General features: G+C 37.5%; 4 protein-coding genes, 1 long non-coding RNA gene and 1 pseudogene across 7 annotated transcripts; 5 read left to right on the forward strand and 1 right to left on the reverse strand.

Annotated features, from left to right (window-relative positions):
* Positions 1–4936: 4936 nt before the first annotated feature.
* On the reverse strand, positions 4937–28611 carry LOC104588270 (uncharacterized; annotated as a pseudogene).
* Positions 11070–12873, forward strand: LOC104588269 (cytochrome b561 and DOMON domain-containing protein At5g47530-like). The gene is made up of 2 exons (XM_088892191.1): positions 11070–11213; positions 11640–12873. The coding sequence occupies exons 1-2, from the start codon at positions 11126–11128 to the stop codon at positions 12770–12772; spliced, it is 1221 nt and encodes a 406-aa protein (XP_088748317.1). The 5' UTR covers positions 11070–11125; the 3' UTR covers positions 12773–12873.
* Positions 21226–27055, forward strand: LOC148790248 (uncharacterized). The gene is made up of 4 exons (XR_016078818.1): positions 21226–23080; positions 24676–24859; positions 24965–25050; positions 25153–27055. It is a non-coding gene; the product is annotated as an uncharacterized LOC148790248 (long non-coding RNA).
* Positions 28612–34644: 6033 nt separating the features above from the next.
* LOC104588271 (70 kDa peptidyl-prolyl isomerase-like) lies at positions 34645–38561 on the forward strand. Of its 2 annotated transcripts, XM_088891137.1 has the most exons (12): positions 34645–34872; positions 34983–35069; positions 35286–35546; positions 35863–35940; positions 36083–36163; positions 36766–36957; positions 37098–37181; positions 37270–37433; positions 37537–37657; positions 37783–37931; positions 38013–38140; positions 38275–38561. In XM_088891137.1, the coding sequence occupies exons 1-12, from the start codon at positions 34728–34730 to the stop codon at positions 38384–38386; spliced, it is 1602 nt and encodes a 533-aa protein (XP_088747263.1). In that variant the 5' UTR covers positions 34645–34727; the 3' UTR covers positions 38387–38561. The 2 variants fall into 2 exon arrangements, 1 of the variants encoding a protein (XP_088747263.1); XR_016078396.1 differs by lacking the exon at positions 38275–38561 and having other exon boundaries at positions 37537–37673; positions 37785–37931.
* Positions 38562–49197: 10636 nt separating this feature from the next.
* CYP98A3 (cytochrome P450, family 98, subfamily A, polypeptide 3) lies at positions 49198–52665 on the forward strand. The gene is made up of 3 exons (XM_010246129.3): positions 49198–50064; positions 51369–51766; positions 51888–52665. Exons 1-3 carry the CDS (start codon positions 49581–49583, stop codon positions 52530–52532), a joined length of 1527 nt encoding a protein of 508 aa, XP_010244431.1. The 5' UTR covers positions 49198–49580; the 3' UTR covers positions 52533–52665.
* A 9889-nt stretch (positions 52666–62554) lies between these two features.
* LOC104588273 (uncharacterized) lies at positions 62555–68717 on the forward strand. Of its 2 annotated transcripts, none has more exons than XM_010246131.3 (7): positions 62555–62694; positions 62839–62979; positions 66622–66694; positions 67044–67137; positions 67339–67455; positions 67540–67594; positions 67759–68717. In XM_010246131.3, the coding sequence occupies exons 2-7, from the start codon at positions 62947–62949 to the stop codon at positions 68239–68241; spliced, it is 855 nt and encodes a 284-aa protein (XP_010244433.1). In that variant the 5' UTR covers positions 62555–62694; positions 62839–62946; the 3' UTR covers positions 68242–68717. The 2 variants fall into 2 exon arrangements, with proteins under 2 accessions (XP_010244433.1, XP_010244434.1); XM_010246132.3 differs by having other exon boundaries at positions 62581–62694; positions 62842–62979.
* The last annotated feature ends 2924 nt before the right edge of the window (positions 68718–71641 follow it).

Here is a 71641-nt window from a genome sequence, read left to right on the forward strand (position 1 = left end):
TGAATTTCATTTACACAGTTGGCTTGTTAACAAACCATAAGCCCAGACAACTCTGTTGAACAAACAGAACCCTTTCTGGGTGATAAGTTGCAGAAGAAAATGTGGACTAAGAAGATAATTTGGGATAATTTGGAAGGTTGGGCCATGAGTCCACCGAATAACGTTTTATGCCCTGTTGAACCTCAAAACCCGGTCTAGCTGCAGGGCTGCATGTTACTAAAATAACAGTAATACTAAACCCAGGTTGGCTTAGGACTTACAACAAACATGAAAAGTCGGATCGAGTTGGACTAACAACAAACAGTAAGTCTGGTACAAACAAAATACCTTTTTATCTAAACATGTGCTTTTAATTAGATTATTTCTTTCAATAAACAGATGTGTTAGTTACAAGCAATTGGTAGGGTTAGCTCCATCTATCAGGTACAATGTAATAAGGGCACTCCGTTATTGGAATTTCACATGTCAGATTCCATGTCATTTTCATGACTGAGCACATGCAGACACTCCCATTACTAGCCTTAGGAACAGGGGTGCATACTGTCACTACAAACAAATACACTTGTAGCGGCAGTTGAAGAAGTGGCTATAGACCGGCTGCCGCTGATAATACTAATATATAGCGGCAGTTGTTTACAACTGCAGCTACAAGGGTGGCACCAAAAATGAATTAGTTCTCCTTCTCTCCTCCCCCGCATAAATCTTTTTCTCCTGCTCTCTCTGTGTCTCACCCTCTCTCTCTCTCTCTCTCTCTCCAACTTTCTCACAACCGGAGAACGACCTCGGTCCGGATTTTCTCACAACCGAACGGGAACCAGAGGGCGATCTCGATCTCGACTTTCTCACAACCGGAGAACAACCCCGGTCCGCATTTTGTCACAACCGGATGGTAACCAGAGGGCGACCTCGTTCTCGGCCTTCTCACCGCCAGATACACAACCAAATATCGACATTAACAGGTGAGACTCTCTCTTTCCCTCTCTGTGTTTATTTTAGATGCTTCTGGAACTTATTCAGCTGAATGTTAGTGATTTCTTAACTTTTGTAGGTTCAGATCCTTTTGTTTGTTTATATTGATTCTTTCTAGTTAATATATTTGATGATAGTTAAGTCGAAAGTAGGTATGAAACATACATTGGCAGTAATCACATTTGATGATCTAACAAGCTTCTAGTGAATTTGAATCACAACCCTAACAATGATCTTCTTTCACAGTTTTATTTTCTCCAAGTGTTAAATTTGAGGTGATCGATTGTCCTCCAGATTTCAATAATAATAGTACATGTAGAATTGGAGTTCTTTATTTCTTATGATTTTACGGCACAGAGAGTAACCACCATGTAAATGTCATCATTTTAAGGAGCAATTGCAGTTCCTTATATTATATACCCAAAACATTTTGGAGTTGGAACATACGTATACTAGGTTTCCAACAAGAAGGTAACACCAAAAAGGTGCTCACTCTAGAAGGCAGAGCTCTAGTCTCTCTAATATAATCCCAGACTTCAGAACTGAACTATTTAACTAGGACAATGCATCTCTCTAACACTAAAAGGAAGTGTCTGACATGACTTCAGAAAACCTGAAAGGCGGACATATTGGTATAGTTATTTCAAATAATACATGTTTCTCAAAAAATTTGTCAATGGACAGAGAGCGCACAAGCAACTTGGAAATACAGATTCACTTTATGGGAATCTTTGGTAGAAGAGTTGAATGTCATATTTCATTGGGTTGCTAGAAGTGCTTATGGTATGGTTGAGGGTTTAACAAGGCAAGGGGTAAATAGAACAGAAATGTATTGGGTGTTGTTTTCAGGGGAACCAGATGCAAGATTTTTTTTTGGGTAGACATCCAGTGCTGGTCTACAAGCCTTCTCTTGTAAACTTGCATACAATGTTTAAATTCTAATAAAATTTTTGATAGTTACTGATAAAAAAAGTTAATGGGCATAGCTCTAGTCTCTCTCTCTCTCTCCAATGTCTAATCACTAACAACTCAGCTTTTGTGGAGTCACCATGCTCAATGGACCCTGAAAAAAATAACTAAGGTGGTGCTAAAACTGTCTCTTATGGTTCCTCATACACCTGAACGTCCCATATTTCCCAAGCTACATCCATTGGAATTGGTCTTTATCTTCAGCTGGTGGCTGCTGTTGTAGATAGCTATTATGCCTAGTTGTGGGGGGTGCAACTATGCATTACCGCTGACTTACCCCATTGATATCAGTTCAAGTGTTTGTTTATTTCCTCTTTCATAATTATTTTACTATTTCTCTTTGTGCTTCCATAATTATGCAATCTAGCTAGACCCAACTCTTGGTTTGGGCCATTATCCAATCTAGCTAGACATGTATATACAAGATTGGGTTGGATTTACTGATAGTATAAATCCATTATCATGATTCATGTTCTGGTTTTCTAATTCTTGGTTCTTTCTATAGATTTACTGATAGTGTAAATCCATTGATTGAACATTATGCTATAGTCTGGTGCTATAGACATCAATTGCCCAATTTAAATCAAGCTCATACATATATTTCATGATTTGACAGTGTGAAATCCCGTAAGAAGATTCCTTATCCAGTATCTATAGCAATTGTTCTGCTTGCATGTGCCTTAGCCTTTTCACTGATTGCCTTTGTGAGTGGAGGACCTTCATCACTCTTAGCAGCAATAGCAAAGTCAGGCATCACTGCTGCATTCTCATTGATCCTTGTTTCTGAGATTGGGGACAAGGTCATTTACTTGTTTTTCTTGGAAGGTTTTAAATTTCCCTTATTTATCTAAGTGTTTATAGGACCTCCTATATTTTGTTCTTTTTGTTTTTATCTCGTTGAATAGATTCTTTGTCTTGTTTATCTGGGGTTTGCTGCAAACATCAAGCTATGAGTAGTTGCTTACTTGACCGTGTCAGGAATTATTAGCCCTGTGAGTTACCACCAGTAGTTTTCTGTTTTCTCTAATCTGTATGCCAAAATACAATTAGAAAATGATTCACATATTATTTTTTGATGGGTTCCAAAATTGTAGGTTTGTAAGAGGTGGCTTGTGTAAAAAGGAAATGATATCAAATATTCTATAGGGCATACTTTGGGTCAAAGGTGATATACTTGGGCAATTCCTTTTGAAGGAATCAAACATGGTTAGACATTATCTCCTTGAACAGATCAAGAAAACTAGGCTTTTCTTTATCTGGATAATTAGGCTAGTAGGGTTTAGTTGCTGAAATCAAATTGTAATTTTTTCTCATCCTTTATCAGGGCATTATGCAACTGTTTTCTAACTCTCTAACTTGGAGCTTTTTTTTTTTTTGTTATTTTTGGGTTAGGGGTGGGGGAGGTTCCTGATTGTTGTTCTTTGGAAAATTCTGTTCCTTCTGGCCATCTGAATAGGAGGTAAGTCTCTTGTCAGTCAAGGTCTGTCCTTGATGATTTTGTAGGGTAACTCCCAAGTTGTGATTGCATGGATGTTTAGGACTTTTACGAGTTCTTGGTATTCAGCCAGATACAAAACAAAAGATGATCCTTAGCTGCTTAGCTGAACATCTCTTTTGCTAGGGTGTGAAAGTTAGTGTTCAGCTGGTTCTTGACAATCTTAGCTGCTTAGCTGGTCCTTGAGCTTGTGAAGCACCTGGCCTTGTCTTATTCCTTTGTTCCTAGGTCAAGGAAGGGGCAGCTCATCTGGTAGCCTCTATGGGTTTCTTGCTTTCTCAAGAATGGGTGAATGAGTGCCCTCCCTGGCTTGAAGGCACTAGCTGCTGATTGCCCTTGTATTTTATCTTAGTTCTTGTTTTTCTTTAGTTTTCTTTCTTTTCTATTGTTGGATTTGATTTGTATCATTTCTGTTCTTCACTTCTGGGTTTAATGAAATCCTTTGTTTATTTACCAAAGAAAAAGTAAAGAGCATTATTGTTTGTCCAAGAAAAAAACCAAAAGAAAAAACACATTGAGGTTCAATAAACCATAAGTGAAGCTCCTTTTTGTTTGTTCAGAAAACTAGAACTGAAGCAACTGTTTGTTTTTTATCATATATTTGCAGTTTCCATTTACTGAATTTAGTTGTTCATGAATCATGGTTCGTTAAACAAAATGAAATGCTGCTCTACCTCAATACCAATGTTCTGTAAACTTGACTAGATAAGTTAGTCAAACCGCTAATTAGAGAACTATCCAGTTTCCAAATATGAACCATCTCTACTTGAAATGAAAGTGTAGAAGGATTCCTCAAATCCTTTCCAAACTTATCTAACATTAATCGATGTAACCAGACTAGGATCCCACCCACCACTTACTAAACGCAATTACCCAATGTCAGTCCCAGCCATCTGGGGAATTGGGAGGGGTAGATTGGATATGTACCTACGGAACATTTTTTCTTTGTTGTCACTCTAAGACCACGTTCTCATTCTTGTCCGTCCAATATTTGGGAACCTCAAAAACCCAAGATTACAAACTGTTCCAAGAGATATAATGGAGAAGCAAATTTGGGAACCTAAAAAAATCAGAGACTGGAGTAAAAACTCAAGCATCAATCCACTTACTAAGGGGGCCTTGTTTGTAAATCTTCGTTCTATAAAGCCCAAACCTCCCATAACCTTGCTATGATGGGTTTGAAGTCTAATACTCAGTTGGATGATTATTCTCCTTCATGTTTTCCTCAGGTTTTTAAGGAAGATTTAATTGACTGTCCTTGTCAGCTCCTCTGTTCTTTCTGTGTTTTTTCTGTGTAGTTGTTATTTAATGAAGAAGCAGGTTTACCAAAAAAAAAAAAAAGAATTTTAGTTTTAGAGGGTGGAAGAGATAAAATCCTGTGGGTGAGCTTAATTCTCAAACATGGGAAAGCGGGGAAGAGGAATTGAAATTTCCCAAATTAAAAAATGAATGAAAATACCAAACAATAAAGAGAGATAATGATTTGATAGAGAATGTTCAAAATAAAAGAATAAATGAATTTTGTATTGGAAACCAAATAAAAGCATTTAACATATACTATGTTCTGTGCATAAACAAATAACAAACAAGCCTTGCTCTTCTCTATTTACACTTTTTCAGAATTAGACATAAATGCTTCCACCCCTTTTGCCACTTTGGTGCAATGGAGAGACTCATCAGAGCACTTGGCCCTCCTTCTCAGAACTATGTACCAAATAATGCACTCCAACCCCAACACAATGGCGCCCAATGTAGCAATGACACCAGCGTAAACAAACTTCCACTTTTGACCAGCACCCAAAATCTCTAATCCTTTGAACACATTGACAATGCTCAACACAATGGCGCTGTACCCGCACTCATGGTGGTATATGTTCCATAAGAATCGGTACCTGTGATCTTTCTTTGGCCGCAGCCTCAGCGCAAATGCCTGAAGCATTCCAAGGCAAAACAAAACAATGCCGATTTACCTGTGGGCACTATACTGAATTCCAGGAGATTTGCTCCCAAGTACGAGGCCGCTCACCCATCCTCCAACACCAATGATGTAGGCTGAAATCTGGCAGCTAACATGCAAGTAAAACCAAAGTGGGTCTGCAGACTGAAAAACCTTCATGGCGCCCATGGGCATCATGGTGCCCCGTGTCACTGCATTTACAATTCCATGAACTATCTTCCATACCTCTCTTGAATCCCTTCCTCTCCTCATGATTGTTTGGCCTGACGAGAAATTCAGGGTACCCATTGATCTGAGATTGTCTCCATCGAAAGAATGAGGCCCAGGTCTGTTGTCCAGAAGTGGGCCCTTTGCCAAACCTGGTTCAGACTGGTTGTGTTGCCTGGAAGATCCAGAGTTGCAAAAATCACCATATCATTGTCTATAAACTGTGCAGAGATGTTGTAGACCGGAAAGCTGAGATTTCCCTGCTGCAACTGAGTCCCGTAACTGGTTATGGGAGACGTGTAAGCCATAACCTTTCCATCATTACGCCGGTAAGCAACGAACGCCTGAGAGCCAGCCATGCCGGTGGAAGTTGGGTTGATGGCCCAAGCAAACCATCTTGAAGTCGTAGCCCCGATGTGCCGATATGCAACCTCAATCCTCTGTGAAGATTGTTCGTAGTTCCAGTGAAGGAAGGAGTTCAAAACGGGAAGATCGTTGCATGAAGTGAAGACTCGGTTACCGGAGAAAATGTATGTTGAATACGAACACTGAGCAGAACACGAAAGAAAAAGAGAAAGCAAGAGAAAGAGAAGAAACGTCGGTCTTAGAGAATCTTTTTACTTAATGTATGCAATTTGATGGTTTAGAGTGAGGGAATGTGATCTTCTAGAAGAAGCTTAGGGTTTGTTTGATTTGCAGTCGGAATCGAAATTCGAATGGTGTATTCCCATAGTTTGTTTGGTTCCGACAGGAATGGGAATGAAAATTGGAATCAATAGGAATGGGATGTCATTCTTATTCCCTCAAATGGGGGAATGCCATTCCACCAAGAATGGGAATGAGATTCCAATTCTGTCTAAACAAACAGTTGGAATCAGAATAACCCATTCCGATTCCAGACCCTTATTCCTATGAACCAAAATTAATCCCTTGGACTTCTAGAAACCCTCTTCTAGTCCTTAGATTCACTCCTCTAGGTCTTCAATCTAAGCTCTCAAATCTAAACTCCTCAACTCACAGCAACTTTCAGGTCAACTTTGACCAATCTTAGTCAATGGGCATACAAAGAGCTTTAAATTATATATTGACCAATCAGTGATTAAACCAAATTAAGATACCATACTGAGTGATTCGATTGAGGGGAACTCGAAAATTGTTATTGGCTGTATTTTCTTTTTACTCTTGTAATCTTTACTAAGGATCTTTATTTTATTTGTTTTAGTGACTTTTGGGGTCGTGCTTCCTCCGGCTTGAGTAACACGTTTCTTTTCATATAAAAAAAAAAAAATAGTGTACGTACTTCACTTCTGAGGCAAGACTCTTGACATTGTACGCTAGTGCGATGTCGGAGCTTCATGTGATTGGTCATCCTATTTCTTGTTCAGTGCTCACGCTGTCTCTACTCCTCTTCATCACATCATGCGCTAGAGTCTCCTCATGCATTGAGGTTTCGTGCAATGGAATCTCTTCACGCCCTAGAATCCTCCTCCTCCTTGTAGCTATCTTTTGTATTGCACTGTTGGGAAATCTAGCATTTGAGCTGCATCAGATATTAATTCCATTTTTACATACCAGTATTTTCAAAACCGGACGGGATTGGACGGTCGGACCTGAAAAACCAGGAACAAATCACTTGACCAGTTTTATTCACCCCAAACCATTTTTTGGTAAAAAATCGTTGATTTGGTCAATAAATTATTGACTTGTGCTTTCGAATTATTGATCTAGATATCGGTTTTTGACCTTTTTAATTTTTTCTTTATTTTTTGTCAGAGTGGGCCATCCATTTAGACCAGATGGTTGGAGCATTCAACCTAGGAACCAAAACCAGATTGATTCCCTGTCTGATCTGATTTTAAAAACCTTGCTACATACTATATTCAATCATTGAAAAATAATTCAAGCAACAAAAAATCTTGGAATTACAAACCATTAGTATGGATTTTCACTACACGAGGATTCAACCTATGTTCCATAACTAGTTTGAAAATGACCACATCTGACTTTGAATCATCGACTTTATCTTCAACACAAACAAACCCATGAATAATGGCTTATTTATGCCAACAAATTTTGAAACATCCAATATTTTAATGGACCCAAAGCCGAGTTATGTTTTAGTTTAGATTACAAATAACATGCACTCCTTCCAAAATACAACTATGATATGCTCAGTTTGGAAGAGTACAAATACAACTATGTAGGGTACAAAACCTTATATTTTGTATTATTTTATATGTATTTGCATTGTACATATTTGTATTTGCACTCCTTCCAAACTAAGTGGAAGGAAGGAAATTTTTAAAAAACAAATAAATTTCACAAAATAGACAAGAATGGTTTGGGCTAGTAATTCATATGAAGATAAAATTTGAAAAATAAACATTTTCATAAAAAGTAACTACACGAGTATTTTGAACATTTTCATGCCCCATTTTAGAGGATTCTAACAAAGGATGTCTACTTGCAGTTGCGTCAACAAGTTCAGGGGAGGTGATTGTAATTACCAAACTTCAAGGAAGATTTCAGCAACAGGTTACTAGCTACCTATCTAAAGTTTTAGTGCAATTGGTTGTTCGTTTCCTCTTATCTCTTATCTCTTAAAGTGCATTCATACAAATTTTTGTTTTCCAATGATACCCCAAAAGGACAAACAAAAACTCTGATATTTGAGGTTAAAATGGATATTTGATAGTTTTCAGAATTCAGACTTTAGAATTAAGAACAACAATCTCTGCATTCAGAGTTCAAAGGAAAGAAAAGTTCACCAATACCAATATAACTCTTAATGTAATTATTACACTTTCAGATGTCAGAGTTCAAAGCAAATGAACAAGTCCTAATAGATTGCCATTTTTCTTACAAAGATAACGAGTTTTTTGAAACCCAATATCTGGTAAGCAACAAATTGCCAGTTTTCATCTCTCACGAATGATTCTTGCAATAAAGACTTTAGGCTACGTTTGTTTGGGGTGGAAAATTGAACCGAGGTAAACATGTAATTTTACACCAAAAATCAGTGTAAAATTTCATTTTGAATTTTCTTTACATCGATAACTGATGTAATATATACATCGAAATTATCGATGTAAAGAAAATCGCTCTTTCTTCCTCTCTCTCTCTCTCTTCTTCTTCTTCTCCTTCTCTCTCTCTCTCTCTCTCTCTCCCCGAAGGGAGCGGCAGATCTGAACCCACCACCAAAGGGAGTGCCGGAGAGGACCCAGAACAGGGGAATACCTTTCATAATCGGTAGCTTCTCTTTGTACTTCCTCAGGGTGTGGCTACTCTCTATATAACCTCAATAATCTGAGCAGTGAGCTGAACACATTTGCCTGTAGAGCGACAAACCGATGGCTTAGCATTACCAAATGCTCTTCTTCCTATATTATCTGACCGGCCTTTCAGCCCTGCGAGGATTCAATGCCATCGTAGAATATCAAGCCTTTAACTACGCTTCTGGAACCATTGGTGGAACTCGGTTTGACACCTAGATCAGTGTCGAGTACAGTAGAGAGAAACTGAAATCTGCCTTAGAATTCATCTGGCAAATCTTCCGGTAAACAAGCGAAGCTGAGAGGAAGAGTGTGCAAAGCATCAACTTGTTTCTGGAGACGATGGCCAACGGGGTGAACGGGTGGCACGGGGTGTCAGCGTATGCGGTAAATAACAAAATCCACTTCTGGCAGTGGGATAGAAACGGCCAGCCTGAAGCTGGGGCTTTGATTGAAGGGATTGCAGACTTCATAAGGTTGAAGGCCAGCTATGCATGATCTTCCCCTACTTTCCTCTAAAATCAATCGGTTTTAATTTCCATCAATCACTAAATCGGTTCATTTTTTTCATGGTGTAAAATTTGAATTTACACCTCAAACAAATGCAGCCTTAAATCAAAAGGGAAACTCCATTTTCAGCCAAAAATTGCATCTCTAAGAACAACTACTTCATTTAGCGAAGATGATCTTATGGTTATATGACTATATCCCATCCATACAATACAAAGACCACAATTGAAGATCCACACATCACACCCCTAATTTCTATACTCTCAAATGTTGTCTATCCACCTATACCTGGAAAAAGTGGACCAAATCTATGAACCCCGACCTGGCATAGCCTGGAAAAAGCAGGTTAGGGTATCTTATCCAGCAGACTCAAACCAGAAGGTGGCTTGACCCGACACAATCCAATCTGAAAAGAATCCGAGTCATGTAGGCTCACCCATTTCAAATCAACGATTTCAAACCAGTGTTGACTCATACGGTTCAACCATTCAAGCTGTTTGAATCAAATGATTAAACATGTAATTTTCATTAAAAAAAACTGGTTGACTTGGTCAAAGACCAATTGATCCAGGTAGTTGAACTATTGACCCATTTTACACATAGATCATGTTAACATGTAGGGGGCAAAGCCAAGAATTTTTCTTGTGAGATCCAAAACTAATAAACATTAATTGAGGGGATCAAAAGTTAATAAACATGGGTAGATGTTCCATTGTGTCAAAATATAAATGGGATGTATAAAAATTGTGGGGATTTTGAAGACATGGGGGGGTGGGGACGGCTCCCCTTGCGCCACCACTAGCTTTTCCTTTGCTAACCCAAATGTTTATGGTTAGGGGCTAGACTTTGCCGATCCAACTTGAAAGTTGATTCGAAAATGCCTTGACCCGATTCGAGTCCGACCACTTGATTATCATGTCTGGGCCAGGTTGATCATGGCATGCCATGCAATGGTATATATTGTAGAATTTTAGTATTATTCATGGGTAAATGGGCACTAACCGGGCAATAGAATATATATATAAAAGAAGTTTGATGTTTTAAAAGCAAAATGTCTCCGAAAGAAAATACTTTGAATATATGTGATTTTCTATTTTGTGCTTGAATTTCAAAAGTTGTTATTTTACCATTTTGCCTTTAGTGTTGAATTTGAGAATGGATATTAATGCTAATAATTTTATCAAATGGATATTCATTAATATTAATATTAGTTAATATTGTAAATATGGTAAAATAATGATATGATGATAAAATAACTACAAAAAATAAATGTAATATTAACATAATAATAAATTTTATGGAATATTAAAAATTATGAATAAAATGAAAATAAAAGCACACTAGTAATAAAAATAATAAAGTGATAAAATATTTATAAAATAATATATAATAAAATAAAATATTAATATAATAATAGAATATTGATGGGATATACTAAAAAAAATTTGAACAAAATTATAGAGTAAATGTAAACTAGTTATAAAATAATAAAAAATAAAATCAAGATTCAAAGTATTGATATATATATATATATATATATATATATATATATAATGCATAGTAGTTCTGAAAATCACGTCTCACTGACTACTGACTACCAATACCATTCATTCCGACCGACCCAACCCTTAACCCGATATCCGGTTAGGTCAGCGCGGGTATACCACTTAACTCAACCCAGAAGTAACGACTGTAAATCCATGGGGAGAGTCGTAACGTAACTGAAGCTGGAACTTGTTTGAGCGCATGAATCCTAGAAACGTTCGAATTTCGAAAAAAAGTGTTAATTCAATTTGCAACCACCGAAAGCTGGCACCGTGTTGGATTATTTTTGGTAAGATCTCAGTCTTAACCGCGTTAATGTTCAACTCGAACCCGTTAAAATCGATGCAACATGAAAATAGAAACCAGATTCCTATTTGAATTTGGAGACTTGGATTGCAGACTGCCTTAATTCTCATCTCTATATAACCGTAGCTCACCCACTCGAATAATCTCACTATCTTTCCAACCGAGAAACTCATTTCGATTAGCATTTTCTGTGAGACAATTTCCGTAGAAAATTTCATCTTTTGTTTTCTGTTCAGATTTTCTGTCTAGTTTCATAGTTCTTTTTCTAGTTTTTTCTCTTACCCTGTTACCCATTCCGTAGATTTTGAATTGCAGGCTTAATTAGTTATTACAGAGAGGTTCAGAATGATGAATATAGCTTTAAGACCGACGTTTTTTCTGTTTCTCTTGCCTTCTCTTTTTCTTTCAGGTTCTGCTCAGTCTTCGTGTTCAACTCAAACTTTCTCCGGTAACCGAGTCTTCACTTCATGCAACGATCTTCCCGTTTTGAACTCCTTCATTCACTGGAACTACGAACAATCTTCACAGAGGATTGAGATTGCATATCGGCACACCGGGACTACGACTTCAAGATGGTTTGCTTGGGCCATCAACCCAACTTCCACCGGCATGGCTGGCTCTCAGGCGTTCGTTGCTTACCGGCGTAATGATGGAAAGGTTATGGCTTACACCTCTCCCATAACCAGTTACGGGACTCAGTTGCAGCCGGGAAATCTTAGCTTTCCGGTCTACAACATCTCTGCACAGTTTGCAGACAATGAGATGATGATTTTTGCAACTCTAGAGCTTCCAGGCAACACAACCAGTGTGAATCAGGTTTGGCAAGAGGGCCCACTTCTGGACAACATACCTGGGCCTCATTCTTTTTCTGGAGACAATCTCAGATCAATGGGTACCCTGAATTTCTCATCAGCCCAAACAATCATGAGGAGAGGAAGGGATTCAAGAGAGGTATGGAAGATAGTTCATGGAGTTGTAAATGCAGTGACATGGGGTACCATGATGCCCATGGGTGCCATGATAGCGAGATACATGAAAGTTTTCAAGTCTGCAGACCCACTTTGGTTTTACTTGCATGTTGGCTGCCAGATTTCAGCCTACATCATTGGTGTTGGAGGATGGGTGAGCGGCCTCGTACTTGGGAGCAAATCTCCTGGAATTCAGTACAGCGCCCACCGGTATATCGGCATTGTTCTGTTTTGCCTTGGAATGCTTCAGGCATTTGCGCTGAAGCTGCGGCCAAAGAAAGATCACAGGTACCGATTCTTATGGAACATATACCACCATGTGTGTGGGTACAGCACCATTGTGTTGAGCATTGTCAACGTGTTCAAAGGCTTAGAGATTTTGGGTGCTGGTCAGAAGTGGAAGTTTGTTTACGCTGGTGTCATTGCTACATTGGGCGCCATTGCGTTGGGGTTGGAGTGCATTACTTGGTACATAGTTCTGAGAAGGAGGGCCAAGTGCTCTGATGAGTCTCTCCATAGCACCAAAGTGGCAAAAGGGGTGGAAGGATTTATGTCTAATTCTGAAGAAGTGTAAATAGAGAAGAGCAAGGCTTGTTTGTTATTTGTATATGTACAGAACACAGTATATGTTAAATGTTTTTATTTGGTTTCCAATACAAATTTCATTTATTCTTTTATTTTGAACATTCTCTATCAAATCATTATCTCTCTTTATTGTTTCGTATTTTCACTCATTTTTTAATTTGGGAAATTTCAATTCCTCTTCCCCGCTTTCCAATGTTTGAGAATTAAGCTCAACCACAGGATTTTATCTCCTCCACCTTCTAAAACTAAAATTCTTTTTTTTTTTTTTTCTTGGTAAACCTGCTTCTTCATTAAACAACTACTACACAGAAAAAACACAGAAAGAACAGAGGAGCTGACAAGGACAGTCAATTAAATCATCCTTAAAAACCTGAGGAAAACATGAAGGAGAACGATCATTCAACTGAACATTAGACTTGAAACCCATCATAGCAAGGTTATGGGAGGTTTGGGTTTTATAGAACTAAGATTTACAAACAAGGCCCCCTTAGTAAGTGGTTTGATGCTTGAGGTTTTACTTCTGTCTCTGATTTTTTTTAGGTTCCCAAATTTGCTTCTTCATTATATCTATTGGAACAGTTTGTAATCTTGGGTTTTTGAGGTTCCCAAATATTGGACTGACAAGAATGAGAAAGTGGATTTGGGTCTTAGAGTGACAAGTAAGCAAAAATGTTCCATAGGTACATATCCAGTCTACCCCTCCCAATTCCCCAGATGTTTTGGACTAACATTGGGTAATTGCGTTTAGTAAGTGGTGGGTGGGATCCTAGTCTGGTTACATTGATTAGTGTTAGATAAGTTTGGAAAGGAATTGAGGAATCCTTCTACACTTTCATTTCAGGTAGAGATGGTTCATATTTGGAAACTGGGTAGTTCTCTAATTAGCTGTTTGACTAGTTTATCTGGTCAGGCTTACAGAACATTGGTATTGAGGTAGAGCAGCATTTCATTTTGTTTAATGACAAAAGTCCTAATCTTGTTAGACCATTACTATCTTCCCTTTTTCTCATCTCTTCTCAACATTTAGTGCCTACAAACCATGATTCATGAACAATTAAAGTTCAGTAAATTAGAAGATGCTGACTCCCCACATAGGGGAATTAGGACATCTCTGTAAAATATGGGGAAAATATACATCTGAACATACATACAAATCTCTTGAAAGTAACTTGTAAATGTGAATTCCTTCAATATATTTGAGAACCTGAATTAGTTCATCTACAACATTTAGCAATTTGGACAAAGAAGTTAGGGGTCAAGTTTGTTTAGCTATATGAAGTCATACTTTATGTACTGAATACTAATGGAACCACATGGTATGTACAACAACTTCATCGAGATTTAAGGATTACAAAATAAATTATGGTCAGAATCTGCAAATTGTTTGTTTTGAGATAAAGGGTGGGAAAAACGAGAAGTACAGAGTGAATTATGGTCTTCGGATGGATGGAGAACAAAGATGCAGGTCCTTGAAGACTTCAATAGATGATCAGAGAAGCCATTGCTTTGGCATCCAATCTGAATTGCTCATTCAGGTGGGTTCATTGTTCAGATAACTTGATAGTGGACACTTTAGCCTAATCTGGAGTGAAGAGGGAACATTTTTTATGGGTAATACTGGCTTGGGATTGCTGTAAATCTGACTTAGATGAAATTTTTTGTTTCTTGGATTTCTTTATATTCTTGTGGATGCATTGAGTTTCTGAATTAATACAACTACTCATTATTGATCAACAAAAGAAAAAGGCAAAGTTGCAAAGGCAGTATTACCTTGGTATGTACCATTGGTATCCATCACATCAACTTCCAAAAATTGTGACAGGGGATGTTGTGATAAATGACATTTGATTACATAAGCAATTTAAAAATATATTGAAAATAAGAAAAGCAGAGTGTGAACTCCTTATTGTATGTATATTTTCTTGTAATTATATATGAGTGCCAAATGCCAAGGGTTCTTGCTGACTTCAGGTTGGGGCATTATCAAACTGTTATAAGAAGTGCCATACCATGTACCAAGTGCCAAGTGTCAGCACACTGCCCAAGGGATGTGTCATTGTTTGCTAGATTTTTCTGATGCCAAGATTCAATCTAGGAAGAGGAGCAAGGGCTACTTGTTGCCTTCCAAAATACTTGATGAAATGGTTCTGAACTTTGACTGAGAACTTAATGAAGAAAGTTGGAGACTGGTTCTGGCTGGATGTGACAAAAGACCAAAATAATTTTGTCATGTCTTTTTTTATTGTAAAAGTGTGATTTTAATGATTGTAATAAAGAATGTTGTATACAGTGGGATTTGCTTCGTCATTAGGGTGTAATGCACAACCTAACCCCTTTCTTCACTTTAAGATGTGGCTTTACATACAATCTTCACTAATTACTAAACAGTTTCCCAGTTTATCCCCTTATCTTACAAGTTAATCACCTAAACTATTTACAGATCTAGAAATCCAATTAAGTGACACTTGCAATTCTGTTCCTAGGTGTTTGATTTCCATTAAGATGTGCCAAAAGGTAGAAAAATGACCCAATGGAATCATATCTAAGGTATCTACAATGAAAAGATAGTAGCATCCCTGAAAATGAGGTATGCAGTTGAGATTGTAGCTGGACATAGGAATTGTTGGGAGTATAATTATAAGAAATCTTGAAATCCATCTATCAGGTACAATGTAATAAGGATGCTCCATCATTGGAATTTCACATGTCAGATTCCATGTCATTTTCATGACTGAGCACATGCAGACACTCCCATTAAAAAGTATGTTGACATGTTCTAGAGCAGCTTTTCTTTAGATAATTTTGGAAGAAAACAATGATAGAATTTTCAATGGAAATAACTGATCCAAGGAAGCTATTATCTAGAGCATTTCAATCAAAATGGAACAATGAATAAAGCCTCTAGAGATCTTTGCCCTCTTTTCCTTGGAAAATATCCTTAGAGGGTGGTAATTCATAGTTGCACCCCCCACAACTAGGCATAATAGCTATCTGCAACAGCAGCCACCAGCTGAAGATAAAAATCAATTACGATGGATGTAGCTTGGGAAATCTGGGACCTTCAGGTGTACGAGGAACCATAAGAGACAGTTTTAGCACCACCTTAGCTGTTTTTTTCAGGGTCCATTAAGCATGGTGACTCCACAAGAGCTGAGTTGTTAGTGATTAGACATTAGAGAGAGAGAGAGAGAGAGAGAGATTTGAGCTATGTCCATTAACATTTTTTATCAGTAACTATAAAAAATTTCATTATAATTTAAACAGTGTATGCAAGTTTACAAGAGAAGGCTTGTATACCAGCACTTGCTGTCTACCCAAAAAAAAGTCTTGCATCAGGTTCCCCTGGTAACCACACCCAATACATTTCTGTTCAATTTACCCCTTGCCTTGTTAAACCCTCAACCATACCATAAGCACTTCTAGGAACCCAATGAAAGATGACATTCAATTCTTCTACTAATGATTCCCTTAAAGTGAATCTGCATTTCCAAGTTTCTTGTGCGTTCTCTGTCCATTAACAAATTTTTTGAGAAACATGTATTATTTGAAATAATTATACCAATATATCCGACTTATAGGCTTTTTGAAGTCATGTCAGACACTTCCTTTTAGTGTTAGAGAGATGCATTGTCCTAGTTAAATAGTTCAGTTCTGAAGTCTGGGATTATATTAGAGAGACTAGAGCTCTGCCTGAAATCTCTCCTTAAACCCAGATCCCAAAACGGCCAGTAATTGAGGGAGAAGCCAAATGGAAAAGAGGCAAAAGCTTGTTATGGGATATTTCAGTAAATGGTAGGAAACCAATCATTAAATGGTCTATGCCTCCATCAAATATCCTCTCAGCAGTTATCCAGCAATAGAGACACAACAAACGTGCTGAAAGAAGAGGAGATAAGAAAGATATGACTTTCCTAGGAGAGGAGAGCGATGCTCTATTAGCCACCTCACCACTCCAATCATTAACAGCCTAGCCATGTATGATAGAAATTGTTTTTCTCCAGAGGAAATCTCCAAAGCCACTTTGCAAGTGAAGCAGAATTCCTCTGCATCACCTTTCCTACCTCTAATCCTCCTCCTCTCTTACCTTTGCACATTATTTCCTAGTTGATGAGATGACCTCTCTTGGACTCTCCAAGATCCATAAAAAGTCCCTCATTAACTCCTCTAGCCTCTTACTCTTAGCAAGTGATACAGGTACCCAGTACCATAAGGAAAACAATTGTGTTGGCCCTATATGTACTAACAGATGTAGGTCAATGGCATAATATGCCAAATGAGTGGTGTAAAGTGTATCTGTGAAGGGTACAAGAAAAATACTTCTAAGGGAGTAAACTGTGATAGGAATTAAGGAGATGTGGCCCTTTTAGGATATTTAGGAGATGTGGAGAAAAATACTGCTAAGTATTCCAAGGAAAGTAAGCTGTAATAGAAAGGCAGTGCTTAGTCCCCAAGAATTATGATCGTCATCAATGTCACCTCCTTGGTTTCTGCTTATTGTTGTTGTTATTATTGTTAGGGCCATATCCAGTGTACTGGACCCCTCCCAGGACCCCAAATAACTGGGACCAACATTTGGTAATGGCCTTTTTTTATTAGTATTTTTATTCTTTCACTTGATAATTGTGGTAGAGTCAGGACTGACTTTTCTTTTAAACAAAGGTACCTTTTATTGAAGACTGAATAAGGAGTACATGAGACGATGTATTGAAGCCTAGAGCAGCTTGGAAAAATTACAAAGGCAAACAATTGTCACTAAACAAGAAATCTCTAAAGACCCCTGATTTTGCTAGGCTATCAGCAACAGTGTTTTGCTCCTGGGAAAAATTAACTTTAACTTTGTTTGAGTAGTTCTGATTAACAGATAACATTCAAATGGATCCTAACATTGAGAATCCTTATAGAAGTTTTTTCTTTAGGCTCCATTTGTTTGCGATACAAACGCTGAACCGGGGTATTTATGTACCCCGGTTCGCGTTTGCGAGCGTTTGTTTGAAACGTAAAAAAGTAATGATTATCAGAGTAAAAATGTATTTTCTGACACTTCTGTACTCTGGGAAGAGAGCATTACTGTACCTATTTTTTGGATACAATTTTGTGTTCTTTTGATAATTAACTTTTTGACCAAAGTTAATGCAATGGAGCATAAGATAGTTGGAGCATTTAATGATGGGCCCACACTTTTGCACCGATTTCAAACAAACAAGATGAATTCAAAAATGGTTTAAGATGTGAACCGTGTTTGCATTCATGAACCGAAAAATGAGTAAATATGTAGTGTACATATTTGTGTTTACATTGCAACCAAACGCAGCCTTAGGTTCAGTTTGGGAAGAGTGCAAATACAAATATGTTCAGTGCAAACCTTGTATATAGTATTTCTAAACTTTGTATTTATACTGTGCATATTTGTATTTGCAGTCTTCCCAAACTGAACCTTAAGAGGATAATTTTTATCCATAATTTAAGAAAAAGATCTGCTTAATGAACTTGATTAGGAGAGAAGGAACTTATATGTACCTTATTTATATAAAATGAGTTGCTTTCAATTTTTTTTTTTTTTGACTTAATTTTGTACTGTGATCTAGACTATTGTCCTCACTTCCAATATCTAATTGGAAATAGAATTTTATTTTAAAATTGGTTTATAAGACGCATCGATTTGTAAATTGTTTTTACAATCTAAAAAATCCTTTTAATTGAACTATTATATCAAAATGTTGGTGCAGAAAAAAATTGAAATGATTTCATTTCACTTGGCCCCCAAATGCTCACTTGATATTTGTTTTATAGTACTTTCTGGAATTGTATATTTTTAAGAATTCTTATAGTGCTTTACTGCTTTCCCAGATTTTCATGGCACATGTTTATTCCTTGTTCTTTTGCTTTTTTATGGTTACTAATTCTTTTATTTATTCTTTCAAGACCTCAAGCTTAAAACATGTATTACTGTACCAGCTGGAGCAGTTCTGGTTGTCCCTGTCCAATTATTGCAGGTGGATGATTCTAGTTTGTGAAGTGATTTTAGCCAGTTTAATCCATATTGTTTCTTGTCCAAGGTGGAGAAAACTGGTAAGTCAGTGTCTAAATGCATAGGCCTTGAGCTTGCATCCTGGCAAGTTAGAATTAATTTGGTATAATGAAATTATAAAAATAATAGAAAGAAAACAGCAAAAAAGAAAGGAAAAGAAAACATTGCTATCATTACCTCATCTTTCAGTAAGATTTCTTGTGCTCAGTATTTGAAGCAAAGGCTCAAACTGGTTCTATTGATTTTCTTATGCTACGTACTCAGTGCCTATATTATGTCTCACCTCCCAATGTATATAAGGGCAGAGGGTAGAGGTTGGGGAGCATGGCCCCCCACCAAAATTTTTAAGGTCTACAAATTTGTTCTGAAAATCATAATTTTATCGTAAATTGTAGAAATGGCTGAATCGAATCGAATCTTGAATCATATATATGGTAAATCATAAGATTATTTCTATTTTATAAAATTATTTAAAAAATTAAATACAGATATACTAAAAAGCTAAATATATGGGAAAGTAATTACCCTATTTTTAATCCATATCAACCATATATGTATGTACCTTAAACAATAGAATTTAACACTTGTACGATAGAAACCTAAGATGATATGTTCAAGCAGAGAAATAATTATTAATTCAATTATTTGAAACGCAGTGAATCACAAAAATTATATAAATCATAAGATTTATGAATCAAATTGTATGATTCAAACAAAAACTGTAAGATTTTTGCTTAAAAGGATTGGTTCAAATCTAAACCCTTGGTATTCATGATTCAAACCATGAATAGTATTGTAAATTGTAAGATTTTGACAAAATTGCTACAAAATATGCTAATTCACTTATATAGTGGGCCCACAACACTGGGCAAACGAGGTGGAAAGTGGCAATCTTCTGTTTTCTCTTGATCAGCCCTCCCAAGTCAACACTGGGCGAACGAGGTGGAAACGGTCCTTATTTTTCGTTTGGAAACGGTGCTTCCACATAGACTGTTTTCTGAGAAAACAGCACTGGTTTTGTTTGGTACCCAGTGCTGTAGAACTGTTTTCGGCATTGGTCTATATTATCCAACATCAAAGATGATGCCACATCTTTGCACCGCTGGCAGCAATGAGCTGTTTTCTGAGAAAACATTGAATCTAGCATTTCTCTAGACCACATTTGCCCGATTTCCAAGGTGTGGTCTGGAGCAACGTTTTTCCTGGAAAAATGGTACCAAACAAGAGGGCGTTTTCTGAAGCACCACTTTTTCTGATGTGGTGCCTACATGGCGCTGTTTTCTGAGAAAACAGAATCGATGCCAAACACCCACATAATGTTCTGTAATCTCACAGCAGAAGCTTCAACTCTATCATTATTGGGTTGTGGCTATCATATATGCAAAAACATGACCATGAAAGTTAACATGTTCCATTTATGGATAATCTTGTTTTCGTCTGCAGGAGCTGCTAAGGGTCTTTCTTATGTAGGAGACAGGTCATTTGTTTTAAATGACCCAAATGTAAATGAAGCATATCCTTCCTTTTGGTTCTGGTACACATTTCTGCATTGGATAGAAATTAGCAATCCATGGAATTTCAAGATTATTTGCATCTCTGCTTGAACAGTATGAGGTTATGCTCCTCACTTGATTGTTACTGTTATTTATCCAATCAGTTTTCTTGTCACTATTCCACTCATCACCCAATTACCACACTTTTTACTGTAGTTCACATATTTTTATACGAGAGATTCTCTTGGTACAGTTTTTGATCTTTCTTGATTGCCAAATCATATTCTCTAACTCATGCTGATTGTTTTAAGATTATTATGTTTTAAGATGAATGAAAGAAAGAATTAGTTTGCAGAGCAGATGTGTTAACTTTGGCTGTTGGGGGCCAACAGCCTATGCTGTTGAGAGCGTGTTTAGGCTGGACACACTGACCAAGTCACGCCCATGTCTATGTTTATGGTTAGAAAGAAATATGGTGCAATTACTATTTTATTCCACTCTATGGCAACATGGCATTCCCAATAATGTTCTCAACAGCAGAGGCTGTTGGCCCCCAACAGCCAAAGCTTTTCCAAAGCGAATTGCTATTCAAAGAATAGACTGTGCATTTTAGGCAATATAAACAAAATGGATTGCTGGCCCATTGACACTGGGCTCTCTTTCAATAAAACAAACGCATTAGTAACAAGCAGTTGGTAGTTTGGTACCATTACAGTTAGTTAAAGCAACAACTTTGCTAATTTAAGTTGGAAATAAGCCAAATAAAATCCTCTAGCTTAGCTCATGGGAAGGCAGGGCAGATAGATTGAAATTTCTGAAGATAAAATAAGAATGCATGAACTTAAATATGAAAAAAGAAGAGAGAGAGAGAGAGAGAGAGAGAGAGAGAGAGTGAATGATGGAGATTGCTTAGAAGGAGTAAAAGAATTTTATATTTCGAATCCAATAAGAATTAACATGTACTGCTATGCATGTACAAATGGCAAGCCAAAAAATTACACAGGAAGGAGATTATCAGTCAGTCTATCATGTTCCAGACCAGAGAACAAGCCTTTCTCTTCTTTATTTACGCTTCTTCAGAATTGTAATCTTCATTTTCTTCATTCTCAAAGTCATTTTCTTCCTTTGTGAAGGCAAGCCCACTAGTTCACTTGGGTGCCCCATGAGGAAATTGGTTGTATTTCAAACCAAATAAAAGCATTTAACATTTACTGTGCCCTGTGCATATTTCAAACCAAGGAAAATTAAGCATTCAATAAGGAAATTGGTTGTTTTGATACCTAGATCAGCAAAATATTTGACAAACTCATTTGCTCAACAGTGTTCAAAAGGGAACAGCTATTTCAGGCAGTGACCAATGAAAGTTGTATGTAAAGATATATAATCAAACATGTGTGGAGTTAGGTAGAGAAAAATATCCTAACAAAATGGGCATTCCTCATTGTACATAACATTCTTTTACCATTATCAATAAACTTTCAAGGTTCACAGTCATGAGAGAGAGAGAGAGAGAGAGGAGAAGGATAAAAGAAGTTTGTTCTTTTTTTTTTCATTGAATAAAATAGGGGCTCCATTCCTTGTTCTTTTTCTCTTTATGTTACTCTCTATCTTAAATTTTTATCAGTATAAAATTATAGCCTTCTTAAGTTGCTAATTTGGCATTGCTCTATCAAATATATATTTTATTACAGTGTGATATTTGAAATGTTGAAATTAATAGATTTACAATGACTATTATCTTTTTGATATGATAATTTGCCATGTTTTGAGAGAAAAGTTATGTTATTAGTTAAATCTTATGGTTTAGCTGTCTGTTGGCTCTCGGACTTCATGACAGCGACAGCTCTATTTTTGATTCTTGGTTTGCTTACTGGATTGATTTTCCTTTCAGTAGCATTGGAGAGAAATTTCATTTTTTGGCAGTCCTTGTTATCACTTCTTGCATACGTGGAATTCCAGAAATAATCCTTTATATGATGATAACCCTCTCTCATTTGGAGGTTGGACTTAAATGCTTCGCAGGAATCTGATGGAGAAGATTCTGAGATCCTCAAAGAAATAAGAACATGCATGCGCAGTTGATCACAACAGACCCTTGACATGTGTGGCTGGGAACCTCCCTCCCTCAGTTGGTTTTTTGAAGATAAACACTGAAGTGAGCTTTAAAAGCCCAAGTGTAGCAAATTTTGGGGTGGTTATTCGTGATCTTCAAGGTCTTTTAGTTGCACCTAAATCAGGCCCTCTTATGACAGGGTTGGTTCTTGAAGTGGAATCCCTTGCTATGAAAGAAGGAATCCTTTTTCCTTTAAACTTACAGAGTGTTCTTCTGGAATCTGACTGTCTCTCTTTCATTACTAGCCTTAGGAACAGGGGTGCATACTGTCACTACAAAAAAATACACTTGTAGCGGCAGTTGAAGAGTGCCGCTGATAATACTAATATATAGCGGCAGTTGTTTACAACTGCAGCTACAAGGGTGGCACCAAAAATGAATTAGTTCTCCTTTTCTCCTCCCCCGCATAAATCTTTTTCTCCTGCTCTCTCTGTATCTCACCCTCTCTCTCTCTCTCTCCAACTTTCTCACAACCGGAGAACGACCTCGGTCCGGATTTTCTCACAACTGAACGGGAACCAGAGGGCGATCTCGATCTCGACTTTCTCACAACCGGAGAACAACCCCGGTCCGCATTTTGTCACAACCGGATGGTAACCAGAGGGCGACCTCGATCTCGGCCTTCTCACCGCCAGATACAAAACCAAATATCGACATTAACAGGTGAGACTCTCTCTTTCCCTCTCTGTGTTTATTTTAGATGCTTCTGGAACTTATTCAGCTGAATGTTAGTGATTTCTTAACTTTTGTAGGTTCAGATCCTTTTGTTTGTTTATATTGATTCTTTCTAGTTAATATATTTGATGATAGCTAAGTCGAAAGTAGGTATGAAACATACATTGGCAGTAATCACATTTGATGATCTAACAAGCTTCTAGTGAATTTGAATCAAAACCCTAACAATGATCTTCTTTCATAGTTTTATTTTCTCCAAGTGTTAAATTTGAGGTGATCGATTGTCCTCCAGATTTCAATAATAATAGTTCATGTAGAATTGGAGTTCTTTATTTCTTATGATTTCACGGCACAGAGAGTAATCACCATGTAAATGTCATCATTTTAAATAGCAATTGCAGTTCCTTATATTGTATACCCAAAAAATTTTGGAGTTGGAACATACGTATACTAGGTTTCCAACAAGAAGGTAACACCAAAAAGGTGCTCACTCTAGAAGGCAGAGCTCTAGTCTCTCTAATATAATCCCAGACTTCAGAACTGAACTATTTAACTAGGACAATGCATCTCTCTAACACTAAAAGGAAGTGTCTGACATGACTTCAGAAAACCTGAAAGGCGGATATATTGGTATAGTTATTTCAAATAATACATGTTTCTCAAAAAATTTGTCAATGGACAGAGAGCGCACAAGCAACTTGGAAATACAGATTCACTTTAAGGGAATCTTTGGTAGAAGAGTTGAATGTCATCTTTCATTGGGTTGCTAGAAGTGCTTATTGGTATGGTTGAGGGTTTAACAAGGCAAGGGGTAAATAGAACAGAAATGTATTGGGTGTTGTTTTCAGGGGAACCTGATGCAAGACTTTATTTTGGGTAGACAGCATGTGCTGGTCTACAAGCCTTCTCTTGTTAACTTGCATACAATGTTTAAATTCTAATAAAATTTTTTATAGTTACTGATAAAAAAAGTTAATGGGCATAGCTCTAGTCTCTCTCTCTCTCCAATGTCTAATCACTAACAACTCAGCTTTTGTGGAGTCACCATGCTCAATGGACCCTGAAAAAAATAACTAAGGTGGTGCTAAAACTGTCTCTTATGGTTCCTCATACACCTGAACGTCCCAGATTTCCCAAGCTACATCCATCGGAATTGGTCTTTATCTTCAGCTGGTGGCTACTGTTGTAGATAGCTAATATGCCTAGTTGTGGGGGGTGCAACTATGCATTACCGCTGACTTACCCCGTTGATATCAGTTCAAGTGTTTGTTTATTTCCTCTTTCATAATTATATTACTATTTCTCTTTGTGCTTCCATAATTATGCAATCTAGCTAGACCCAACTCTTGGTTTGGGCCATTATCAAATCTAGCTAGACATGTATATACAAGATTGGGTTGGATTTACTGATAGTGTAAATCCATTATCATGATTCATGTTCTGGTTTTCTAATTCTTGGTTCTTTCTATAGATTTACTGATAGTGTAAATCCATTGATTGAACATTATGCTATAGTCTGGTGCTATAGACATCAATTGCCCCAATTTAAATCAAGCTCATACATATATTTCATGATTTGACAGTGTTAAATCCTGTAAGGAGATTCCTTATCCAGTATCTATAGCAATTGTTCTGCTTGCATGTGCCTTAGCCTTTTCACTGATTGCCTTTGTGAGTGGAGGACCTTCATCACTCTTAGCAGCAATAGCAAAGTCAGGCATCACTACTGCATTCTCATTGATCTTTTTTTCTTTGTTTGGGGACAAGGTGATTTACTTGTTTTTCTTGGAAGGTTTTAAATTTCCCTTATTTATCTAAGTGTTTATAGGACCTCCTATATTTTGATCTTTTTGTTTTTATCTCGTTGAATAGATTCTTGTCTTGTTTATCTGGGGTTTGCTGCAAACATCAAGCTATGAGTAGTTGCTTACTTGACCGTGTCAGGAATTATTAGCCCTGTGAGTTACCACCAGTAGTTTTCTGTTTTCTCTAATCTGTATGCCAAAATACAATTAGAAAATGATTCACATATTATTTTTTGATGGGTTCCAAAATTGTAGGTTTGTAAGAGGTGGCTTGTGTAAAAAGGAAATGATATCAAATATTCTATAGGGCATACTTTGGGTCAAAGGTGATACTTGGGCAATTCCTGATTGTTGTTCTTTGGAAAATTCTGTTCCTTCTGGCCATCTGAATTGGAGGTAAGTCTCTTGTCAGTCAAGGTCTGTCCTTGATGATTTTGTAGGGTAACTCCCAAGTTGTGATTGCATGGATGTTTAGGACTTTTACGAGTTCTTGGTATTCAGCCAGATACAAAACAAAAGATGATCCTTAGCTGCTTAGCTGAACATCTCTTTTGCTAGGGTGTGAAAGTTAGTGTTCAGCTGGTTCTTGACAATCTTAGCTGCTTAGCTGGTTCTTGAGCTTGTGAAGCACCTGGCCTTGTCTTTTTCCTTTGTGCCTAGGTCAAGGAAGGGGGCAGCTCATCTGGTAGCCTCTATGGGTTTCGTGCTTTCTCAAGAATGGGTGAACGAATGCCCTCCCTGGCTTGAAGAGCACTAGCTGCTGATTGCCCTAGTATTTTATCTTAGTTCTTGTTTTTCTTTAGTTTTCTTTCTTTTCTATTGTTGGATTTGATTTGTATCATTTCTGTTCTTCACTTCTGGGTTTAATGAAATCCTTTGTTTATTTACCAAAGAAAAAGTAAAGTGCATTATTGTTTGTCCAAGGGATGGATGATGATAATGATATGAAAGGAATTGATGCTAGTATGTAGTTGGCAATCAAACAAAACCAAAAGAAAAAACACATTGAGGTTCAATAAACCATAAGTAAAGCTACTTTTTATTTGTTCATAAAACTAGAACTGAAGCAACTGTTTGTTTTTTATCATATATTTGCAGTTTCCATTTACTGAATTTATTTGTTCATGAATCATGGTTTGTAGGCACTAAATGTTGAGAAGAGATAAGAAAAAAAGGAAGATTATGGTCTAACAAGATTAGGACTTTGGTCGTTAAACAAAATGAAATGCTACTCTACCTCAATACCAATGTTCTGTAAACCTGACCAGATAAGCTAGTCAAACAGCTAATTACAGAACTATCCAGTTTCCAAATATGAACCATCTCTACCTGAAATGAAAGTGTAGAAGGATTCCTCAATTCCTTTCCAAACTTATCTAACATTAATGGATGTAACCAGACTAGGATTCCACCCACCACTTACTAAACGCAATTTCCCAATGTCAGTCCCAGCCATCTGGGGAATTGGGAGGGGTAGATTGGATACGTACCTACGGAACATTTTTTCTTAGTTGTCACTCTAAGACCCAAATCAACATTCTCATTCTTGTCAGTCCAATATTTGGGAACCTTAAAAACCCAAGATTACAAACTGTTCCAAGAGATATAATGAAGAAGCAAATTTGGGAACCTAAAAAAATCAGAGACTGAAGTAGAAACTCAAGCATCAAACCACTTACTAAGGGGGCCTTGTTTGTAAATCTTCGTTCTATAAAACCCAAACCTCCCATAACCTTGCTATGATGGGTTTCAAGTCCAATGCTCAGTTGGATGATTGTTCTCCTTCATGTTTTCCTCAGGTTTTTAAGGAAGATTTAATTGACTGTCCTTGTCAACTCCTCTGTTCTTTCTGTGTTTTTTCTGTGTAGTTGTTATTTAATGAAGAAGCAGGTTTACCAAAAAAAAAAGAATTTTAGTTTTAGAGGGTGGAGGAGATAAAATCCTGTGGTCGAGCTTAATTCTCAAACATGGGAAAGCGGGGAAGAGGAATTGAAATTTCCCAAATTAAAAAGTGAATGAAAATACCAAACAATAAAGAGAGATAATGATTTGATAGAGAATGTTCAAAATAAAAGAATAAATGAATTTTGTATTGGAAACCAAATAAAAGCATTTAACATATACCGTGGTCTGTGCATATACAAATAACAAACAAGCCTTCCTCTTCTCTATTTACACTTTTTCAGAATTAGACATAAATCTTTCCACCCCTTTTGCCACTTTGGTGTTATTGAGAGACTCATCAGAGCACTTGGCCCTCCTTCTCCGAACTATGTACCAAGTAATACACTCCAACCCCAAAGCAATGGCGCCCAATGTAGCAATGACACCAGCGTACGCAAACTTCCACTTCTGACCAGCACCCAAAGTCTCTAATCCTTTGAACACATTGACAATGCTCAACACAATGGTGCTGTACCCGCACACATGGTGGTATATGTTCCATAAGAATCGGTACCTGTGATCCTTCTTTGGCCGCAGCTTCAGCGCAAATGCCTGAAGCATTCCAAGGCAAAACAGAACAATGCCGATGTACCTGTGGGCGCTGTACTGTATTCCAGGAGATTTGCTCCCAAGTACGAGGCCGCTCACCCATCCTCCAACACCAATAATGTAGGCTGAAATCTGGCAGCTAACATGCAAGTAAAACCAAAGTGGGTCTGCAGACTGAAAAACCTTCATGTACCTAGCTATCATGGCGCCCATGGGCATCATGGTACCCCATGTCACTGCATTTACAACTCCATGAACTATTTTCAATACCTCTCTTGAATCCCTTCCTCTCCTCATGATTGTTTGGCCTGACGAGAAATTCAGGGTACCCATTGATCTGAGATTGTCTCCAGAAAAAGAATGAGGCCCAGGTTTGTTGTCCAGAAGTGGGCCCTCTTGCCAAACCTGGTTCAGACTGGTTGTGTTGCCTGGAAGTTTCAGAGTTGCAAAAATCACCGTCTCATTGTCTGTAAACTGTGCAGAGATGTTGTAGACTGGAAAGCTGAGATTTTCCTGCTGTAATTGAGTCCCGTAACTGGTTATGGGAGAGGTGTAAGCCATAACCTTGCCATCATTACGCCGGTAAGCAACGAACGCCTGAGAGCCAGCCATGCCGGTGGAAGTTGGGTTGATGGCCCAAGCAAACCATCTTGAAGTCGTAGTCCCGGTGTGCCGATATGCAACGTCAATCCTCTGTGAAGATTGTTCGTAGTTCCAGTGAAGGAAGGAGTTCAAAACGGGAAGATCGTTGCATGAAGTGAAGACTCGGTTACCGGAGAAAGTGTAAGTTGAACACGAAGACTGAGCAGAGCATAAAAGAAAAAGAGAAAGCAATAGAAAGAGAAACAACGTCGGTCTTAAAGCTATATTCATCATTTTGAACCTCTCTGTAATAGCTAACTAAGCCTGCAATTCAAAATCTACGGACTGTGTAAGAGATAAAACTAGAAAAAGAACTATGAAACTAGACAGAAAATCTGAACAGAAAACAAAAGATGAGATTTTCTACGGAAATTGTATCACAGAAAATGCTAATCGAAATGAGTTTCTCAGTTGGAAAGATAGTGAGATTATTCGAGTTGGTGAGCTATGGTTATATAGAGATGGGAACTAAGGCGGTCTGCAATCCAAGTCTCCAAATTCAAATAGGAATCTGGTTTCTATTTTCATGTTGCATCGATTTTAACGGGTTCGAGTTGAACATTAACGCGGTTAAGATTGAGATCTTACCAAAAATAATCCAACACGGTACCATTGCCACTGCTTTCGGTGGTTGCAAATTGAATTAACACTTGTTTTCGAAATTCGAACGTTTCTAGGATTCATGCGCTGCCTCAAACAAGTTAAACCCGCGCTGGCCCAACCAGATATCGGGTTAAGGGTTGGGTCGGTCGGAATGAATGGTAGTCGGTTAGTCAATGAGACGTGATTTTCAAGGATTTGTGACTTTTCAAAACTTCCGTATATTATATTATTAAATAATAACTACTGTGCATTATACTCAACCGATTTTTCAAAACAATAAATATAAGAGATAAGAGTATTCCGGTCTTTTTTCCTCGGTACAAATAAATATATCGGCCATATCAATACTTTGAACCTTTATTAAAATTAAAGTAACCTAAGAGTATAATTCGTTAAAAGTGGTCGATCGTATTTGATAATTTGATAAATATTTTATTTTTTATTATTTTATAACTAGTTTACATTTATTCTATAATTTTGTTCATATTTTTTGTATATCCCATAAATATTCTATTATTCTATTAATATTTTATTATCTTTATAATTATTTTATTTTATTATATGTTATTTTATAAATATTTTATCACTTTATTATTTTTATTACTAGTGTGTTATTATTTTCATTTTATTCATAATTTTTAATATTCCATAAAATTTATTATTATTGTTATGCCAATATTTTAATTATTTTATTATCATATCATTATTTTACCATATTTATAATATTAACTAATATTAATATTAATGAATATCCATTTGATAAAATTAATAGAATTAATATCCATTCACAAATTCAACAGCAAGTGCAAAATGGTAAAATAACCACTATTGAAATTCAGTCACAAAACCGGAAATCACATATGTTCAAAGTATTTTCTTTCAGAGCCATTTTGCTTTTCAAACATCAAACTTTAGTGCATCAAAAATACAAAACTATAGTAAGGCATAACCAATTCTTATATATATTCTATTGCCCGGTTAGTGCCCATTTACCCATGAATAATACTAAAATACTACAATATATACCATGGCATGGCATGCCTTGATCAACCTGGCGCAGACATGATAATCAAGCGGTCGGATTTGAATCGGGTCAAGGCATTTTCGAATCATTTAAGGTCGGATCAACTTTCAAGTTGGACCGGCAAAGTCTAGACCCAGACCCTAACCATAAATATTTGGGTTAGCAAAGGAAAAGCTAGGGGTGGCGCAAGGGGAGCCATCCCCTCTCCCCATGCCTTCAAAATCCCCGCAGTTTTTATACATCCCATTTATATTTTGACACAATGGAACATCTACCCATGTTTATTAACTTTTGATCCCCTCAATTATTAGTTTTAAATCCATGTGTAAAATGGGTCAATAGTTCAACCACTTGGATCAACTGATCTTTGATCAAGTCAACAGTTTTTTTAACAAAATTATATGTTTAATCATTTGGTTCAAACAGCTTGAATGGTTGAATCATATGAGTCAACACTGGTTTGAAATCGTTTATTTGAGATGGGTGACCCCACATGACCCGAATTCTTTTCAGATTGGATTGTGTCGGGTCAAGCCACCTTCTAGTTTGAGTCTACTAGATAAGAAACCCTAACCTGCTTTCTCCAGGCTATGCCAGGTCGGGGTTCATAGGTTTGGTCCACTTTTTCCAGGTATAGGTGGATAGACAACATTTGAGAGTATAGAAATTAGGGGTGTAATATGTGGATCTTCAATTGTGGTCTTTGTATTGTATGGACAGGATATAGTCATACAACCATAAGATCATCTTTGCTAAATGAAGTAGTTGTTCTTAGAGATGCATTTTTTGGCTGAGAATGGAGCTTCCCTTTTTCTTTGAAGTCTTTATTGCAAGAATCATTCGTGAGAGATGAAAACTGGCAATCTGTTGTCTACCAGATATTGGGTTTCAAGAAACTCATTAGCTTTGTGAGAAAATTGGCAATCTATTAGTAATTGAAACTATTTTTAGCTAGGTAGCTAGCAACCTGTTGCTGAAATATTTTTTGAAGTTTGGTAATTGAAATCACCTCCTTTGAACTTGTTGACATAGTTGCAATTAGACCTCCTTTGTTAGAATCCTCTAAAATGGGTCATGAAAACGTCCAAAATATCCATGTAGTTAATTTTTATGAAGATGTTTATTTTTCAAATTTTATCTTCATATGAATCGTTAGCCCAAACCCCTCCTATCTATTTTGTGAAATTTATTTGTTTTTTAAAATTTCCCTTCATATCAATCACTCAAAGGTAAAGCTGCAACTTTAAATTCTCTTTTTCTTTTGTCATGTTTATAAAGTTTGTATTGCCTTTTCGCCTCAATAGTAACTGTATGAGTATTTTGGATATTTTTGTGCCTTATGTTAGAGGGTTCTAACAGATGTGGTCTACTTGCAATTAAATCATAAAGTTTAGGGGAGGTGATTGAAATTACCAAGGTTCAAGGGAAATTTCAACAATTTACCCTCTTTTTTTACAACCGCTGATAATAATTGTGGAAATCTGATTATTTTTTGGTAAGATTACTGTTGCAATTGTGGAAATCTGACTATTCATGTTCTGTTCAACTCGTACCAATTAAAATTGATACAACTAGAAATTAGAAATCATCTTCCTATATGAAGGTTGGACTGTTGGAGTGCAGACTGTCTTTCCAATTCTTAGCCCTATATAACCATACCAGATCACTCAACAATCTCACCATCTTACTCTGAAACCCATCTCCATTACCATTTTCTGTGAGACTTTCTTATAAACTCATTTATTTTATCTCCCCTTCAGATTTCCTAATAGTTTCAGACTTCTCATTTTTTTTCTAACCCAGTTCATCATAGATTTTGAATTCCTTCCGGGTTTAGCTATTTCACAGGTTCATAATGATGGATACAACTTTATTCATCTTTCTTCTGCTTTGTCTATTCCTTCCATCCTATGCTCAGTCGTTGTGTTCAAGTTATACCTTTCCCAATAACAGACTCTCCCATTCCGGCAATGATCTTCCCGTTTTGAATTCCTTCATTCACTAGTCTACAACCCATCCTCACCAACAATTGACATTGTATATCGGTACACCGTGACTGTGTCTTCAAGATGGTTTGCTTGGGCCATCAACCCAATTTCCACCGTCATTGTTGGCTCTCAGGTGTTGGTTTCATATCAGTGCAGTGATGGAAAGGTTGTGGCTACACCCCTCCCATAACCAGTTTTTGGACTTGTCACTTGGCTATAGCTGGGTAACCTCACCTTTCCGGTGTAGAACATTCCGCCACAGTTTTCAGACAATGAGATGATAATCTTTTTCTGGAGACAACCTCAGATCAATGGGTATCTTAAATTTATCGTCGGTGGAGACAATCATGATCAGAACAAAGGAATCCGAGAGAGCTATGTAAGATAGTTCATGAAAATGTGAATGCAGCGACATGAAGTCTCATGAATCCACTATGAAAACAGCAACGGAGACCTCACTCACAGAAAACCCTAAACCGCAAAATACACCCAAAATCACTCAACTTCCTCTCAGTCCAGAATTCAAATAGGAAAAACCCCAAAATACATAACTCTTCATATTTAGATTGAAGAATATGGATCAGGTCCATATGGGGTTTCGCCTCCATCCCCCAAGGCCCAAGCTCTATGCTACCACTATAAAATTTTGCCTTCAGACTTTTGTTTTTTTCAACTTAATTCCAAACAAAGAATTCCATACTCAAACATAACATTTGGATTGTCATTTGTATAGACAAATTCATGTCTATTGTTAGTCGAACTCAATTTGAACTTTTGTACTAGCTCTAACCCAACCTGGATTCAGTGGTTGTGTATTAGGTAACATGCAGCCCTGCAGCTAGACCGGGTTTTGACTTTTGAGGTCAGACAGGGCATAGGCGTTAGTGTGTGGGCTCATGGCCTAGTCCATCCTAATCCATTAAAATCTAGGTTTGAGCTACCGAATTAGCCCGCTTCTGCAACTTATCACCCCAAAAGGGATTCTGTTGAATAGAGCTGACTGGGCTTATTGTTTGACCGACCGTGTAAATGAAATTCAGAGGATAACCGATGACAAACTTCCATTCCTTTTGAAATGAGCAAAAGTTCTTCAAGAGGTGGTCTAATTAAGGGGTATGGATGAGATGGGCATGGTGCATTTGATGCATTATAGATTTTGCCTAAACAAAAGAAAAAGATAATCTTGTATGTATATGGACATATATGCATGTTATTTGTAATCTAAACTAAAACATAATTCGGCTTTGGATCCATTAAAATTAAAATATTGGATGTTTCCAAATTTCTTGGCATAAATAAGCCATTATTCATGGATTTGTTTGTGTTGAAGATAAAGTCAGATGTGGTAATTTTCAAACTAGTTATGGAACATAGGTTGAATCCTCGTGTATAGATACTAATGCTCGGTTTGTAATTCCAACAATTTTTGTTGCTTGCATTAATTTCCAATGAATGTAGTAGTAGTAGCAACGTTTTAAAAATCAGACCGGACAGAAATTTTTTCTGATTTCGATTCTCAGATTTAACGGTCCAACCATCCGGTCCAAATGGATGGCCTTCTCTGATAAAAATAAATAAAAAATTAAAAAAAGGCCAAAAACTGTTGTCTGAATCAACGGTTCGACAATCTAAATTAACAGTTCATTGATCAAATCAACGGTTTTTAGCCAAAAAACGATTTTGAGATGAAATGGAATCGGTCAGGTGATCTATTCCCGACCGTCCGATCTGGTCCAGTTTTGAAAACAGTGGTATGTAGATATGAAATTAATATCTGGTGTAGCCCAAGTGCTAGGTTTCCCAACAATGCAATACAAAAGATAGCTACAGGAGGATTCCGAAACCTCAATGTACAAGGAGTCGAATGTTACAGATAATTTCTATGCATTCTGTGTATCACACGTATATCTGAATAATACGTATCAGCCGATACAGTCTGATATGTTGCAAAACTTTGAACCTTAGATACTCCCAAACAAATTGCCCCCTCCTCCTACCTCCATTCTCTTCAATTTAAAATGGGGATTGCTTCATTTAATTCTCTATTTACTCTCAGCCTATTTGCACTTCTCTGTGCATTCATATCAGTGCAAATGAAACCCACACCAATGTTTTAAGACCCAGATCGACTGGATGGTTGGACTATTAGGCCCGGGAACTGGAGGACATTCTATTTTTTTTAAACCCTGTGTTTTAAACTTCTGAAAAATCGATAGAACCGGTCAAAACCCGGCAGAACCATTAAAAACCAACCAGGCTTTGATGATCCAACCGGTTAAATTGGACAGTTGAACATTTCAACATTTGACCGAATGGCCAAAACGGTTTTGTGTCCGGTCTGAGTCTGACCCAACAGACCCATGTCTAGCCTTGCCTAAGCCATTTAAAGTTGGGCTGGCCCATATTAGACATGTGAAAGCCTGGGTTTAATTGCGAACTAGTTCCTCGGAGGCTCAGACTATCTTAATTCCCAACTTTCTTTGCTCCAACTTCTCACCCAACTTGGGCTTTTGTACGTTGAATGGGGTTGGGCTGGGCTGAGGGTTGACAACAGGCCAATCTGAGCCAGTACTAGGGTCGGTCTGGCATTGGGTTTTATGTCATCATCCGGTTTATAGTAAAAAATCCGGACTGATCTGGGTTAGACCCACGGTTTTATCCATTAATCAGCCGGTTGCCCATTCAAACCATGAAAAAGAAAAACCATCATTTAACCTTGAGTCACCGGGTCACCGATTCAACCATCCGGTTCCATCCGAGTCTGACACATCCCCGGTCATGTGACACGTCCTTTCTCTGATCATCCGATGACCTTGATCCTGATCCTCGCTTTTGGAATCTCCTTGTGGGGTCCACCCAGTGATTTGTCCTCGCCTGCTAGACACGTGTTTGTGTCTGGGAACCGAGGGACGTTTCCCGATAGGGATATGGTGCGTATTACGCACCCCTAGTAATACGTTGGAAAACCTTAACCGAAAAATCTTAACTGAAAAACAATCGAAGGGAGGGAAACAAACGGCTTATCTATTACTCTGGAAACAAACTTCGTCTCGCTCTTTCTCTCGCTTTCTGCATCGTGAATGGCGGTTTCTTCCTTCAAATCCAGCTCGAAAGCTGAATTACCATATTCTTTAGAGAGGGAAATTGGAACTCAGGGCTTGAGAAAAAGGATTATCCAGCAAGGTAGTTCATGGTTGACTCCATTTCCCGGGGATGAAGTCGAAGGTCTGAGAACTGTCGAGGAACAAAATGCATCTTCAACCTTCTTTCCATGCATCTTCAATCTTCTTTTCTTCATGTTCTGTTTGTTTAATGGTGGGGTTTCATGTTTTCAGTCCATTACAGTGGGCGGGTGGAGGGTGGTCTTGATTTTGATTCAAGTCGAGACAGAGGAACTCCATTCAGATTCAAACTTGGCCAAGGTAAGCTATAAACACATTCGACCTTCATGATTCGATTCTTAATTCATCGAACTTCTTTGGTTCACTCATTCTTTTTAAGCTTTCTCTCATAGAGTTCAAAAGAATTTAACTTAACAGTTTTCTGTTTATGGAATAATTTGTAGGTGGAGATTTGTGATGAGAGTATTAGTAACAGTATTAGTAACTTTTCCTTCTTTGTATTGAATTGAATTTCAGGTGAGGTTATTAAAGGATGGGATGATGGGGTTGCCACCATGAGGAAGGGTGAGAGAGCAATCTTCACCATTCCTCCAGAGTTGGCTTATGGGGAGATGGTTTCTCCCCCCATGATTCCTCCGAATTCGACGCTTATTTTTGATGTGGAGATGCTGTCTTGGAGCAGTGTTAGGGACTTATCTGGTGATGGAGGCATATTGAAAAAGATAATAAAAGAGGGTGAGGGATGGTCGACACCCAAAGATGCAGATGAAGTGTTAGGTAGTTTTCTCATTGATTTTCTTGGTTTGCCTTTATAGGATAATTTTTTGCTTGGTTAAATCTGTTTAAGTTAATATTTTGCTATTCCACTGATTTTAAATTAAAACAAGTGCACCCCAAAATAATATTTTTACATTATCTTATCTTTGCTGTGCTGAGTTCCAAATTTTGAGTCCATTGGTTTAGCCATGTTGCCTTGTTTAGGCCTTTGCTACAGTTTGAAATCAAGTTGGATTTGTTGAGTGTCAGATATTAATTATGTAAGTACTTTCCTGAAGGTCAGAGATTAACAATTTTCTGCTTTCTTTATTCACAGTTAAATATGAAGCCAGACTTGAGGATGGAACTCTTATCTCAAAGTCAGATGACGGCATAGAATTTCATTTAAGTGATGGTAAGTTGACCTTTTGCAGTGATACGCTCCAAGGTGTCTTTACTATAAATTGGGCCCTTTTTCCTTTCATAAAGGAAATGTTCAAAAATAGTTTTCAGAGAGAGGAAAAGTTCTGTTAACATAATCCTACTACTCTGAGCAGGTTATCTCTGCCCAGCAATTGCCAAAGCTGTAAAAACAATGCGAAAAGGTGAAAAGGCAGAGTTATCAGTAAGGTTCTCATGTAAGTTACGTTGCACTAATTTTCAACTATTTATATATATTTATATATATACATAATATTTATATTTTGTATATTTATATATATAATATATAATATATTATATAAATTATAATTATATAATAATATATAGTATATAATATATTAATAAAATAAATATATTTTTTTTCAATTTTATTATACTAATTTATTTAATTATTGTATATATAAGCAATTGTACACATCAAAGTTCATATAAAATTAAAATTTTAAGTTTTTTTTCAATTTTTTTAAATAAATTGGCAAAATTAGCTTTGGCCCGACTTGGGCCAAGGCTTGGCCCACGGGCCAGCCCAGCCCACGACACAGCACGGGCCCACACGGGCCTGGGCCATAGGCCATGCCAGGCCGATCCCCAAAATTTTCACCGAGGAGGGCAGCACGGCCCGTGATGGCCCACGGGCCAACACGGCACTTTGCACGGGCCGCCTGCAGGCGGTGCCGTGCTGGCCCGGCACGGCTCACTTTACACCTCTATCAGGATTGCTAATATTTGACTGTACTCAGATTTGAACAATTTCTTCTTAACAAGATTCTTGATTGCTCTTATTATTACTCATGTGCAGATGGCCTTGAACATGGAAATGGTGTTACCAAAAGTGATTGTAGTTTCCCACCAAAGTCCAATTTATCTGTTCATCTTGAGCTTGTATCATGGAAGAGTGTCATTGATGTCACAGATGATAAGAAAGTAAAGAAAAAAGTTATCAAAGTAGGTGAAGGTTATGATCGCCCCAGTGAAGGATCACTGGCTAAAGGTAAACCCGATTCACTTTTCATTATACAGTCTAGCACATATCTTCCTTCTTTTGTGTCCAAAGAAGAGACTATTACCATTTAGGACTTGTTGAGATTCTGAACTTTGTCTTAAGTATAATTCTCATCCTTTTCTTTCTAGTGGTATACACTGGCAAGCTTGAAGATGGAACCATTTTTGAGAGTAAAGGATCTGAAGAGCCTTTTGAACTTATGTGTTTTGAAGGTAAAAAGTGTTTCTAAAATGCACAAATTCAAAATCTAGGCTCTTATTTATGAAATGCTTGAGATTTGGTTCTTCTACTCTGTTTCAGGGAAAATTCATGAGGGCCTAGACAGGGCAATCACGACCATGAAGAAAGGTGAAAAGGCTCTGGTTACCATTAGTCCAGACTATGGATTTGACAATGCAGTCTCCAAAGATTTCCCTAAAAGTGCAACTCTTCTTTACGAAGTGGAGCTAATTAGTTTCACCAAGGTTCCCCTTTTGAATGTTCTGACTTCTGAGTCCTGACATAATATGGCATTTGTGGAATTGCCGAATTTAGTTTCCTAATTTGAGGTATATTTTGTACAAGTAGGAAAAACCATTCTGGAAGATGGAAACAGCAGAGAAGATTGAGACCTGTGAAAGGAAGAAGGAAGATGGAAATATGCTTTTTAAGAATGGGAAGTTTTTGTTTGCCTCAAAGAAATATGAAAAGGAAAGTCATTTATGGTACATAAACACTAAGCAATTAGAAACTTCTCAAAGCATCTAAAGAAACAGTATAATCCATCTCCTTCCTCATCTTATGCAAGCTAAAGAGTCATTTTTTACTATTTGCAGGCTGTTAAATACATTGAATTTGATCACTCGTTCACAGATGAAGAAAAAAGCCAGGCAAATGCATTAAGAATATCATGCAATTTGAATAATGCAGCTTGTAAACTTAAGCTTGGAGAGTATGTTGAAGCTGCAGGACTGTGCACCAAGGTTTCTTATTTTTGCTCTGTCTTATCTGAAAATTGAAAGTGAAACACACATAGTTTACAAAACTAAATTCTTCTTCAACAGGTCTTGGAACTAGACCCCTTTAATGTTAAGGCCCTGTATAGAAGATCTCAGTCATATATAAGAACTTCTGATTTGGAAAAAGCTGAAATTGACATCAAGAAAGCTCTTACAGTAGATCCAAATAACAGGTTTGTTTGTTTTTTATCCAGGTTTTTCCTTTGACAATATTCATCGTGGTAAATGCAAGTCAAGATTTTATTTTCCAAAGAATACTTAACCATATGGATTCTACTTCTTTTTCCTTGTATTTTTGAAACGATAGAGACGTGAAACTCGAGTACAAGAAGTTGAAGGACAAGGCAAAGGAGTACGCTAAATATCAGGCTGAGATTTTTGGAACCATGTTTTCAAGGATGGCTCAATTAGAGACCTAGCCCAAGATATTCTCACAGAACTAATACTTGGATTCTAGATAGAAAATTTTCATGTACTGATATTCTTTTTTGATATTTAATTGTTGCAGCCCAATACTATGTATTACTGTCAATGATAGGTAAAACTATGTCCACTGTCAATAGAGATTATTCGAACAATTATACTTCTATGTCATCCATTTGTGCTCATCAACTCTTTGCATCTCCCTAAGCAAATTTCTATTACCTATTTGTTCTGGAGTATCATGCATCCAAGTTCATATCAAGACACCCATAAAAAAGACATTTCCCACATGAAAATTATAGCATGTTGTATGGATCTGTCTTAACTGTTTCATAAAAGCTAAGGAAAAAATGAAAGAGAAAATTGGAAATACGCTATGAATTATATAAACTTAATATGCAATTTGTTAGCACAAAAGCATATTTTCTCCATTGGAAATTGTTTGTCAACTTCAATATACTACTTCACAAGTCAAAGTCCTGATGCACTTCCGTCCTTACTAATAAATTGTATAAAATCATAATAAATTCAGCAATAAATTGATCTAATCATTTCAATAAAGCAGTTCAGCTTTGAAGCCAGTGTGATACCTATGGAGTACTATCATCTTCTTAAGTAAAAATCATTTGAAAATTTTATTTAATTTTTGTTATATTGATATTTTTATTAAATAAAAATCATAACTATTACTTCCAGTTTGTAAATTGGTAGGTACCATTATCATGAATCATGAATGAACAAGTGAATAGAGATGACATTCTCACTTGTTCTATTGTTGTAATTTGAAAAATATAGTGGATATGCTATTCTAACATATACATTTAGTGAGAGAAAACCAAAGAAATGTTAAGAAATTCAGTATAGCATTTACAACAAACCGATAGCTATTAGTCAAAAAATAATGGAGCATCACACATCCTTAAAATCTTCAACCCCTATGGCATCAAACTGAGGCAAGACCTTAGCCCAATACCCTAGCTTCCTTGGGTTCACAAATTTTACTCCAAACCACAGTGATGTTTTGTTCCTCCTTAGGACCCTCCCAAAGGAAATCTCTTCTGATCTTCTCCAAGCGATTTACCACCCCAAAGGGAGTCATAAATACTTACCTCCTTTAGATGAGAATTGCTTACCTCCTTTAGATAAATACTTACTCTTCCAACCAAACAGTCTAGATTGGACCTGCTCAATGACAAGATCCCAAATAGAAAAAGAATTATAACTTGCCCCCAATGCAAGACCAAGGCTTTTCGTCGGCAGTGATCCCACACTATAGCCTAAAGAGATTGCTAAAAAAATGATGGTATCATCAGTAAACTATAACAGAGGAAACTCTTGGCCCGTCAGCCCCCACTAAAAACCTTCAATGTATCCATCTTCTTCGCAGATCACCCTATCGAATGCCACGTTCACCAGGGAAATAATCAACAGAGGCACCATTAATAATCACTGAATACATTGAATCAGAGATGAAATAAGCAATACACTTCATCCAAAGAATGCTAAAGATCATTCTCCTCAAAATGTAGTCTACAAACTACCACCTAACATGGTCATAAGCTTTTTCCAACTCGAGCTTGCAAATGACTCCCATCTCCCCTTGCCTAACTCTTGAATCCACACATTCATTTTCTATTAATGGCTTGTCTAAGATCTGCTGTCCATCCACAAAAGCCCCTTGGTAAGGTAAAACTAATTTTCCTATCACTTTCTGAATGTGGTTAGCCAGCACCTATGAATGTAATTTGTAAAAAGTCTCAATCAGGCTAATTGGGCGATAGTGCTTCAAATTAGCAACACCCTATAACATCGGAATTAGTGAGATGAAGGTAGATTTTACTGCATAGGACAGAGTACAGTTTACATAGAAGTCCTAAAGAGCCACCATGACATCTGATTTGATGGTCTCCCAACATTTTATATAAAAATCCATGGGGAAACCACTGGGCATTGGAGACTTGTCCCCTTTGAGGTCTTTGAGAACTGCCAACACTTATGTTTCATCAAATGGCCTCTCCAGCCAATCCTATCTTCATCACTTAGGTACTGAAACTCCACCCCATCAAATTGGGGCCTGTACCCTTGCCTATTAGAAAACAAATTATTCTGGTAATTTAGGCCATGTTTAGTTCAATTCCCATTCTTTCTCGTTTTTACCCAAGATGAAATTCTAAAATGGACAAGAATGGGTAAAAGTAGGCAGAATGAGAAAGTATTGCTATGAATCAAACACTTTCTTTCCTAAAAATGAATTCTTTTACAAGTGTCCTATGTTATTCATTTTCATTCTTCAAAAAAAAAACTGTGCCAGTATTCAGAAACTGCCAGCCTAGGTCCCCAACAGTCAATGACCGGGGCTCTCGGTTGGCTCTTGTTGGTCCATGGGAGGCGCCTCTTACGTGTTAAAGGGGGAAGGCCATGATGTGAGGCGACTTGGCGCCGATGTGAAGGGTCTCCTGTACGCCGATGATGTAGCCACATGAGTGTCGATGATGATAGGCAACCTCTTGGGTCGGAACACACCCGTGTGCTATGGGCAACGAGATAGCTCATTCAGCTTAGGCAAGGGGCTGGTGTGGTGAAGGGTTATGCTTGAGCCAGACCCGCATGCCAAGCCTCCCTTGAGTGTCGGTGGTGCAGTGCCGGTCCATGCACTGTCCCCATGAGCATGTGTGCGCCCATGAGGAACCCTGATAGCCATGCTAGCCATTAACCAGGGCCGCCCCGCAAGGGATATTGGTCTAGGAATGCCAAGGTTAGGCACTCAAGGAGGTCGGCCACCCCTCCTCAAAGAGTACGTTAAGCTTTTGGAGGTCTGCCTGAAGATAACATCACTTTTCCCAAAAATCTTACAGGCAAAAATGACGGTGGTGTCCCTTAACGTAAGCCCGCCAAGCGTAGGCAAGGCTAAGCCTGTGTCAGACCGTGACAAGCTCCCTCACTCAATCCATTGTCGTCCTTGACAATGGCTCTTCTTGTGAATGGGCGCCTGTGTCCCGCACCATCCACTTGTGTGCTAGTTCCTGGGCTCGCTTGGCCAACTCGAGTCTCGCCTATGTTGGTGTCCATTTATGGGGACAGAACCATTTCACCATGTCGGCCTGCCTAGACTTCACCCCCAGTGTTGAGGTTACTCAAACCGTGCAATGGCTATGCCATTGAACTGTGTGAAAGAAGGGCCCTCGAAGAAATTGGATGTGTGTGCTTCGCGGAGGTCCGCCCCATGTATCTCTTTACCTCAAGGCTCGACCGTCTTCTTGGTAGCTTTTCGGTGGTGCTACCGAACACATTGTGATAGGTTTACTCCTACTGTTGGTGATGTGCCCTAGGTACCCTTTCACCATGCTGGCCTGTAGACTTCACCTCGCCGTGTGCGGTTTACTCAAACATAGTCCATGGCTTATGCTCTCTTGGCCCTCGAAACTACACTTCGCCTCGCCAACTCCGGCTACCTCTTCACTCCGAGGGGGCCCCAATGTGTTGCTGCCTCAAGGAGATCTAACCGCAATGAACGCGAGTGTGGCAACTTTTACCCATGATGTTGCCGAACATGCACTCGCCTTGTGATGTGTTGTTGCTACCGCAAGTGTTCCACCTATGTGAATGCTGAGCATGTCCTCTGATTAATTGCTGGTGTAGGACCGCCATGCTCCAATGGCCAGTGTACCCACATTCCTATCATTCCAATATTGTGGCTTCAACCAAGGACCTGTTCTGTGCAAAACTACCACTTCAGTGATATTCCTTGACCAACCGTCAACACCAACCAATTTCGAACTGTTGTCCCCGCCTTAGAAGTGCCTCAGACAAAGCTATGGAACAATGGCTCATCTGTCATGAAACCAAGATGTAGGCGCACCGCCCACAACTCACTAAAATGAATAGCAACTGATGTCTGTGAGGAAGCATGGCACTCCCCCACTCAAACCACCACAATATGCCTTCCATGAAAAGGGCCCATGCGTCTACCCCCGCATGAGCACAGCGCTCAATGCGTCTGCCCCCACATGGGCGCTGTTTTGGGGTCATTGGAATGGGGACACGATGAATGGCCTCTTGCCAGGCTTGATGTGATTTGCTTGCTTGAACCCAAGTGGAAGTGCCTAGGGACCGCACCCCACGATGTGATGCTTGTCGAGACTACCGCTTCAACTGGCTCTGTGTGCATCTGCTCTAATACCAACTATCACGGGGGTAGTTCTGCAACGGAAGAAACCCATGCAACATCTAGGCCAAGGCAGGCTAGGACAAGTTTGATGTGTGCTTAGGGCTAGGAGTTGCCCAATGAGATGGCTCCACCAAGGTCAATAGTATTAGATCATGACCTCGAGTCGCATGGTCGGGTCTCTCGGCTGGCTCTTGCGGGTCCATGGGAGGCGCCTCTTATGTGCTAAAGGGGGAAGGCCATGATGTGAGGTGACTTGGCACCGATGTGATGGGTCTCCTATACACCGATGATGTAGGCATATGAGTGCCGATGATGATCGCTTGGTCCGGAACACATCCGTGCGCTATGGGCAATGGGATAGCTCATTCAGCTTAGGCAAGGGGCTGGCGTGGTGAAGGGTCTAGCTTGAGCCAGGCCCGTATGCTAAGCCTCCCTTGAGTGTCGGTGGCGTAGTGCCGATCCATGCACTGTCCCCATGAGCATGTGGCCATGCTAGCCATTAACCAGGGCCGCCCCGTAAGGGATATTGGTCTAGGAGTGCCAAGGTTAGGCACCCAAGGAGGTCAACCCCCCCTCCTCAAAGTGTACGTTAAGTTTTTGGAGGTCTGCCTGAAGATAACATCACTTTTCCCAAAAACCTTACAGGCGAAAATGATGGTGGTGTCCCTTAACGTAAGCTTGCCAAGTGTAGGCAAGGCTAAGCTTGTGTCAGACCGTGACAAGTTGGCATAGATGTTTTGTAAAAGTACTTTCGTAAAAGTGCTTTATAAAAGTACTTCCATAAATGTGCTTTTATAAAAGTAATTTCATAAAATTGCTTTTATAAAAGTAATTTTGTAAAATTGTTTTATAAAAGTACTTCAGTAAAAATGCTTTGATAAAATTACTTTCATAAAAGTGCTTTTATAAAAGTATTTTCATAAAAGTGCTTTGGTAAAAGTACTTTCATAAAAATGTTTTTATAAAAGTATTTTCGTAAAAATATTTCCATAAAAATAATTTTATAAAAGAATGAAATCCCACCACTGCTTTACTTTTTCAAAAAAAATCCGGAATTTCAAGAAAACAAAAGTTTCAAATCTGAACGGTCCTAGCGTCAAATAATACCTCCAGATTAATTGCAGAAGTGGGATGTGATCAGACGTTGACCTCAACAAAACATGTTGCACCAAGTCAAAGATTTTTGGAACCATGTTTTGTTTAATTTATAGCCAACCCAATAATTAAATTTTCTTGAAATTTGGAGTATTCTAATAAATATGTTTTAAAATTTTCTCTTTTCTTTTTTCAATTGTACGCTTTATATATGAGGAAAACAAATCATATATGTAACGTTATCATACAAACATAAATATCAAGACTTAACAATATGAATATTTCTTCTTCCCAAATTATCATTTTCTTCAACTCACCTTGTAGCCTTTTAAAACTATGCTCTCAATCCATCAATTAATAATGTTGGTTATTTTACAAGTTAGCTTTTCCACTTGGATACTATGGCAGTTTGATAAATTCAGAAGAACATTGATGAAGGTTGTGTTCTCTCAAGCTCAATTATACCTCATATTGTTTATCAAAAGGGAAGGTATTAATGATAGGGTAGTGAATAGGAATAATATTCTAGAAATATAAAGGCTCGAGCAATTTCTTAGTTGTGAGCATGGTTTTCAAAACCAGGCTGGACAGTCAGACCGGAAAAATTGGGAAATTGGTTCCGTTTTACCTCAAAACTCTTATTTCACAAAAAATCATTGATTTGGTCAATAAATCGTTGATTCGGGTGGTCAAACCATTCGAATTGTTCAACGGTTTTGACCATTTTTTTATTTTTTTGTTAGAACGGATCATCCATTCGGTTTGAATGGTCGAACCATTTGACTCGGAAACCGGACCCCTAACCGGTTTGTTATTCGGTTCAGTTTTAAAAACCTTGGTTGTGACTTGTGAGTTTGAGATTTAGGCTCTGTTTTGTTGCAATGCAAATTTATTTGCAATGATGCAAAGCTATGGTAGTGCAAATGATTTCAACACAAATTATGATTTATTTTTATTTCAAAATTTACCTTATTTTGTTTGACTGCACTACAGATGAAGTAAAATGAGATGTGAAGCAGAATAAAGTAAAACCCAAAGCAAAATTAAACAAGAATTTGCATTATTTTCATTTGCACTCCCAATCATTTCTACTAGTGCAAATGAAGTTGCACTGCAACCAAACACAGCCTTAAGACTTGGAAGAGCTTCAGCATTTTCTTGGCAATAAAGTGGTAAAATTGAAACAGTATATTTCTTTTATAAAGAAAGCATTTTAGTAATGTGGTGAGTCAAGGTTGTGTTTGGTATTAACAATCATCTCATTGTTAATTACAAGGGAGAGGAAATGTGGAGGGGCAGACCAAGGTCGTGTTTGGTATCATTTCTATTTCTACCTAAAACATTTTGGGTTGATCAATACAAATTGATAAGATATATATGTTGTCACATTATATGTGAGAGTTACTTGGCTACAATGATTAGAGTTCACCCCCCTCCCTCTGCGGAGCAAGAAACACCAATTTGATGTGTATGGACTATGGAAATAGTCTCTCACACATGCATATTTTAGGTATGCCTATTTCAACCATAAATAGCCTCAAATAACAATTGCATGACAATTTACATTGATCAACCCAAAATGTTTTAAATAGAAACAACAATGGTACTAATTAACAGAACCCAAGTATGTCTGTTGATAAAGCATGTCTAACAAGTTTATGGGCAGCTGTATTAGCTCCTCTATAAGGCATATCTCTTGTTGCCCTTGATGTACAAATACTACAAATACATACAAAATAAAAGATTTTCCTTTCAAACTTAGCCTTATTCAGATGATAAGCACTCCACATTTGATGATGTTTATCAAGATAATCAGACAGCCATTACACTGGCTTATATTGAGATGGACAAATATTATCTAACGATCATCACTAAAATAATGAGTATCTAAAAATGACAACAAAATGTCGGTAGTTGACAGTACAAACCCAAGCTTTGGCTGTCTTCTGATTACAATTGTAGCTTATCTAAAGTTCTTTAGATATGCATGCTTTTGTCTTTTATAAAGATATGTCTACATACATTTAGTGTCTCTTTATCCCATCAGATGGGTAAATTTCATGGCAAAGGGGGGAGGGAGAAATGGGAAAAGGGGAATATGGAAAAGAAAAAAAAAAAGAAGGGAAAAATGTTATCCTGTGGTTGGTCATGTATCATGCCTAGTAAAGTATACTTATTTGAAATGGATTATTTTCCATCAATAAAGAAAGAAATGGAAGTGAGTTCATTTTTTAAGAAACCATAATAACTTGGGAATGAAGCTATATTTTGAATCCTGATATGACCTCATTTCAATCTGATTATACCATTTTGGAGGATTAAGGACTTGGCTGGGTCCACGTATGCCCCAACCCCCGGATTACGTGTCTTCCAGATGGAGGGGTCACCTTGAAATTTTATTAGCCATTACTAAAGGGAAGACAGAAAAATAACAGATCTAGAAGAACCTTGCTCCAAACCCAAGTTTTTTTCCTTTGATGTGAATGCATTGGTTACAGATTGGACCTAATTCCTCCTGGGTCTTCTACCTATGGACCCGAGTTGGACCCATATGCTCTGGTTCAAATGTTATAATCCTGCCCAACAGAAAGCCATTTTTGTGGGACGGACCCTACTAATCGGGGCCAGGTATGAATGGAATAGCAGCCCAACCCATAGGCCTAATTTTCCCAATCTTTCATATAAACCAAATGGGGAATGGAAAACATATGGATGAATGTGGAGAAAATAATCCACCCATGTTATGAACATTCAATGCTTGTGGCAGCAAATATCTTAATTGTCTAAAGTTTTTGGTTAATTTCCACCTAAATCTACTTTGGACATAATGGGGTGGCCTGTGGACACAAATGTTTTTGTTTTTTATTCTTCCTTTTCCATGTTTGGTAGCTCAAGAGAAATTAGAAAAGAAGTTGCATTAAGAAAGGGGGGGGTGATGCAGTTTAGTGCTGGACCACAGTCAACGGAACTGAACTGTCTCAGCCCAGGGTCTGACTCTGCATTATGCTTTCCTGATTATAATTGGGTTAACATTGGTTTTGGTTCAATTTAACAAATAAAAAGGAGGTTCACTGTCAAATTACAGAGTATAACTTTGTCTCGATTTTCTACATTAATAATTGGTTCGATTTTTAGGTCTATTATTACACACCCTATAGGGTCTGATTCAGAACTGATTTTATACATTTTTATTTAAAGGTTCAGAACCAGATCTACCAATTTGTATACAGATCATCAGGTGGGTTTTCATCAAAATTCACAGGGTTTTTATCATGTCTTTGAGTCTTTCGGCATCATAGATATTTCCTTGTACGCAAACATCTACTAAAGTTCATTGATCCCTTTGAACCCTACTACTTAGGTTGGTGAGGACTTGAAAATGTACCTAATCACATGTTGTCTTTTGGTAGCAAAGCCTTAGGTCTGATTTGTTGAAATCGACCCGCCAATTAGCTCCCATGCGCCACACGTAATGATATTCAATTCATTTGTTGGGGCTGCGTTTTGATTGTGGAGTGGATTTGGTTTGGATGTAATTTCCATCGCCCAATGGATTTCATGGAGTTAAAATGTACAACTCACCAAGATTATCTGAATTCTGTTCAAACAAAGAATTTGAAAGCCAGAATTTTGGTTCCCTTCATTGTTAAATAAACCCAAAATTTTCGTTCCCTTTATTTAGGAAAATGTTAGTTAGGACCAAGGTTTAAAGTATCGTATTGGCCTGTAACGGCCAATACATATTGTTCTGGGAGCCTGATACATGTCTACATAGGGTGTATTGGGGTTCTGACTGATTCAGGGGGTAGAGGAGACTTAAACCGGCCCCTAAATCGGTTTTAAAAAACTTTAAAAGAAAAATAAAAAAATGTATCGATATCGTCCCATATGCCCCTACTGATATATCAGGCCTATCGATATTTTAAACCTTGATTAAGACCCATGTGGCTTAACAAATAAAGTGAAGCAAAGGGAGCCTTATGGCTCTATTTGGTAAGAGTGTATATATAAATATATTATAAATTCTAGACCCTGTTCATCTCTGTAGACCTTTTAATCTGTACTTTTTCCAAAAACTGTAGTGAATTGGATTTTAAAAACCCAAACCTTCTCGTACATGGAAATGCAAAACCCTCCCAACCCTACTCAGGACCTATGTGGCTTAACAAAGAAATTGAAGTAACGAGAGCCCTTTAGCTCAATTTGAAAAGAGTATAAATACAAATATATATAATGTAAATATATACAAAATAAAAATAAAATTCAAGATTTTGCACTCTACATATTTGTATTCATACTTCTTCCAAACTGAGCCTATCACATTCTCAATTGGGTAAAATCGATCTATGTCCAACTTAAGTATTAATTATTTTTTAAATAATGTCTATAGTTTCCTTCATTGAGGGAAATACTCAAAACCCATTTTTGTTTGGATTTTGTAGAGCAATTCTACTTCCACCCATGAAATTTTCTTCTACAATTCTAGTGAAATTCTGTGGGAACTAGCTCTGACCCTCTCTCTAGAGTGGACTGATTCTAAATTTAAGCACTGGTTTGCAGTTATGTGCAGGAGACTAGTAGGGCGGGGTTCGGATAATTTGAAAAGCTAGTGATGTTTTAGGAAATTTTGGAATGTTCAGGGTGCATTAAATAAGGCAGTACATCCAAGGCCAAGAGTAGGTATTGATTTGGTCACCCTTTCGTCACCAAAGGAAATGATGTGTGTTGGCTATATACTGTAAAAGATGCGGTTTCTATGGTTGACGGTTGACATATCTCTTTGCCTCACCAACCCTCCACCTACTTTGGGTGGGACCCCACCCTCCAACTTTGACCTCCCACCACCACCAAAGTCACCAACTCCCAATACCATCACTGTCACCCCCAAAAAATAACCCAATGATACCTTCCTTTGATAATTTATAAAGGGCAGAAAACTTTGATCTCCTAGAAAATATTGTACAAAAATGAATTCTACTCACTGAGCCGTCTGATCAGAATCTATATGACTAAGAAAATTATTTGGCTCATAATCCACTATGTTGGAGAGGTAATCAAATAACCTAGAGATTAAGGTACAATATTGTGTTGTGCTCTGATCTCTGTTTCCAAATGTCTGGAGCACTATAGCTATGATGCCATTTGACTTAGTGATTTTTTATTATATATTTCATAATTATACACACCTAATTTATCTATTAATTATAATAAGATTAAGAAAATTAACCAAAATTCGCCCCTAATTTTTAGATTAACATGTTAATGGAAATGGGTTATTGGTTGAAATTTGCAACCTGGCCGGATATAGGCACTTTGAACCATTTGGGACTGCTATGTGTAAAAATCTTGATCATTGAGGAACAAAAAATGCTAATTAAAGTTGTCCTAGTTCAGCTCCACATACCCATATAATCAGGCTGACATGACCTATATTGATTGGCCAGAATCTTCATGTTCCCACAGATTCTTCTTTTATTAGTTCCTGGTAGGTAATCTGATGCCCCTCACTCAGTATTATAAGCCTCTAACATGATCATTTCGAATAATGACATTTTCTCTTTTCCCAATCAAATAGAAGAAAGAAAATCCAAGGAGGAAACTGTGGGCTAAGAACAGGAGGCCCCACCTCCCTCTCCTAACTTCGATTCACCTCCCTCTCCAAACTTTGATTCCTCACAAATCACAGCCACAGCCTTCCCTTGACAAACTCCATTCTCACTGTTGGACCTCCAACCACCAAGGAAAGAACCAATCCAAAAACAACTCAATTCAGGCTTCAGCACACCCTTTTGCTAATAAAAAACACCCTTAAAATCAATTCACCAACTCTCTCTCTCTCTCTCTCTCTCTCTCTCTCTCTCTCTCTTATATATTCAATCCCTTCTTCCTCCAGTCACCAGAATCATCTCTCCCACCCTCTCCCCCTAATGGATCTCTCCATATTCCTCTCCTCAATCCTCTTCATCTCCCTTGCTTACAAGCTCTACCAGCGCCTGAGGTTCAAGCTTCCACCAGGGCCAAGGCCATGGCCAATCGTCGGAAACCTGTATGACATAAAGCCGGTGAGGTTCCGGTGCTTCCATGAGTGGTCACAGACCTACGGACCCATCATATCTGTGTGGTTTGGGTCGACTCTGAACGTGATTGTATCCAACTCAGAACTGGCGAAGGAGGTACTCAAGGAGAATGATCAGCAGCTGGCAGACAGACACAGAAGTAGATCAGCAGCTAAGTTCAGCAGAGAAGGGAAGGATCTCATCTGGGCTGATTATGGACCTCACTATGTCAAAGTTAGGAAGGTCTGCACTCTTGAGCTCTTCACCCCCAAGAGGCTTGAAGCTCTCAGACCCATTAGAGAAGATGAAGTCACAGCCATGGTTGAGTCCATCTTCAGAGATTGCACCACTCCTGGTATGTCCCTTTCTTCATAATATTATTGTTTTGTGATTCAATAAGACTAGTACCCATACAAGATGGGGCATTCTTGCCAAGTAGATTCCAATCTAATGGCAGAAAAAGAAATCCCCTCGGCTGATGGATCCTTACTAAAAAAAATAAATATGTAAATAATTAGAATATTACTATGTTGTCTAGGTAAGCTGGTGGTTGGCGTGTAATTGGGTGCATTCAACCATAATACTGACTACTCTCTTTTTTCATTTTTGTTTTGTTTTCCAAACTCAATCTATTTGTTTGTTAAGGGTTTGTTAGATTATTCTTCTGTTATTTTTTTCAATTAATATCCCGTTATTCTTTCACCGCCACCACCTCCTTGTCTGGAGAATGATTCAGATAGTTGTGGGTAGTGGTAGGTATGATGTGAATCGAACCATTGGATTGGAATCATAAATCAGACACCCACTTCAGTGACAATTCAATAAATGCCCCTATCCTATAAAAGAAAATGATTGTTATTACTATTTTAGTCTTTTCACTTCTCCTTAATCCAAACAAGTTTCCCTATCGAAAGCAAAGAAATATCTCCAAAGGGCACCTTTGTCATTAAGAAGCTGACCGAGTAAAATTACCACAAAGCACAGTGCAAAAACCGTTCAAACAACCATCGTAGTCTTGCACTGTAGAAATACGGAGATATTCCCGATGCAAGGCTGTTCGAAAAACGGGCCTTGCATTCACTGAAGCCGACCTCTTATTATTACTCAGGTCCACTTCCTTGGAGTGGATGTAACGCTTCCGAAAAGCAAGAAGACGGCAGACTTGACCCTTCCACACTAAAAAAAAAGGTCCCCTAGTCGGGTCAAGTAGGAGCTTTCCTACACGAGCTGCCAAATTTTTCCCATGTGGAGTGATGATGTGGCTAATTCAAGCCGGGGACCTCTCTGGATTGACCAATGCCCCACCTTTTGTTAGGGTTTTTTCACATTAGGATATATTTTGGCCACATGGCAAGAGTTTTTGGTTTCAAATTTTGTCCAAATATATAAGATAACAAGAAGAATCTGTAGGGTCATTTTCATCTGTGCGTGGGTGGGTTGGGTTCTATGGTGGGCCCACTTCTTTCATTGGGCCTTAGTTTTTAAATCGTTCATGGGCCTAAGTGCCTACTTTCTATCCTACATAGCAATGAATGGATGTTCCAAGCAGCCCATGTGTTAACAATACTTCGAAGAACATGTTGAAGCATTGCATTCAAGTACCATTTTGTTTTACTTAATACAACCATGGCTGAAGTTCAGTAACTGGGTGCTGTGCAGACAATCAAGGGAAGAGCATTTTAGTGAAGAAATATCTGGGCACAGTAGCATTCAACAACATAACCAGACTTGTGTTTGGGAAGCGCTTTGTGAATGCTGAAGGCATCATTGAAGAGCAAGGTAAGGAATTCAAGGCAATTGTCTCTAATGGGTTGAAGCTCGGTGCATCACTCGCCATGGCTGAACACATCCCATGGCTCCGGTGGATGTTTCCCCTCGATGAGGCGGCTTTCGCCAAGCACGGGGCTCGCAGGGACCGCCTCACCAGAGCTATCATGGAGGAGCACACTGTGGCTCGCCAGAGGAGTGGCAATACTAAGGAACACTTTGTTGATGCACTGCTCACACTCCAGGAGAAATATGATCTCAGTGATGACACTGTTATTGGCCTTCTGTGGGTATGTAGCTTCAAGATCTACCACTTCCATATAAAACTAATTCATTTCTAGTGGGCTGGGCCGGGTGAACCAAAGCCCAGTATGGAAAGTGACCAACTTGGCCTCTTTTGCTGTTATGCAGGATATGATCACTGCAGGCATGGACACAACTGCGATCTCGGTTGAGTGGGCAATGGCAGAGGTGATCAAGAACCCTAGGGTGCAACAAAAGGCTCAGGAAGAGTTGGACCGAGTTGTCGGTTCGGACCGGGTGCTGACCGAGGCCGATTTCCCTAACCTCCCTTACCTACAATGTGTGGCCAAGGAGGCACTACGGCTGCACCCTCCAACCCCGCTCATGCTCCCCCACAAGGCCAATGCCAATGTCAAGATCGGTGGCTATGACATCCCCAAGGGCTCCAATGTGCATGTAAACGTCTGGGCCATTGCCCGTGATCCAGCCGTATGGAAGGAACCACTTGAATTCCGGCCTGAACGATTCCTAGAGGAGGATGTAGACATGAAGGGTCACGATTTCCGGCTTTTGCCATTTGGCGCGGGGCGACGGGTCTGCGCTGGGGCACAGCTTGGCATCAACTTGACCACATCAATGTTGGGTCACCTACTACACCATTTCCATTGGACCCCACTTCAAGGGGTTAAAGCGGAGGAGATGGACATGTCGGAAAACCCCGGGTTGGTCGCCTACATGGCAACCTCTCTACAAGCCGTTCCCACACCCAGGTTGCCATCCCACCTGTACAAGCGTGTGGCTGTGGATATGTAATCTAGTCTGGTTCTCAATTTAATTCTCTTCTGGGATCTGTCTTTCTTTGTTGTAAGAAAATTTGAGCTTTTCACCGGATAATGGAGCCCTAAAATCTATTAGAGAGGCATATAAAATAATTGAAGTTGTGGAATTGATACAGTGCTTTGTTTTAGGTGACTAAAATCCTCAATGTTTGCCTGATTTGGCTCTGGATCAGATACAAATTTCTGTTAGATCTCTCTCTATGTATATGCACATGATGGTGGCTAGCAATAAAGGTGTCAATCGACCGGTTTTGGATCGGACCTGTCCAGTCCAAAATCGATTTGGACGGATTGGATGGACCTATAAGACAAAATGGATTGGATCAATCCAGTCCAAAATATTTATTAGATTGGATTGGACTTGGTTCGTTCGTAATAAATTTATATTGGATTGGGTTGGATTAAACTAATATCTAGTCCATTGATGTAAGATAAGAATATAGGTGTCAATGGACTAGGTTTGGATTGAAACCAATCTAAATCAAAATGAATTTGAACAGATTGGACGGTCCAAACATTGAATTAGACCAGTCCAAAATGGCCCAAAATATTCATTGGATTGGATTGGACCAGATCCATTTATAATGGACTCACATTGGATTGGATCAGATTGGACCAAATCCAGACTAGCTAGCAAAATAACAACCTGTGTTAGCTTCGTCTGTACACATTTAGGCCGCATTTGGCAAGTTTTTCCGTGCGGGCTTCGGGCTGTTTAGAAGTTCGGAAGACTGAATTCTGGGTTTTTTTTGTTTGGCAATTAAAAGATCTATTGGGAAAAAGCTCCAGCCCATAAAAGACGCCAGCAGCCCGAATTTGGGCTTTTTCAAGAAGCTTCTAATGAAGCTTTTACAATCTTTTAGCGCCTCGTCTTCTTCGAACGCGTGGCACGAAGGTATTATGTAGGGCCTACCAATGGTATGTGGTCATTATGTAGCGCCTCGTCTTCTTCTAATGGGTTATCTTTCCACAAAAAACTATTTTAATGTTTAAGTGGGACCTACCAATGGTATGTGGGGCCCACATTAGGTATTATATAGGGCCCACCTTGAAAATGTGTGGGTCCCACATACATGTTCACACATAGACCCACATGCATATCCACCAATGGCATGTGGGGCCCACCTTGTAAAATATATGTGAGCCCTACATACATGTCCACACATGGACCCCACATGCATATCCACCAATGGTATGTTGGGCCCACCTTGTACAAATTTTTGAATGGATTACCTCATACCTTGGATGTAGAGGAAGCTGAGGCATCGGCTATTCTTAACTTTGCACTTGCAGCATAATGTGATAGAAGGAATGGAAGATTCATGTTTGTGAGTAGGGGTGTCAATTGGGCTCGATTTTATCCAATCTCATCCAGTCCAGTGTGAATCTGTTACAAATGGACCAGGTTCAATCCAATCCAAAGAATATTTTAAATCATTTTGGACTAGGCTAACCTCAGTTGGTATTCATTTCTATTCTATATTATATTGCTTTGGCTGCTGAGTTTCAGTCCCTGTCCTTTCATGTTAGGTAGGCATTGAATGGTTGAGTCATGGTTTTTAAAACTGAACTGGTCAGGGGTTCGGTTACCGAGTCAAAAGGTCTGACCGTTCGAACCGAATGCTCAGACTGTTTTGACAAGAAAATAAAAAAGAAATCAAAAAAATCAAAACAATCAAAACAATCAAAATCGTTCAAATGGTTAACCGCTCGGTTCAGCGGTTTATTGACCAAAATCAATGATGTTGAGGAAAAATCCGGTTTTTGGGGAAAATGGAACCGATTAAATGATTGGTTTCCAATTTTTCTCTTCCGACCGTCCGGTCTGATCCGATTTTGAAAGCAATGGGTTGAGCTCATAAATTAGTATAAGCTTTTAGAGGCGTAAATATGGGTTTCGTCGTCTGTCTCCTAGTGTATTTTGTAATGTTTCAGTTCATTTTTCTTTTTTCTTTCGAGTTGAATGAATTTATTTTTCAACAAAAAAGTAAATTTTTATACAGTCAAATGCATGTTTTAAAAGCTTAAAGAACAATCAAGAGCATTTTGTCTTTTAAATTCTGTTGTCGTTCTTATTGGTTAAATGTTTTAATAAAGTAGATTTAAGTAGTTTAGCATAACCATAAGGTATATTTAAGTAATTAGACCTAATTAGTAATATTTAATGGTGAGAAAGAAAAGAGATATTATCTAAAACTCACCATTATTACTTTCTCATCTTTTCCTTAAATTCATTTTGACTTTTCAAAACCTCTAGATAACCCAAAAACTCAAACTTCCCATATATTTATGTTAGGTCACTGTTAATGAGCATTAATGGAAGTTTTACACATAAGCATTTAAGTATTTATATTAACAAATTACCCTTAAAATGGCCAATCAATGTGATTAAATGTTTTTGTATTAGGCCCATGCCTGACTCTAAAATTTGCAGGCCTAGTGTGGGCTTGGGCCCAGGTTAGAGATAATTTTGTCACAAAAATATTTAATAAGCTTGATTGGTCATTCATAGATAGTTTGATTGTGCAAAATACTTAAATGATTACATGGACAATTTCTCTAAATGGTCACTTATTCATTGAGCTTTCTTTGGAGGTTTTGAAAAGTCATAGTGAGTTTAAGAAAAATGTGAAAAAGTCACATGGTGAGTCTTAGATAATATCTCAATGCCCTAAAACATATGATTTAATGTGAGAAAATGATTACCAGGTTCGCTTAACGTGCTAAGATAGGATCCTTCTGTTCGTCCACTGAGGTTTCATTTCCTTTTGTTCGTCGCCCGCCGGAGAGGAGTTTGCCCCCCTTTTTTCTCTCTCTCTGTTTCAAGAGAGGCTTACTCTCGAGATCTCTCGAGGTTTTTTCCTTTCTATTATGTTTAGTTTCTCTATTCTTTTCTCTGTTTTTCTGTTCTTTTGTTCTCCATTTCTCCCCTATTCCCATATATTTTTTCGTTCTTCTTTTTTTTGTTCTCCATCTGTTCTTTTGTTTTGTTCTCCATTTTGTTCCCATATGTTCATTTGTTCTCCCATGTTCTCCATTTGATATTTTCTTCCCATTTGTTATTTCTGTTCTTTCTTTCTGCGGGCATTTTGATATGGAGTTTCTTCTCTAGAATCCTTTCTACAATAACCACTGGTGAAAGTTGCCACTTGCATTGCCGTCTCCAACGTTTTGGAAGGCAATTACAATTCTCCGACATCCTGGATGGTAGTTATAGTTTTCCGGCATTGTAGATGGGCATTTCAGATCTCCAGCGTTTTTTGGATGGTAGGTCATAGTGGACAGTTATCTGGTGTGTTGGATGGCAGTTACAGATCATGTCATCTTTTGTGGATTGGCTTGAAGTGGTTGGAAGTTACAGATCATGGCTTTTGGCTTTGTAACCTCCAATGACAATTTTCGTTTTTTGTTGGAAACCTCCCTTGTCAGTTATGCTCGTTAGTTATGGTGGTTTGGAGATGTACTTAACTACTTGTCAACTTGTGTTGGTGATTTTAAGTCACCTTGCTTTGGTTGCAAAAGTTCTTTTGATTCTCCTACATCTATCTCTTTATTTTATTCTTCTTGATAAATTGTATCTGAACTTTAATTGGCCTTGTTGGCATCTCTTTGTATCAATCTCTTGAATGAATGAAATATGACTTAAACTTTCAAAAAAATGTGAGAAAATGAAAATTAATATATTAAATATAAGACCTAATGATAAGAGAACTAATGAACCAAAAGGTATAATTGATTCAAATTATGTATTCTTTCATCCAAGGTTCAAAATATCGCAAAGTATTGGTCCGTATCGGCTGGTACATATCGTTCTGACAAGAACCCGATACGCGGAACGTGTATAAATCATTTGTTCCATTTCTTTTCATACGTATCAGTCAATACGAGCCCGTATCAGGCTATTTCGGATCTGTATCGGCTGGTATGGGCCCGATACAGTTCGATATGGTTTGATAAAGTTCGGATCTATATCGTTATTCGTTAATCCATATTTAATACCGAACCTCTCATTATTGTCGTTTATTTAAGTCTAATTTCTCTTTCATTAATTAGTCAATTATTCCAAGGCAAATTTAAATTTAAGTTTAAATTTTAGCACCTAATTCAAATTCTCTCATTAATTCCTTTAATTAATGGTCCCCTATCATTAATTTCATTTTGTTAGTGTAAAAAACTTCAAATTTTAGCATTAACAAGCCTTGGTCACTTGATTTTAAGTTTCAACAACCACAAGTTCACCAAGGAGACACACATATTTGTTTACTATGATTTTATGTATTTTTAATTTTAATTAAATTTTCACTTTTCTTAATGAGTGACAAGTTTTTATTAATAAATGCTAGAATTAATTATTAAAATTTATATACTAATAAATATTAGGATTAATTATATTGGTTTTTGAAAATTGACATTCACATTTTAGTTTTTTTTTTTTTACATTTTAGTTATTCCATCATTTTTTCAATGGTTACTAATTATATCCTGATACGTCACACTTTATATAAACCATTAAATTATGGTATTTTACATTTAAATGACTTATTTACAATCATATAAAATTTGTAAATATAATTAGTAATATACTTTTTAAGATTTATTTAAATTTTTTACCATATTTATGCATGTCTTGATTTTTCGTCCATATCCAAAGCGTATCCCGATACGTCTATTAAAATTATCTTTCCGATACACCTTGCCTTTCTGATACTTTAAACGTTGCTTTCATCACAATTAGGGGAAATCTATTCAAAAGTAATGGCATTTTAGTAAAATAGCTAAAGAATATAATTAAGGTTCATTCGTACTATGTGTAAATCTTCAATTTGGCCATCTATAGAAAGCTGTCTAAAAAATACCAAATGCCTTGAGAAGCCTTTTGGTTTTAGTGGTTACAAAGGCTACAACTGTCTAAATTTGTTCTCCATAAAATAAAAGGCTATAAATGGCTAAATCCATCAAATCTTGTTCAACTACTATTCAATGTTTTGAACCCATGGTTGACCCTCTGATAGGAGGACCCATCGGTTGAACATGCTTCCAGGTCTATTTAGCCCTTGAACCATTTAGTTACGAAATAATATTAGTGGTTAATGACCCAGTAACTTGAAGAGTCAAAACCATCAAATTGTTTGATGAATTAGTAGGTCTTGGAAATCCCTTCTCAAAATTATTTTTTGTTTAATATGATGAATATATAATAATTTTCTTTTTTGTATATTTTTCTCTTTTATTTATTTTTTATATTTTATTATATGGTTTATGGTAAATTGGTAATACGAGTTGACCAGTATCTCAACAACAAATTGCTAACACACCAAATGAAGGGGAAAGTGGTTCCACTTATGATATACAAGAATTAAAGTATCGGTATCGAGTATCGTATCGAACAATTCGAATACAGATACGGATACAAATATGCTTTGGAAACACATAGATACGGACGAAAAGTATGAAAATGCATGGATACGCTAGGAAAATACATATAAATTCCATAAATACAATAATATCATTAAATTTAAGATCAAAATAATCACAAATAGTATATAATATATACAGGAAATGTATATTTTAGTGATATATATGAAAAAATATATTATAATTAATATATCAGGATGCATAGATATCATATAATTTTATTTATAATGCATCAATCAAGAGTCCAAGGCACTTAACATATGCACCTATTATATTTTAATTATTATATAATTTTTTTTTTATTTTTTTTTGAACATTAAAAAAGTCAACTAAATATTAAATCCTCAAATACAAATTAAAATATTAATTAATAATTTATAAAAATCTAATCTTAACTTAAAGTATATCAAATTTGTTAAAATTTATAATATATATAAAAATTCATAATTTTTAATTACTAAAACAATCATTCCTTTATTAATATTTTATTTATATAATTTTCTAATATGAAAAATAATTTTTTGAAACAAATGTAGATTAATGGATTTGATAAATTCAATTTAATGTTATAGTCTTAAATATTTTATAAACGGTATTTTTCTTTTTTTATAAAAAGTAAATATGCTGTTATTACTTATTAATATAAATTAAAATATTAATTAATAATTGGTAAAATATATAATAATTTTAGTATGCATATCATTTGCAAATTTATAAATTTTAAGTATTAAAATAGTTATTTTATTCTTAATATTTTATTTGTATAATTTTCTTGATGTTAAAAATCATCTTTTTATATAAACATGGATTTGATAGATTATCTATTGTATTAGTTTATAAAATACTGTTTTTGAATATTATTCTTTTGAAATTTTAGTTAGAGTTTTTTTTTTTTTTTTTTTTTTTTTGTAATAGAGATTGAAAAAATCACATGTAAAGACAGAAGTTAATAAAGCATTTTATTTTACTTATTATCACAAGAAAAAATGTGGATTAGTGGCTTAGAAGTGCATTTAAGGTGCATGCTTTGGACACGTTCTGGTGATCTGAGTTTGAATCATCATGCTTGCAATTTTTTGTCCAATACGGATTTGTATATACATATGACTCATGGGATACACTTTTGTTTGTAGCGCATCTCATAATCAATATTTAAATCCTTGATGATATATATTTTAAACCATGCATTGCTAGCAAGTACCAACCATTTTTTTTTAAGTTCATATTGGCTCCAGCCCTACGTGCACATCTCAACGTGCATTAAGAACATCTCATGTACTTCTCACGGAGAGATGTTCGCAATGCACGGTTGAGATGTCCTATGAGGCATGTGTGGGGCACGCTCTGTGGGGAGCCAATACCAATCTATTTTTCCAGATGCCACCATTCCTTCATCTACCTAGTATCTATTAGTCTCAAGCCTAAAATATTTATATACTTCCATCAACAAAGACAACTAATCTCCCATACTATCTCCATGGCTCTTCTCTTCTTCCTCCTCCCTATCATTATCTTCCATGCTTACAAGCTCTTCCACCTGGTCCAAGGCCATGGCTGGTAGTGGGAAACCTCTATGACATAAAGCCTGTGAGATTCCGGTGCTTCCATGAATGGTCGAAGATTTATGGACCAATCCTATGAGTGTTGTTTGGAGTTACACTGAGGCCCCGTTCATTTTTCAGTTACTTACCCAGGTAAATGCAGTTACCTGGGTAAGTTTTTCTTGTGAAACACTTACCCGAGTAAGCGCATTTACCCATGTTCTTTTATTTATCATATAAATAAGGCAATGACCATTTTAACCATAAAAATCTATTATTAAAAGGGGCATTTTTGTCCCATCCAAGTGTTGGCAACTTTTCCTCTAGGTGGGAAAATTATTTACCCACCTTGGAGATGGGTACCATTTACCCGGATAAGTGATACTTAAGAAAATGAACTTTCCCTACTCTCACATAAATCTAAAAAAAAAACAAAAAACATGGGATTCTTGGTCAATAGGAACCAAAATCCCATTGACCCCCTTTGCTCCTCTCAAAATCCGAAAAAAGAACGCCCCATTAATGTTATTATAATGAATCTAGAATTGGGAGAGGAAGTACTCAAAGAGAATGATTATCACCAACGGGCTAATGGGCAAAGAAATAGATCTTCAGATTTGGGCTCTTCTGACTTATAGAAGGGGCCATTGGAGAGAAGATTGTCAAGTGTGTGAGGAGGAAATCCAAAATTACACTCTCATCTCAGTGCCGTTCTTCTAAAACCCAAGACAAAGAGTGATGTCAAATACCCTCTCCCATGATTTAGATGGAACATAAAAGAAAACAGAAAACAAACATCTAAGGCCCCCGTTTGATTTGTGGGAATGAGATTTGGAATTGGAATTAGAATGGGCTATTCCGATTTTAACTATTTAGTTGAGAGGAATCGAAATCCCATTCCCATTTCTGCCGAAATGGTATTTCCTCATTTAATTTCAATTTTCATTCCTATCGATTCCAATTCCCATTTTCATTTCTGTCTGAACCAAACTGATTATAATTCTAAAGGATTTCGATTCCAATTCTGATTCTGAGTACAAACCAAATAGGCCCTAAATATCAATCTTGAACACTCATTGGACTAAAAATGACATACACAATAGGCCACATCACGCAAACCACAACCTTTCCTGTTTGAAATAACTCAATAAGTGTTTTTTTCACCAAACACTCAATGAATATTTATTGTAATAATCACTTAGTTTTTCAAATAATCACTCCCGAACATAGCCTAATTCTAAGAGCCGAGTATCACCAAACACCATTGGAAGGTGATTTCTTAATCATTATCCTAAGTCCCAATTCATCATTTTGCTTCTCATAGCAGAGTTCAGATCTGCGGGGGCGCCCCCCAGTGTCCCACAGTACTTGTTGTTTGCAAACTCTACACGGCCCAACTAGGAAAAGAAAAGAAAATAGACCAGCAGATCTACCCAGTTGCTTGTGAAACGACAGAAGCAATCTACCCAGCGACGTATTTATGCAGAAGGATGATTTGTATTTCCATGGGTCCCACGGGTCTATCTGTACCCTGTAGGGCGAAGTATCGAATAATTTCATTAATTGGTCGTTTAGGCGTAAAAAATTATATAACAAGCAAATTATGATAATAAAATAATAATAAATTAATAAACGATCAGTCATAGTTTATACATATCCAAATTCTCCCGTTTCAATATCCCAATTTACCTCTGAACGATAAATTGAGTAAATGTAACCCTGTTTAACTAAAGTTGAATAAGGATTTGACTTTCTCTGGAAAAAGAGATTTTATCCTGTTGGGAAATGATAAAATACATCGATTTCATGTATATAGATCCAACTTTTAAGGCCTGTTTGGGAGAAGCTGTCCCAACATTATTTTAACATGATCTGTGTCTCCTATTTTATCATAAAACTGAGAACCATCGTAAGATTGGGATCTATCATATATGAGATATGTGGACATAAATCATGTTGGAACGTTTTGTTTTTTTGTTAGAACTTGGGAGGAGAACTTACACTTGTTTGAGAGGGTTGAGTTGAAAGAAGAAGATTTAGCTAGGTTGGTTGGACTACTTTAAAACACAAGGAATAAGCTATTAAGGACCTGAAGCAAATAATTCTTTAAGTGCCTGTTTGGGAGGGCTTTTCTGATGCGGTTTTTTGGCATTCTAAGCTAAGCCCCATATAGGAATGCAAAGTTGTATTTGGTAATAATTCAGAAAACCAACATGGCCCTTTTCAAATGCACAAACCACTATTCAAATATAAAGCTAATGTGAATAGTTTCTTTGGAACATTGGTGCTCAACCATCGCAATTCAATTAATATATTGCATCCCAAATGAAGGAGTCCTCCTAAATGGGTTCTAAATGACCGACTCAAAGGAGTTTACATTTGTGCCTCACAAGGGGGTTCCCCACAACGTCCTACAATACATTCCTACTGTGTATTGGGAACATCTTCCGATGATATTATCAAAAATGATGATATTATCATCGAGAGATGTTCCCAATACACAATGGGGATGTGCTGTGGGACCTTGTGGGGCACAGATCTGAAGTCAACTCAAAGCAGGGTTAGGTTATCTTATTTTTTCACCACACATAACTTATAGGCTATTTATGTGAGGCCCACTTCAGAATGTTAGAAGTCATTACACTTTAGCCTAGCCCCTCCCAAACAGGCACTTAAACACGTTGAGGCACAGCCCTTCAAATGAGCCAAATAACTTAAAAGCCGATTTGGGCTCTTCTGATTATAGAGGGGGCCCACCTCAAAAAGCCAGAAATCGCTGCCCTTCAGCCCTCCCAAACCGACATTTAATCTGAGCAGATCGGAAGGTTGAGAGCTTTTGTTGAAGACTTTGCTGACGCATGTGCTTTAAGCAATACTTATCATGAATCTCCATGCAGTTTTCATTGATGAGTGGCGTAGGGGTACCCTCTTACCGATTCGGATTTCTTCAATGTGGCCGTGTGGGTCCCGTGACGTCCACGATCTTTGGCTTTGGACCACATGAGCTATTTAATAATGAAGCTCCTTCTCACATGCAATCACACTTCTGAAAAATCGGCGATTTGAAAAACCTGATCGGTCAAAATAAGAAAATTACAAAAGCACTAACCATGGTTGAGAAATTGGGGGAAAACGAAAATCTCCGCTAAATTGGAGGAGAAAGGAGGAAGTGGAACGAAGGTATTGTTGCTTTTGGGCTCCGAAAAGAAATTACTGTTCTTTTTCTTTTATTTTTTTCGTTTATTTTAATTTTTTTTTCTGTGGGAGTTGGACGGAACGATTGAAGATTTTTCCGATTTTCTGTAAATATCTTCGGATCTGAAGTAGGTTTTCTGGGCTATAAGGGGAGAAAAAGAGTGGGTTCATCGGGATTGGAATCGATTTTCTGGTTTGGGTTTTGTTTGGAGCGTTTGATGAGCAGATTCTGACGCCATGAGGAAGAAGCTCGATACCCGTTTCCCTGCTGTAAGTTCTTCTCTGGATCTGTTTTCCTTGATTTTGGTTTGCTGATCTCGCTTTGGTGTTGCTTGTACTGTATCTTTGATTTGTTTTCTTGTTAGATTTGGGTTTCTTGTGTTGATTATGTGTTGTTTCCATGGATAAATTGATTCCCGTGATGGATTAGGTTGGTTTTCGTGGTGTAGATTTGTGATATGGGTTTTGTGCCGCTTAGGTTTCCTGGTATAGTTTCTCTCAGTGTTTGTAATTAGGGTTTCTGCCTTCTTGCTCCTTACCTCTTATCCTTTGAGGGGCGATATAGGAGGGCTTGATTATTAGGTGTAATTTTTGCTAGTTTAATTCCTGATTTTGCTTTGGGATATTTGAAATTTTCGTGTTTCTGTTTTTCTGTTTTTCTGATTCTCCCCTTCCTGGTTAATTTCATCTGTTGGGATGTTTAACTGCTCTGGTTACCCAGGAAATATACGGTTTATTTTGTTGACATCTTAGTTTAGTTTCTTTATTTTGGCAGATAAATTGAAATACATGTCAAATTCCTGTTCTTTTCTATATCCGTGTTAAAGTATTTCACTAGTTTTTTTTTAAGGGGAAATGGAAACATTTTTGATATTGTTATGGTTTTTACTGGAATAATCTTCGAATCCATAGTGGATTAGGTCGTTAATGGCTTACTCTGTCAGAGTAGTATTGAATAACTGCTAGTTTAGTTCACTTGTCTTTCATGATAGTCATTTTAGGGGTCTCTTGTACAGCCGTATTGTTTGTTCTTGTTGAAGGAATAAATGAAAAGGAAAATTAGAAAAAGAAAAGAAAAAAGCAAATAGGAAGATACAAATCTCTTTTAGGAAACCATGGGGCAAAATGGAATGAAAGAGGCTACTGATTAAAAAAAGGGATAGAAAAGGAGGATTCGCTAATTCATTTTAATGAACTTGGATGGTTGAGTTGGGTCATTACTCACTGTGATGCTTTTTTTTTCCTTTTTCTATTTTACCTGTATTCTTTTTTTCCTTTTGTGCTAGAGGTACTCTGATGTTGCCATCACAACCCTAGCAGAATGCCAATAAAACCCAAATTTGCAAGTAGTTAGCAGTTTCCAATGTTGCTCAAAGAGAAGGATTAGGCATGTTTTGATTTAATATGCATGACCTGACCTGTTCTATCCCGGTATTGTGTATGACATATATTAGTAAGCAGTTGCCAGTAATAACTTCCTCCCCTTTTTTTCTGATTGTTGCCATAAGAATATCTTATTAATTTATGAAAAATGTAATGAATGTGGAATTATAAAGTCGTACTGTGCAATCCAAAACCACAAATAGGCTACAAAGGCCCTCAATGCTCAAGTGGGTTCATTTCTGGATAAGGAAAAGCCCTGACATAGCTTTTGGGTAATTCTTACCATCTTGCTTCATTATATATATTTGGTATTATTTTCCTCATTGCTTTTTGTGCAAAAAATTGATTTCCTTGGGAGATGTTATGTCTTCATTGGTTGATACAGCATAAAAAAAATGGTATTCTAACTTTTAATAGGTGTGTTGTATTTTGTGTTTGGCCAAAACACATCTAACAGACATTTTGATGTAGGTCTTATCTGTGGTTGTCAAGCACCTTGTTGCATAGGCACTGCCTAGCTGATACTTTTTATATAAAAACCTGGTTAATTTTCCTTGTTTTGCTTCCCTAATTTGTTTACGAGTTAGCTTGTTTTGAAGTAGTGACTGGACAATACTATTATTATTCTAACATAAAAGAATCAAACTTCAAGTGTAGAATGAAAACAATGTTGCATGGCCTAGGAGAAAAAGGAACTTGGGATGGAATCCAAATCAATTAAGGCAAAATGAAATTATATTGAGAACTGAGAATAATTGTATATTTATATGCTCCAGTGGGATAAATTAATGAATGGAGGGAAAAACAAGCAGAGGGAAGAAGCTCCTTATGGTAAATATGACGGATATATTGGAGAGATGTTTTTATGTGTTAATTACAGAGTGAAAGAAGATGAAGTGATTGTTGAGTGATAGAAGATAAAGGGGAGAAAGTAAGAAGAACAAAGGAAGGGGCAGGACCCCTAATACCATGTAGAGGAACAAGGCAACCCTCTCTTTTACATGCCTTTGCCTTTATTTGTACTATATGATGTTGATTTAGTTGCAATACACCTTAAGTTTGAACACCATCCATGTAAAAATACCATGTAGAGGAACAGGGCAACCCTCTAGGCGTCATCTTGACAACTATGGTCCTATCTATGTCAGACACTGATATGCATCTCCCTCTATGTTATATAGCTTTCTACCTGATTCCACAAAAGAGTTTGATCTATTGCTTGCTGCATGTATGTGCAAAAGATAAGCCTTATTGGTAATTCTTTGTCATTAAGTATGGCTCTCTATTACAAGATATATATCCATGTCTATAGAACCCAAGAATAAAAAAATTGGATTCTTAATGGATATAAATAAGTACATAATTGGGTTCATGTCCAGGATATTATTGTCTATGAACCTAGATAGAAACCTGATGAGATGAATCCGATGTTTTTCATTCATGGATTAATGGCTAGTACTTGCTGAAGAGCCCTGCTTTTAGCATGTGGGTTCATGAAATTATGACCTACTCATGTTCATAGGGCTGATGGGCTTAGACGTTATATTCCTTTCACCAATTACTTCATCCATAGGCCACATTACTAGTTCCAGGTGGATACCCTGGATTTTTGTGTGTGATATCTTACAATATAGGGTTTCGTTTAATTCAAGAATCAAGACGAGCCTAATATTCTTTTTATTGTTACATCTGCTCATATCATTCTGTTGAGGACCATTTGGTAATTTAATTCTTATTGATATGAAATTGCTAAAATTAGTAATAATTTTGAAAGTGTTGAAGTTAATATATTTAAAAGACTTGTCTTTTCTACCTAGAAAAAAAAAAAAACTATTGCCTTGTTATGAGGTGAAATATAATGTTCTTGAATAAAGAGAATTTCTCTTTTGCCAATTAGTATGCATGTTGATTGGTATATAGAAATTGGAAACTAACCAAAATTTAGTTTTTTATTTAACAAAATTCTTATTGCCTAGGTGACTAGGTGCCCCCCTGCTAACCCATAATTGCCTAGATGCCTTGACAATTATGGTCCTCAACAATGCATTGGGGATCTGAAATCTTGTTCATACGTAAATATCATTCTATTAAGTTGCACTTGTATATTCTTAAAAAGTGGACTAACAAATATGTAGATGATAGAAGCCAATCGACAACTTAACAAGAGAGAAGAAAAAAGAGAATATTGATGGCAATGAAGAAAGAAGAAGAGCCTTTTTTTTTTTTTTACGTTTTTCAGTTCAGAAGAGGAAGCATCGGAAAGGTTTACTGACAAGCATCTTGATGTCCTTTCCTGAGGGATGCCTTATATTTCTGCAGACAATGTTTCTGAGATATTCTTGCTGTGTTTTTGTCATGTCTTTGTCCTATGATGTTTCAGGAAGTGGATTATTGATAAATTATGCTAGAGTGCATATATATTCATCTTCACTCCCATTAAGGGGAAATAGGGAATTTTGTGTATTGTAGTGGCTTTGGATAATCCTAGAATTTAGCCATCTGATCTGACTAATACTTTTCTTTTGGCAGTCTCGGATCAAAAAGATAATGCAAGCAGATGAAGATGTTGGAAAGATTGCAATGGCTGTGCCTCTTCTAGTTTGTGAGTACTTTGTACCTGGAATTAGAATCCTTGCAAAAAGTAAAAAATAGAACAAATATCAGAATTACTTAATAGTTATGAGATTCCAAAATTTTAGGAATTAATTACTTATTTTTCTCATTACCTTTTTCTCTTCTTTTGTTATTGTCTTTCTTTTCAATTTCCTCCCTTGTTTGGTTACAATTTGCAACTGGGCTTGTACCTGATGCCTAAATGGTTGTTAATACTGCATTACAACCATGTAATGAGATGTTCAAGTCTAACTATTGAGTCAAAAGAATCAAATGAAATAGATAACATACATGGCATAGTATTTTTGTTGAAGTTTGAAACTTGGATAACACTGCAGCTAAAGCATTGGAGCTATTTCTGCAAGATCTTTGTGACCGGACATACGACATAACCCTTCGAAGAGGAGCAAAGACCATGAGTGCTTTACATTTGTAAGTGAAGAGTTTTATTATTTGGTTTTTAGTTTTCTTCATCAGGGTGTAATAGTGGAAAATGGAGTTATTGAGCTTTACAGTTTACATGCAGTTTCCTTCTCCAGTAGAATTTAATTTTGAATTAAAATTTGAGTTTTGATGGAAGGGTTTCTTTTATTCAGTCTGATCTTTAACTTGATTTTCTACAACAAATTACAGAAAACAGTGTGTGCAGAGCTTTAATGTGTTCGATTTTCTGAGGGAAATTGTTAGCAAAGTTCCAGATTTAGGTGGTTCTGATGCTGCTGGTGAGGACAGAACTGTTGCCAAGAGAAGGTTAGAAAAGTTTACATTATTTTTTCTTGTCAGGATCTTGATAAATGGGAACTATCAAGTAATAGCTTCTACTTATTCTTACAGGAAAGCTGCAGATGATGAAGATGATAGTGATGAGGAGTTAAAGAGGAGCAGGACGGTAATCCATCTCTATGCAACTTTCAGTACAAACCATTTTCTGCATTTACTCCATAGACAAATAATTTGATCTTCTATATCCTACCAAGAGTGGCGAGAGTTTTTCTAACCCTTTTGAATATGCAAATGGTCCTCAATAATGGAGGGGTGGTTTGTATTGTGCAGCACGAGACAGTCCATGGCAGCACTGGTGGAAGAGGAAGGGGGAGAGGCAGAGGAAGAGGCCGTGGGAGAAGTAGCCGATTGATAGAGAGGGAGAGTGCTCATTATGAGAAGTGTGAAGATGATCCAGACATTTCTCCTCAACACAATGATAAGCAGCATCCTAACCCTGAAAGGCTGGATAATGGAACTGAGGCTAAAGAATCAAAGGAGATCATGGCAGTTGGTAGTAGTAGTAGTAGTAGCACCAATGCTGTGGTGCGGAACTTTGACTTAAATGTAAACTTGGATGATAATGGAGACACGACAGCCATAGCAACAGCAGCCCCTGCCTCTTCATCAGTGGAGCCTCCTGAGATGAAACATGAAGAATATCCTGGCTGGTCCCTGTCAGACATGGACAAGATGGCTATTGATCCTCTTCAGCTTGCCCAACTAAATAGAAGGTTAGACGAGGATGAAGAAGATTATGATGAAGAAGGATAAACTGACAGGGGCTAAACTGCTTGTGGGTTCTCCACCTGCAGAGGTAGAAATAACTCCATGTTCTGATACTTTGAATAGATGGTAATATGCTCTTTCTTGTCGAGACATTGTTAGGCAGCTTAGGGAAACTAAGAAGGAAAGAAAAACACGTGCACATGTAAGACAAAATGTGCTTGACCTCTAGAAATGCTGAATTTTTGGCCTTTCTGGGCGCTGTAATATATGTAGCTATTACTCATGCACTAACAAGAACAGTTTTAGACATGCCCCTTGGCAGTTTAGAATACTCAATTTGTGTGCTCTGATAATTAATGGATGGCCGGAGAATATTCGTGAATCAGAGTGAAATTGGTTGTATTACTATTAATTTTTTTCTCCATAGGTTTTTTTTTTTCTTTTTTTCTGAACAAGTTTGCAATCTCTGCTGCGTCAGTTAACTGTTCTTCAGATAGTATCTTGAAGTTGTATTTCATTAATTTCTTTTGGTTTACTTTTTATTTTTTTCTCCTTTTCTCCTCAAGCCTCTTTTGATCCCAAAGCAACTTTTCATTAAGGTGGTGTGAAGCTAATTTGTCTGTGCAATTGGAGAAAATAAGGAAAAGAAAAAAAAAGGAAAAAAAGATGCAATAAAGAAAGATATAGTGATTGAAGTGACAAACTTGTGAAATTGGGGAGGATTGTCATTCCATTTACTAATTTCCTTTCAGGGATTTAATTCTTTAGCAAGGAAGTTAGAGGAGTATGGTGCCTTTTTATAATCCTAATCAAAAAGAAAAAGTGGGGTTCCACTGTGAGATTTACCTGTGCTCAACTCTTCTTGGATAGCAGAGGGGTTTCTGTAAGCATGGGACAATCCTTTTGAATCTTTTTTCTTTTGCACTATTGCAAATGTATGGAGCAGGATGATGAGAACCTTGGTTAGGTGGTGGTGGTGCTTGATTTTGAAGGATGTTGAGGCTTTTCTTTTGATCATTTCAGGCCCCTGTGGAGGACTTATTTCTTAGTTGATTTGGATGTTTTAAAGGGGTTGTATTGTAAATCCTTTTACATGGTTCTTTGACTTATTTTATTAATCACATATCATATCGTGTGTGGAAAAAGGTTTCCCATTATTTGTCATATGGCAATTCAATATACAGACAAAACACTTTTATCAAATAAAAAAAAAGGATTTAATCCTTTAGCTATGGCAGGTTGGCAAGTTAAAGCCAAAACCAGCAGTACTTCATGGCTGTTACCATGCTTACTCTACCCGAATCCAACAGTTCATGTTGCAAGATGTAGATTTTACAGGTAAGGGTGTTTAGCCTGTTAATTTGATGTTACTAAATGCCATTTTCTGACTAGTTACAGCTTGGATTCTTGATATGACATGTGATCATTGTCTTCTGAGATTCATTTTGGGCCTTTAATGATTGTTGTGCATGTAAATATAGTGATTGCTTGTGCAACCAAACTGTGACTAATGATCATGTTATTCTGTCACCAGCAAATTAGTTAACCATTTAGAATGCTTTGTCTCCAATTCAAGTTTGTTAGACATTGTCGATCATGGATTTAGAAATTTGGGTTGGTAGTGTGGTACAACCCACTACTGGTTATATTACCTTGTGGGCACATAGTTTTTCATCCACTAACGACCTCTTGTGGATGCATCTGATGGTGTTCTTATTTCCTTGACATTGTTTTTCATGCAAGACTTGAGCATAAACCAATGTGGACACATTCTGTAACTGGCTGGTTATGTTACCTAAATTAGGGAGATGGAAAGATCAAAGATGCTTTTTATATATAGATTGTAAGCGGAGGCCATGAATGCAGCCAACCTCTGCTGTGGCTGTGCAATAACAACTCATGCTCTGCTTTGCCAAGAGTGCAGATGCTGGGATGAATGAACCTTCAACGAGAACTATATTCTCCAGTTAGATTATGGAAACTGCATGCTTAATTTTCCATGGACTGCACTCATCTGGGGTACAGATGGCCTGAATGCCAGATGCTCCATTAACTGCATCACGACTGTAGATCTGGATTTGACCAACTTCCGATGAAGATTTATTTCACCAACCAAACCATTTCAGGAAATTATTCATATATGGTTCAGTTCCATGGTGGAGGATTTGATGGAACAGAGAGAATACTGAATACCAGCATGGAATTTGATCTCCTGCGTGCCAATTTGAACAAAGAACGGATCAAGAAAATGGCCGAGTTATCCAAGTTACCATTGCCAGAGGAAACAATTCAAATATTGAAGCAAAATCAAGGAGTTTGTATTAGCAGGTGGCAGTCATGGCATGTGCCTTAGAGGGGATATATTTCATATTTGTTGAGTCGTGTCGTGACTCGTGAGACAGACGATTGATGGAGAGCTCAAATGGATTGATCAGACTGCATTTGCATACACATACCGCATTCTTGACTCTTGAGAATCGTATGAGTTTGTTTGACCGCTTAGCGTTTTACACTGCATCGGGCCGTGTCCATTTGAATTTTAATAAACCTCAAGTTCTCAGCCCACTCTGCCCAAGTTGCACCCTTAAAAGTCATGTTCTGAGCTTCTTTGGATTTTCACTTTCACTAGACATTGCTTATAGGCTGTCTGGGTGGGATTCACCTTCACCTTCTAAAGCCATAAGCTATGGGGAAGCCCTCTCAAACGAGCCTTGATCTGTTGTACGTGCACTTGTAGTAAACACATTAGTGTTCTGTATTTACCTCCCAAACAGGAGTTATGTACGGATCAAATTTGTATCAAACTGTCCTATTCAGTTCAGAGCAGTGCAATGCGCTAAGCACTGTTACCATGGCATAGGGTTCTTGTGGATTAATGTTGTCATTCAGAGAGTCCTGTGGACGGTATAAGCTGTGGAACATAGTCAACCCATTGTTGATTCGACCAGTTAAACCATTCAACCCATCACCTTGTTGATTCAATCTGTTTGCAGCCCTCGTGAGTTGTGACCCACCAATCAAACCATTAAATGGTTTAATACAATGAATCGCAAGTTCCTCACTGAATTTCATTTTGATAAATCTGTCCTCTCGCTTGACAATCTTGGTAGTATGACAGAGATAATTTACTATTTTGGTAGTATTCTTTGTTCTCCTCTGGTTTTCAGATATCTACCTCCATGATGGAAGGTTCAAACTTTCAGATTATGAAGCTTTTCATATGCTTCCTCGGAAGATCTTTTCCCTTGCTCTTTTGAGTTGGTAGATTTACTTTTGTAAGTGTTCTTGATACAACTTATTTCTACTAATGTCCTCTACTTCAACTTTTTGTCTTAAAAATATGTGTGGTAAATAGCACTAAAGAGACTACAAAAAGGCTATTATCCAATATTGGTTGAGATCGGCTTCGGTCAGTGCGATGCCCGTTCAAACTGCATTTACAGCC

The sequence above is a fragment of the Nelumbo nucifera genome, chromosome 7 (genome assembly GCF_055504915.1).
Source record: "Nelumbo nucifera cultivar China Antique chromosome 7, China Antique-T2T, whole genome shotgun sequence".
Lineage (NCBI taxonomy): Eukaryota > Viridiplantae > Streptophyta > Magnoliopsida > Proteales > Nelumbonaceae > Nelumbo > Nelumbo nucifera.

What these genes read in the sequence shown, in the direction of transcription:
- LOC104588269 (XM_088892191.1), top strand. Translation starts at nt 11,126, where the DNA reads ATGAATCCTAGAAACGTTCGAATTTCGAAAAAAAGTGTTAATTCAATT. An exon ending in ACCGTGTTGGATTATTTTTG is followed by an intron (nt 11,214 to 11,639) that starts GTAAGATCTCAG and finishes TTTTTCTTTCAG; the next exon opens with GTTCTGCTCAGTCTTCGTGT.
- LOC104588271 (XM_088891137.1), top strand. Translation starts at nt 34,728, where the DNA reads ATGGCGGTTTCTTCCTTCAAATCCAGCTCGAAAGCTGAATTACCATAT. An exon ending in AGATGCAGATGAAGTGTTAG is followed by an intron (nt 35,547 to 35,862) that starts GTAGTTTTCTCA and finishes CTTTATTCACAG; the next exon opens with TTAAATATGAAGCCAGACTT. An exon ending in AGCTAATTAGTTTCACCAAG is followed by an intron (nt 37,434 to 37,536) that starts GTTCCCCTTTTG and finishes TTGTACAAGTAG; the next exon opens with GAAAAACCATTCTGGAAGAT.
- CYP98A3 (XM_010246129.3), top strand. Translation starts at nt 49,581, where the DNA reads ATGGATCTCTCCATATTCCTCTCCTCAATCCTCTTCATCTCCCTTGCT. An exon ending in CAGAGATTGCACCACTCCTG is followed by an intron (nt 50,065 to 51,368) that starts GTATGTCCCTTT and finishes GGTGCTGTGCAG; the next exon opens with ACAATCAAGGGAAGAGCATT. An exon ending in CTGTTATTGGCCTTCTGTGG is followed by an intron (nt 51,767 to 51,887) that starts GTATGTAGCTTC and finishes GCTGTTATGCAG; the next exon opens with GATATGATCACTGCAGGCAT.
- LOC104588273 (XM_010246131.3), top strand. Translation starts at nt 62,947, where the DNA reads ATGAGGAAGAAGCTCGATACCCGTTTCCCTGCT. An exon ending in GGCTGTGCCTCTTCTAGTTT is followed by an intron (nt 66,695 to 67,043) that starts GTGAGTACTTTG and finishes ATAACACTGCAG; the next exon opens with CTAAAGCATTGGAGCTATTT. An exon ending in ACCATGAGTGCTTTACATTT is followed by an intron (nt 67,138 to 67,338) that starts GTAAGTGAAGAG and finishes AACAAATTACAG; the next exon opens with AAAACAGTGTGTGCAGAGCT.